Source organism: Arachis hypogaea, chromosome 15 (genome assembly GCF_003086295.3).
Source record: "Arachis hypogaea cultivar Tifrunner chromosome 15, arahy.Tifrunner.gnm2.J5K5, whole genome shotgun sequence".
Taxonomy (NCBI): domain Eukaryota; kingdom Viridiplantae; phylum Streptophyta; class Magnoliopsida; order Fabales; family Fabaceae; genus Arachis; species Arachis hypogaea.
In genome coordinates this window covers 94,828,524-94,900,612 of record NC_092050.1, presented here as the reverse complement: position 1 = coordinate 94,900,612, position 72,089 = coordinate 94,828,524, and the positions used below count along the sequence as shown (strand labels likewise).

At 37.2% G+C, this 72,089-nt stretch overlaps 2 long non-coding RNA genes across 6 annotated transcripts; one reads left to right on the top strand and one right to left on the bottom strand.

The window, feature by feature from the left end:
* The first annotated feature begins 11,552 nt into the window (after nucleotides 1-11,552).
* Nucleotides 11,553-13,311, top strand: LOC140179520 (uncharacterized). Its single transcript, XR_011873007.1, has 3 exons — nucleotides 11,553-11,680; nucleotides 12,577-12,642; nucleotides 13,181-13,311. It is a non-coding gene; the product is annotated as an uncharacterized lncRNA (long non-coding RNA).
* Nucleotides 13,312-29,754: 16,443 nt separating this feature from the next.
* On the bottom strand, nucleotides 29,755-67,556 carry LOC140178950 (uncharacterized). 5 transcript variants are annotated; one of them, XR_011872093.1, is made up of 4 exons: nucleotides 66,918-67,556; nucleotides 66,674-66,776; nucleotides 64,008-64,108; nucleotides 29,755-31,069 (listed from the first exon to the last, which is right to left on the bottom strand). It is a non-coding gene; the product is annotated as an uncharacterized lncRNA (long non-coding RNA). The 5 variants fall into 5 exon arrangements; XR_011872090.1 differs by lacking the exon at nucleotides 29,755-31,069 and adding an exon at nucleotides 36,477-36,882; XR_011872092.1 differs by lacking the exon at nucleotides 29,755-31,069 and adding an exon at nucleotides 36,477-36,856.
* Between the last annotated feature and the right edge of the window lie 4,533 nt (nucleotides 67,557-72,089).

Genomic DNA, 72,089 nt, shown 5'->3' with positions numbered 1-72,089 from the left:
GATTCCACTAATTCAAATCACACAATAAGGTACAAGTAAAATTGTAAGAAGAAAGCTCATGAAAGCCGGGAGCACAGAATCGAGCATCGAACCCTCACTGAAAGTGTATACACTCTAGTCACTCAAGTGTTTAAGGGTCGATTCTCTCGGTTCTCTACTAATCTTGCTTTCTAAGACTTGCTTTTCTTCTACAAATTAACATAATTTAATGCACAAATACACATATCAAGAGGTCTTTTCAAGGGTTGTAATGGGGTTAGGGTCAAGGTAGGAATGTATTTAGTTAAGTGGACTAAAATCGGAATCCTTGATTAACCTAAACTTCTCACCTAACCTAAGACATTCCAAGTCATTACAATGCAAAACCTACTACCCGTTGATTATTTTTTTGTCACGAATTCATGCACCTTAATGTCATTTGAATAAAAATCATATGCATTAATTTAATTATTTCACTTGGGGCATTTTGTCCCCTTTTTATTGCTCTTTTTTTTCTCTTTTTTTTCTTTTCTTTTTTCTCTTTTTTTTCTTCTTTTTTTGATATGCATAAAGAAGGCATATGATTAAAATGTTAGATACATGAATAAGTGCCCAACTATATTCACATTTTCACATAAGAATATACAATACCCAATTTTCTAAACATGTATTCTCCAATTAAATTTTTCCACACTTAATTCATGTACACCTCACTAGTCTAAGCTAATCAAGGATTCAAATTAGGGACATTTATTATTTTACACTTAGAGTTAATGATGTGCTAATATAAAAAATAAATGGGTAAATTAGACTCAACATGGAGTTGCAAATGGTAATGATAGGGTAAGGCCATATGGATATGTGAGCTATAGTGAAACAAGGCCTCAATCACATAAGAGTATGCATACATCAAACCATGGAAATATAGAATCAAGCAAGATATAGATCACAATTTTAAAGAGAACAACACACACCGAAATAAAACATTTGTTGATAAAATGAAATCAATCAAATAGGTTTAAAATCTCACTGGTTTTGTGTGTTCGAGCTCTAAAACCATGTTCCAAATTAAATATCTTCAAACAAGTTTAACAAAAATTTTATTCAAATAAGTGAAATGCTATAAAATAGCGTCTTGAAAAAGAATTTATCACTTCAAGCAACTAGTACCTAAATACAAGCAACTACTACTCATGCAAGTTATCCTATCTAACAAAAGAAAAATAAAATATTGGTGTTGAGAGAGAAATGTTACCTTCAGAAATCAGTTACCAACCTCTCCACACTTAAGGCTTGGCACGGTCCTCCGTGCCATCAGTGATGAGCAAAGTGGGATTGGGAGCATCACTTCCACTGTCCGGCTCGTCATGGCTCTCCATGCTGTCATGTGAAGTGGAGTCCGAGGTATCGGTCTCTTCCGGAGGTGGGTGAGTGCTAACAACCAGCTCCTTCAAGTAGTTGTATCGGCGCTTCTTGGGGCGCTCTATTTGCTCAATTCGCCAGCCTTGCCAGTCTAACCTCTCAAGGATCTGAAGTAGCAACTGATTGTTGGATGCTGGTGGTGCCTGCGGTGTGGTTGATGGTGGAGCGGAAGATGAAGGAGCGTCAAAGGACGGACCTTCATTTTGGATCGCGAAGGGTACTAGAGATCTGATATACTTCCCATTCGGGACAAACTCATCATCACTAGGAATCATGGCCTTCATATCCCCAGCCCGATAGGAGACTCCAGCTGCAGATACCAAGTCTGTAACCAATGCGGGAAAAGGTAGGTTGCCCGCGATCTGCACTCGTCCCATAGCCTGTCGGATGAGACGTGGCAAGTTGAGAGGTTTCTCTGTGAGAATGCACCAGACGAGAATGGCCATGTCATCAGTGAAGGCGGACTCATGAGTGCTCAGAAAGATGTAGTGGGACATGATCTGTGCCCACACGCGAGCTTCCAATGTGAGTGCCTGGGCGGAGATGCCCTTAGGTCGAGTCCGGTGTTGTCCATAGATCCAGTTGCTGTCAGGTTGGGCGATGACTCCAAGGATGCTATCCCAGTCAAACTGGTATGTCTGGCACTTAAGCTGGGCCTCTTGATAGGCATCCAACCCCTCCGGGCTAGGTAAGAGATCCAGTACTCTCTGAATGGCACTTTTTGAGACAGGGACTTGCTTTTGGCGAACATAGACAGACTGCAGGGTCGGCGAGTGATAGTTGGCGTAGAATTCAACTACCCAAGATAGATTGGCCTCCTGTGGCTACCTCCTTAAGAATCCCCATTGTCTCCTTTCAATGCGGGGCACCACAAAGTCAACGAAATGCATTGGAAAGATGAGGAGGTGCTCATTATGGTAATTTCTCTCTGCTAAGACGGGGAACATCTGCTCACAGTAACGGTTAGTGAACCGTGCGGAGTCCCATGCGAGAAATGCCTTCTCTGCTTCATCAACTCAGATGGTCCTCTTCACCCGCTTAGTAAGTGGCTTGACACTTGTGGATGGTTGCACCTTAGTCGGTGCTCTTTTAGTTCCCTTCTTTGCCGGTGTCTTGTCAGAAGCCTTCTCTTTTCCTCTCTTGGTGGCCATCCAAAAGAAGGAAGAAAGAGAAGGAATGTCAAATATAGATAGCTAAAAATCGGAATGAAGAAAGTCCAAGTGATAATGAATGCCAAAGAAAAAGATAATATCTTAAATACATGGTAGCTACAACAAGCAAGTAAGACATCAGGTAAAATCATAAAGGCATATCATAACAACTAGATGCAAGAGAGTTAAAAGCGTGCAAGTAACAAGCATGAGAACAATAGCTCAAGCATCAATAGCAACACTAATAGTCACATGCAACAAAATAATGAGCACTTTTATGATGACAATTAATGAATAATATACTCAATACACATGGATTGCAAGGGTTGTGAAAAAGAGGCATTAAAGCGTAAGAATAAAATAGAAAATAAATCAAAATGCCATGAGAGCTTTTTCACAAACACTTGGTGTGCAAATTAAAAATAGAAAGCAAGGTAATCAATCCAAGTGTTTAGGATACCCAAATAAAATGTCAATTGTCAAAGCACACCTCATAACACATACAAGCTAAGATATAGTAACATAATCACCTAAATAAAATTCCAATACTAACATAAAAAATGCAAGATAAAAGAATAAAAAAGAAATTATAAATAACAAAGCTAATATAAAATTAAAAATAAATAAAATAGTCAAATACAATAAATAAAAGAAGAGTGAAAAAGTAGAAGAGAGGAAGAAAAGAAACCTTAAAAAGAAGATGAAAATAAGGAGATAAATGGGAGTAAGAATGGGAGAAGAGGAGTAAGAAGGAAAGAAGAAAAGGAAAGAAAATTGTAGCTGCCGGAGTTGGTGGTCTCTGGGGGTAGTCCGCCGGTAGTGGTGAGACAAGGGAGAAGAAAGAAGTAAGAAGGAAGAAAGAAATAAAGGGGGAAGAATGAAGAAGGATTAGAATTAGGGGAAAAAGAAAGCACCAGGGCGGCATGCGGAATTAAGTGACACAGCGCTGATGACGCATACGCGTAAGCGTCGGTCACGCATACGCGTGACTACTGGTCGCGCCGGACGCACGGTTCCAGCATCATGCCTGCACAACTCTCTATTCAAATCACCATTTTACGCCAATTTTCATACCACGTGTATGCGTCGGTGACGTACACACGTGGTTTAATAAAATTGCAGGTGATGCGTACGCGTGGGGTGGCTTGTGCGCCAGGCACCCCTCTTGTGCGTTTCCAACGTAACTCTCTGTTCATTTTTAATAAAGAGCGAACCTCCATATGACGCATGTGCGTCATTGACGCTTACGCGTCAGAGGCACTTTATATATATATAATGCAAAATAAAGGTAACCATGCAGAACTGGAAATTAACACTGCTATCAATAAAATAGAACTAAAAAAAAGGGAAGATCATACCATGGTGGGTTGCCTCTCACCTAGCACTTTTCTTTAACGTCCTTAAGTTGGACGGTCCATAAGCTCAGTCTCCTTCCTTTGCTGGATCCGTCAAGAGGAAGATCTCCAGCTCCTTGTTGTTCTTCATCTTCTCACCATGATACAGCTTCAGACGGTGGCCATTGACTTTGAAGAAGGTGGGGCTTGAAGGGTGACTCAAGTGGAAGACCCCATATGGCTCAACCTTTTTCACCCTATAAGGTCCTTTCCACCTTGATCTCAACTTGGCTGGCATTAGTCTCAACCTTGAGTTATAAAGAAGGACTAAATCCCCAGCTCTAAACTCTCTTCTCTTGATGTTCTTATCATGCACCGCCTTTACCCTCTCTTTGTAGAGCCTTGAGTTCTCATACGCTTCCAGTCGAAGGCACTCGAACTCCTGTAGTTGCAATTTCCTTTCAATCCCGGCTCCCCCCAATCCTAGGTTGCATTCTTTCACCGCCCAATAAGCTTTGTGTTCCATCTCCACCGGAAGGTGACAAGTCTTTCCATAGACCAGGCGGAATGGACTCATGCCGAAGGGTGTCTTGTAAGCTGTCCGATAAACCCAAAGCGTATCTCCAAGCCTAGAGCTCCAGTCTCTTCTATGAGGCTTGACAATCTTCTCCAGTATGTGCTTTATCTCTCTGTTAGACACCTCGTCTTGCCCATTGGCTTGGGGATGGTAAGCCGTCACCACCTTGTGAATAATGCCATGTTTCTTTAGTAAACCTGTCATTCTTCTGTTACAAAAATGAAAGCCTTGATCACTCACAATTTCTCGTTGTGATCCAAAGCGACAAATAATATTATTCCAAACAAAAGAAACAACAACGTTAGCATCATTAGTACGGGTAGAAATTGCTTCCACCCATTTAGAAACATAGTCAACAGCTAACAAAATGTATAAGAAACCATTGGAGTATGGAAATGGACCCATGAAGTCAATACCCCAAACATAAAAAATTTTACAAAACAATGGAAGTTGTTGGGGCATCTCATCCCTTTTGGATATATTTCCAAACCTTTGGCATTGGGGATAAGAGTCACAGAAAACATTAGCATCTTTAAAAAGTGTGGGCCACCAAAATCCGCAGTCTAAAATTTTTCTAGCAGTTCTTTGAGGACCAAAGTGTCCACCACTCTCAGAAGAGTAGCAGGCCTCTAAAATTGACTGGCATTCGGATTGTGGCACACACCTTCTAATTATTTGGTCAGCACCACATCTCCACAAATATGGGTCATCCCATATGTAATACTTGGACTCGCTTTTAAGCTTGTCCTTCTGATGCTTAGAAAAATTAGGAGGAAAGGTATGACTAACCAAATAATTAGCTATGGGTGCATACCAAGGAACCACCTCAGATATTGCTTGCAAGCCATCAAGTGGAAAAGCATCATTGATAGGAGTGGAGTCACTTTTAATATGTTCTAGGCGACTTAAGTGGTCTGCCACCAAATTTTGGGAACCACTCCTATCTTTGATCTGTAAATCAAACTCTTGCAATAACAATATCCAACGGATTAACCTTGGTTTTGACTCTTTCTTAGCTAACAAATATTTCAAAGCCGCATGGTCTGAATATACTACCACCTTAGTTCCAAGTAAATAAGCTCGGAATTTATCCAAAGCAAAAACAATAGCTAACAGTTCCTTTTCAGTGGTAGTATAATTAGACTGGGCACCATCTAAAGTCTTAGAAGTATAAGCAATAATATATGGATCCTTACCTTCACGCTGAGCCAGCGTCGCTCCTACCGCATAGTTTGATGCGTCGCACATGATCTCGAACGGCCTACTCCAGTAAGGCCCTCTCACAATAGGAGCTTGGGTCAAGGCAATCTTCAGCTTGTCAAATGCCTCTATGCAGTCCTCACTCAAGTCAAACTCTACGTCCTTCTGCAGCAGACGGGACAAAGGTAGTGCAATCTTACTAAAGTCCTTGATAAAACGCTGGTAGAAACCTGCATGACCAAGAAAAGAACGGACTTCCCTCATAGAGGAGGGGTAAGATAAACCAGAAATAACATCTACCTTTGCAGGATCAACAGATATACCTGTATTAGAAACAACATGTCCTAGAACAATACCTTGCTTTACCATAAAATGACATTTTTCAAAATTAAGCATCAGGTTTGAACTAACACACCTTTCTAATACTCTAGCTAGACTATCCAAACAAAGGTCAAAGAAATCACCATAAACACTAAAGGCATCCATAAAGACTTTCATACAATTCTCAAGAAGATCTGAGAAGATACTCATCATGCATCTTTGAAATGTAGCCGGTGCATTACATAAGCCAAAAGGCATTCTCTTATATGCATATGTTCTGAAGAGTCATGTAAAAGTTATTTTCTCTTGATCTTCTGGAGCAATATGGATTTGAAAATAACCAGTATAACCATCTAAAAAATAGTAGTGTGATTTACCTGACAGGCGATCAAGCATTTGATCGATGAAAGGTAGTGGGTAGTGATCCTTGCAAGTGGCCTGGTTCAAGCGCCTGTAGTCAATGCACACCCTCCAGGAATTCTGCACTCTCGTAGCCATGAGTTTCCCATGCTCATTCTTTACTGTTGTGACGCCAGACTTCTTCGGAACCACCTGTACTGGGCTAACCCATTCACTATCCGAGATTGGATAGATGATATCAGCTTCAAGCAGTCGGGTCACTTCCTTCTTCACAACTTCTAAAATGGTGGGGTTCAACCGCCTTTAAGGTTGATGGATAGGCCTTGCTCCCTCCTCTAGAAATATGCGGTGCTCACAGACTTGAGGGCTTATACCTACTATGTCCGCCAAACTCCACCCAATAGCTTTCTTGTGTCTTCGCAGCACACTAAGCAGACGCTCCTCTTGTTGGGAAGTAAGTTCCCTTGCAATAATCACTTGGAGCTTTTGATCATCTTCAAGATAAGCATACTTGAGGTGAGGTGGAAGGGCTTCAACTCCATTTTCAGCTCATACACTACAAAAAAAAGAGTTTAAAATGGCATTGATATTATGGCGGTTTTAAAGAACCGCCGTAATACCCTGTTATTATGGCATTTTTGGTTGCTGCCATAATTAACTTTGTGTTTGGTGGTGGTTCTGGTGATTATAGCGGTTTTAAACCGCCATTTTCACACGTATAAAAAAGAAAAGAACTGCAACCCTATCTAGCTCATTAAACGAAACATTACGGCGCTATCGATCTCCCTTCTCTCTCTCTTTCGTCTCCTCCGACAACGCCATTCTTCCCTCTCGGCTTCTCCTCTCTCCGCCGGTTATGATTTCTCTAGGTACTTCTCCCTCTTCCAAGGCTTCCCGATCTTCGCATAGAATTCTTTGCTGTTCTTGAAAGTAGTAAGAACGTCAATTATCTCCTTCTTCTTCTCCGGATCCATGGCAACCGTCTCAAACGTTGCAGGGTGCTCGAAAATCACGTGACTCCACCTGCCAATCTTGTACGAATATTCTCCACCACCATTGGTGTAAAGCTTCCTCTACCTCTTTCCCATGGAAATAGCCTTTCCTTCGTCAAGAACATACTTGAAGGAGAAACCGAAACTGAAATTACATGATTTCTTCATTTTTGCTCGGGTTATGGTTTCAAAATTGTTTTTGTTGCTGATTTTTGGGGGTTTTTATTTCTCTGCAACTCTGCGATCGGGTCTTGTGTTGAAGCATTCGATTGACGTTGGTGCGGGGGTGATTGACGTCGATCGGGTCTTGTGTTCAACCAGTCGACGATCTCAGATCTTGGATCTTGGATCTTCCTTCCTCACATCTGCCGTCGACACTACTTGCAAAGCCGGCAAGGTTGTTTTCGTAACGTTACCCCCTCCTCTCTCTCTCTCTCTCTCTCTCTCTCTCTCTCTCTCTCTCTCTCTCTCTCTCTCTCTCTCTCTCTCTCTCTCTCTCTCTCTCTCTCCCCGATCTCAAATCTAGTGTCAATGTCTAGTGTTCTGAACTGGTTATGTTGATTAAAGACCACTTGTTATCTGAACTGGTTTTGTTATGTTGATTCAAGTATCTAGTGTTCTGACTTGTTTAAATTTGCATTTGTATCCGTTTCTGATTTAGACAAGTTTGGGTTTGTTAATTGAGATGTATTAAATTTTATATATCTTCCAATTTAGGTTATCATAGCAACTTGTATTTCAGGCTACACAAAGACTTAGCGAGGATAAAGTCAAGCAGTGTGTTGATCCAAAACTTGGAGCAGAATATCCACCCAAAGCAATTGCTAAGGTGTTACTCTTATTGCTGAATGATTTTTATTTATTTATTTTATTGGTTTTGGAAGTAGGGGTGTCATTTTCTTGTGTGGATTGAGCGTGAATTTGAATCTGAAAGCTTCGTATGATGGTATATGCTTCTTGTCATTCTTCTTTTAGTTGGTTTGGAAGATTTGTGGTGGCTTGTCTAGGTTTTAGGTTTACGAATTGTTATGCTTCTCTTGCTGTTCCATGGAATTTTTATTTGTTTATTGTGTGATTGTACAGTTTTTCTTATATGACTATTAATGGGAGAAGGGTTAGTGAAGCTTGTGGGTACAATGATTATTTGTTCTGGAGGTAGGAAATTGTTCTGGGTACAGTTTAATTTGGACTTGTGCGCTTATGGTGTGCAGTAAAATGTTTTTGATATACAGCTGGTTGTTTGACGAACAAAACTCTCGCGCGATCTAGAATTTTCACAAATAAATTCCCGTTGTAAGTATAGCTTCTAGACCGACAAGAATTCCTTTCATACAAAAGTTTTGTTTGCCACTTAAGCAAACCCAATAAATTGATAACCGAAGTATTGAAACCTCGGGTCGTCTCTCAAGGAATTGCAGGGAAGTATGATTTATTATTGGTTATGAAATTGTATGTTTTTGGGTTTTTGAAATAGGGAACAAGTAAATTAAATGACGAGAAAAATAAATTAATGATTATAAAAATCTCTTGCAAGGTATAAGAACTGGAATTTCTATCCTAGTTATCCTTATTAGGTGTGATGAGAATTGTTATTGCTCCCACTTAGTTAATCCTTACTAAATAAGGAAAGTCAAGTGGACTAATTAACTTGATTCCTCGGTCCTAGTCAACTCCTATGGAAAGACTAGCTGTAGAGGGATTCAACTCAATCAGCAATCCTAATTTCCAATCAACTACTGAGTTTGATAACTCAAGTGTTACCAATTACTTAACCAAAGCCAAAGAGAGAAAATAAATCAATAATTAAATTGAAAGTATCATAAATAAAACAATCATAAGTCTGAAATACCTCAAATTGCATTAATTAAGAAAATCATAACATGAATGGTTCATAAGCCAAATTGAAAAGATAAACAACAATTAAAGGTATAAATAAAAGTAGAAAATAAATTAAAGGAACATTGAACCTGTAATTGAAGGGAAGTAGCCTAAACATAATAGAAATCCTAAATCTTAATCCTGAGAGAGAGGAGAGAACCTCTCTCTCTAAAAACTACATCTAAAACCTAAAATTGTGAATTATGAATGTTCTCATTACGTCCCTCTTTGATTCTTCTATTCTTTGGCTTATATTCCGTGTTTCTGACTTAGATTTGCGCCGAAAAAGGGTCCAGAAATCACTGGGGGCGTTTTCTGCAGATTCCTGTACGTGGCGTCTGTCACACGTTCGCGTGGGTCACGCGTTCGCGTGAATTGGAGTTCTTTCTTGTCACGCGTACGCGTCGGTCACGCATTCGCGTCATTTGCATTCTGCTCAAGGCACGCGTCCGCATCAGTCACGCATTTGCGTCGATGCCATTTCGCGCTAGGCACGCGTTCACGTCATCCATGCGTTCGCGTCGCTGCCTTTTCTTCAAAACTCCATTTTTTTTATTTCCTTCCATTTTTGTATGTTTCCTTTTTGTCCTTTAAGCCATTCCTGCCCTATGAGACCTGAAAATACTTAACACACAAATCACAGCATCGAATGGTAATGAAGGATAATTAAATTTAATATTTTTAAAGCATAGGAAATATGTTTTTCACATATATCATAAAATAAGAAAGAGAAAGTAAAACCATGCAATTCATATGAATAAGTGGGTGAAAAATTGATAAAAACACTCAATTTGAGCACAAGATGAATCATAAAATAAGGGTTTATCATTGTTCTTATTATATTATAGAAGAAATTTACTAACTACTCTCTGCATAGAAACTGTATATAAAAAGCTTTTTCACAAACCTCACTCACATCCTGAATTATCTGCGGATTTCAGTGTCAAATTCAACATGAGCTGCATTCATGATGGATGAATTTATCTTTGCTGTAGTTTTTGAGCTTATTAACTAGTCAAAAATTGACATTGATTATAGTTGTTACTGTTGCACTCAATTGCAAACTGATTTTAATAACTCACTGCAACTTGAATGCTTTCAAATGACATATTGTAAAAAGGAAAAAAGAAAAATGAAATAACTAACTTATGTTTTTTATCTCTAGAGTCAATTTTAAAGTGCATTCTATTTAATTTGAGCATCTCTCTACCTAATTAGCTTTCATGCTTGTAATCACGTGAATTCATTCGTTATTCAAAGAAGTGGATCTCATTCAGGTTAGTAAAAATTAATGAAGTATTTGAAATTCGAATCCTATATTTTGTTCGTACTTCTTTTCTTCCAGTTAGATTAGATTAGATGCTCTGCTATTTTTTTCTTTCTTTATCTTTTCACCCTTTGCGCACGCCATTTTACTTTTCTCTGTAATGATTATCTAATTTTTATTTTATGAACACAGGGTCAACAACCTAGCCTTGCCAATTCAGTTAGATGGCTTCAAATTTAGACATCCACTGTCACTGTATGCTCTCCCTCACTTCCTGTTTATATTTGGTGTTGTATGAAATGTATACAATAAGCCTTTATCGCGTGTATTTTTTTCCTCTGTGAATAGAATTACTGCTATATTTCCTAGCATTGTTATATTGGTACAGTTGGTCTTTGGGGGGGATTTTGATACTAATCGTGATTTTTTCTAGAACTTTGTTATCATTATTAATGTTGTTGATAACTTAACCATTTATTTTCCTATCTTTCAGGATCTACATTCTGAGTTAAAGGAGCTAATTCTAGAATATCAGGTTTGTTCTGTTATTTTAAGCTTTGGCAGTGATACCTATTTATGTTGGATAAGCTGATTTAAAATATTAAAGATCATCATCAGTGGAAGACAGAGCATTTAATCTCTAATCAAATAAAAACTTTCTCTCATCAACTTGCTTTGACTTTTGATCCATTTGACTTTTCATCATATAATAAACAAATTTAAGGAAAAAATAATAATTGATATGGAGAACATGGAGTAGTTTTCCTTTCATCAAGTACGTATCAATTCTGATGTACTTGCATTGCTACTTGCATATATAAATTAAGGGAGAAACCAAGATAATTAATACTAAAATATTTAGATTACTTTAATTTATCTAAAGAGAGGTTGATATAATATATAGAAAAAAATTATTTATTAGAGTTATAAGTCCTAATATAATATATAAAAGATTAATTAATTCACTATTTTTTATAACGCAATATTATATAATTAGATTAAACACCCCCTCTCCAAATGGTCTGAGTTTATATATACACAATGGGCTGTGGATGTATCTGAAATTGAGCAATTTTTTTCCTTTTTAATGCAGTTCTTTGACATTTGAGGGGATTCGTAGACTGCCTGAGAAGGACATGGGGTTGGAGAAATTTGCATTGGATGTCCATAAGAGATTTATCAAGCAATGTTTGGTAAAGGTACCGTATTATATTAAGCAATATTTTTTCTTTTCTTTTATTTTTATTTTTATTTATTGAGGATCTCTATTCCTCCATGCACTTTGTATTATCCAACACTTGTTAATAAATTTCTTCTTTTATGGAAAAAGTTAATCTGACTATTGAAAATTCATAAGAGATAAATGATCTGATTCTCAATTAATCTAGCAAACATGAGGTTCAATGTCTAATAAATCTGGTCACATCTCTAACCAAACTAGATGTAATTTGCTATGTCTTCATACTTTATTGTGGGACATCTTGAAAACATGAGGATTTTTACTGACCGATGAGAGTGCCTCTTGGGATAAGACATATGAACTATGAAGGGCAGGTGGCCACCTAAGAAACTAGTTTGTATTAGAGTATCAAGTGCTGTTTCTAATATGTTACATAAATGAACAGTAATTTATTGAAGGTTGTCATGAGACCAAAAGAAGTTTTTTGTCTTTATAATGTTTAATTTGTATAATGTGGTGAATCGTGAATGTATTTGATGCTAAGTTTGCAAAATCCCTAAAGGCATAGAATGACAATTACTTGAGTTCATGATATCTTTTTTGTTACATGCTGTGTTGTGTGTTTGATTGTCTACATACCACATTACTCTAGTGGTGAAATGGCTATGGTGTTCTCCCATAGAATCTCAATTTCTTTGGCATAAGTTATCAAAAGTAAATATGGTATGGACAGTAATGGTTGGGACGCCAATGCTGCTACTCATTCTAGCCCTTGAAAATTCATTTTGAAAGGATACTCTGCTTTCAAACCGTTGCTCTCCTTTATGGACTTGAAAATGATCATTGCTCTTACCTCTTGTTTATAAGCTCACAATGTGACTCATTCGTTGGATCATCCTTTGTCATGTTTAAAAGGTACTTGGTGGAATGAGAGGAATGACGGCTTTGGTATGGCTAGGTTCAGTTGTCGACCCAGATGAGGTACATATCTAAAATACCCATTCTTCACTCTTATACTTACGATTTTTGGAGGGAGGTGGAGTTTACCGCTAATGAAGATTGATAAGTTTATAGTATCTTAGGTTTAGGATCCATTAGTTTTCTTTATTAAGTTAAATTAGTATTTGAAATTCGAATCCTATAAGGTGTTAAATTAGTATTTGTAAAATTCTTTCTTTTTTAAAGGATTGAGCCTGGAGTTTGCGCTGTCTTTTTTGTTCTCATTCTAATTCAATACTCTTAGCTTAACTCATAAGCTTTGTTTTCACAAAAAGAAATATATATCTAAATTACAAGAATGGTTCCAATGGAGTTAAAATGCTTCCAAACTATTAGTTGAAAAATAAACCTTTGTCTGCTCTGTTTGATTCTAGATTTCTAGTTCACACATACGCATTCCAGATCTATTATTTGTTTCTTCTTTTCTTTTTTTTCTAAATACATTTTTTAAATGATAAAATTAAAAGGCAATTAATAATAATTTTTTATGTGAGATTAATATACTATTTCTGTTTTTCAGATTGATGAGTAATGTCTTCTTTAGCTTCTTAACTTACCCAGTGTCTTCTTTAAATCATATATACAACTATTTGAGAAGGAAAAATTCACAAAGCCACTGTTATAGCCACAAAATTATCATTTGAAAGAGGTAATTATCATTTTTTTATAGTTTCTTTTAGAATACTATTTAAGTATTTGTTTAATATCTAATTTGCACATATAAGAATAATTTTCTTACCTTTAGAATATATATAGACTTTTAATGAATAGATTTTTTTAAATCCCTATTTGTAGTCCCTCTTAGTCGTGTCAATCGATAAGTCATCGATTGGAAAACCATGAACCATGCATGAGTATAAAGATGGTTTGGTAAAATTCCAATACAATTGGTTGGAATGTTCCCTACTCAACAAGTTTCACAGGTACATTCATATTCTGCTTATGCTAGAGTGATAGTAAACCTTGTCTTGTGTGTACAGTATTTTGCATTAATATTTAACGATATTTAATGGTATCAACTTTATTCGTTGTTCTGAACTTCTCTTCACATGAAATTGTTGAAACAAATTTTCATGTAAAATAATCCATTATCAATATGGAAGCTTTCCACATTGAGCCCGGTCTAAATATTAATAAGAAACGTACACCTTATACAATTCCAATAATGTATTCTTCTTTTATCAAAACCCTGGGCATATGTGAATGAAAACTATGGGTGAGATACAGAATTGATAGTATATATTCTTGACTTCGCTTACTTGCTCAGTTGCTCTTGATAGCATTGCTGAAGGGGTAGTAAGTATAACTTGTGGAGTTGTGACCTCTTGGTGATTTACTGATTTATATACCACTTGTATGAAAAAATTTACTCATTATTGTATCAATGCTATGTAATTAGATATGATAAATGTATATCAATATATGCTTTTTTCTTGCATTTCTTGTGCTCATAATAGTTATATTTTTGTTGTAAGGATTAGATCAGGAGAGTGAGATTCCATCACCAAAATAGTTAGGAAGTAAGTTTTCTGAAGCAAGAAACAAGGAAGCATGACCTTGCTTGATATGTTAAGACGTATATTAAGAATTATATGTTAAGATGTATTATTGAAAAATGTTACTTTGATACTTTGTTTTTGGATTATGACATTTCAATTATGACTTGGATTATGACTTTTGGATCATGTATGAATTAAAAATCATCTTATAATGTTTGATTTATGACTATGCCTTTTGGTTATTACGAGATTTTTAAGTGAGTTTCGAAAATATCACTTTAAATTGTTAGTTTCAATCTTATTTTAAAAAGCATAAAATTGTCATCCTAATTAGGTACAAATAGCGATTAGAAACCCCCATTTTAAATGAAAACGATGCCATTATACGCTGGTAAAAATGGCGGTTAAAAACTACCATTTTAAACACAAAAGATGCCATTATAACCTGGTAAAAACGGCGGTTAAAAACTGCCATTTTAAAACACAAGATGCCATTATAACCTCGTAAAAATAGTGGCTAGAAACTGCCATTTTAAACACAAAAGATGCCATTATAATCTAGTAAAAATGGCGGTTATAATGGTAAAAACGGCAGTTTCCAACCGCCATTCTAAACAGAAATGATGCCACAACATCCTGGTAAAAATGGCGGTTGTTCAAAAACCATCATTTTATGCGGAAATAATGAAAGTTACAAACCGCCATTTTAACCCTCAAAAAACCGCAGTATTATCCACAGGTTATTACGTCGGTTTTCTGAAAACCGCCGTAATAACTAGAATGGCGCCCAGAATAACAGCGTTTCTTGGAGGCGCCAGTTTTGGTCATAATGGCAGTTCTAACCGCCGTAACTCCCCAAAATAACCACCGTTTTAACCCCTTTTTGTAGTGATAGCTTGGCACTTGATCATCTGGAATCATTAGAGGTGGCAATGTGTCTTCAGTATACTCAGAGGGCTTCCCCACACTTGCACCTTGAACCATGTTCTTCTCATCTACTGCCTCTCGGTGAACTTCAGCCACGGTCTCCTCAATAATGTCACACTGAAGATAGAGTGGTCTTCCGATGGGTGCTTCATAGCTTCATCAAGGTTGAAGCTCACTGCTCTTCCATCAATCTCAAATAAATATGTACCCGAGCATCCAACTTAAACCGCAAAGTCTTCAAAAATGGCCTTCCAAGCAAGATGGATGAAGGTCTTTCTGAGTCATTTGGGGGCATCTCTAGAATATAGAAGTCAATAGGAAATGTCAACCCCTTAATGCTCACCAAGACGTCTTCCGCAATGCCAACCACTGAGATTATGCTCTTATCTGCTAAAACAAAACGTGCTGCCGACCTTTTCAAGGGAGGAAGCCTCAAAGAATCATATACAGATAATGGCATAATACTAACACATGCACCTAAATCACACTTGCAGTCAACAAATTGTACACCCCCTATAGTACAAGTAACCATACAAGGACCGGGATCACCACATTTTTCCAGTATAGCACCCATCAAAGTAGAAATAGAGCTACCAAAAGGAATAGTTTCTAAATCATGTATCTTATCCTTATTCATGCACAAATCTTTTAGAAACTTAGCATACTTAGGAACCTGGCGAATAGCATCAAAAAGGGAAATAGTTAATCTTTTTGAAGATCTCCACCATCTTGGCGTCTAGCTCCACTTGCTTTTTAGTCCTCATAGCAAGGTGTGAAAAAGAAATGGGAATGGCTTCTTGATAAACCACTATTTTATGGTTTATATTATGTTTAATTGTGTAGTTTTATCATGATCCTTACCCACTTATTCATTAAATTAGCATGAAATTATAATTCCTTCCTGAATTTATAACATGTTTGAAAATTGCTTCCTAGAGACTTTAATTATATATTTTTAATTCTCCTTTATTCCATTAGATGCCGTGATCTGTGTGTTGAATGTTTCAGACTTTATAGGGCATGAATGAGTTGGAGATTGGAAAGGAAGCTAGCAAAAATGGAAGGAACACAAGAATTTGAGGAGATAACCAGCGAGAAGTGACGCAGTCGCATGGCTCACACGACCGCGCGAAGGAGAGCAGATCGCAGTGACGCGGCCGCATGGCTCACGCGGCCGCGCGGATTGGAAAAGCTCAAGCGACGGGGTAGCATGGACGACGCGAACGCGTGGCCAAGAAAAGCGCGAATGACGCGTCCGCATGGATGACGCGATCGCGTGACATGTGCGATCTGCATAATCTGCAGGATTCGCTGGGGGTGATTTTGGACCTTATTTCGACCCAGTTTTCGGCCCGGAACAGCAGACTAGAGCCAGAGAATATGCAGAAACAAAGAACAACATTCATTCTACACAGTTTGGGGAGTTTTAGATCTAGTTTTACTCCCTTAGGTTTCTTTCTCTAGGTTTAAGAATTTTAATTTTCAATTGGTCTTAGCATTGGAACATTGAGAAGAATTATTTTCCTCATCAAGACTTCGTCATTCTAGTTCGTTCTCTTAACTTGGTTTTATTCTTCCATGTTCTTCGCTTTGTTCAATTTTGTTATTTGAATACTTTCATGATTATTTAATACAAGGATTATTTCTTCCATTTTAATTTATTTTTCCATTCTAATAATCATATCTTCTTTTAATTCCCTTTCATGTGTTATGGATTTATTATTTACAATGAGTGAGTAGTTCCCTCACTTGATGGGGAGTTGTATTGAAAGGAACTCTTGAGTTGGAAGGATTGAAAGAAAATTTGTAATTGGTTTAACTGTTGGATTGTTATCTAATCACTAACACCAATCCCTTTGAACTAAGTGGATTGTAACTCGTGAATAGATCTAGCATTCCAACTTGTTTGATTTTCCTTTACCTAGTAAAGGATAACTAAACAGAACAACCATTAATTATAAATTAATCTTGAGATCATTCCATCAATAATAGAGATTCCAACTAATCAACTCCCAGTCAAGGCTTTTATTCATATTATTTGAATTTTCTCAATTTAATTTTCCACCTACTTAACTCAACTTCTTGGAACATCTAATTAATAAAATAGCACACTTTTCTGGAACTCGTTGGGAGACAACCTAGGACTTAAACTCCCAGTAATTTTTAATTTAAACTCTCTGTGACATATTTCTAAATTGATAGGCAGATTTTCGGTGAGTTAAGAGCTATACTTGTAACGTAACTATTTTAATAATTTTTAATTCACCAACTTCTGTATCTCATCAATTTTTGGCGCCGTTGCCGGGGAGTTGCAATAGAGTGCTAAAGTTATTAATTAGAATTTATTTATTTGTATTTTATTTAATTTTGCTACTATGAGCTGCATGTTTCTTTCGTCAAATGACGCATTCACTTCCTGATCCGCGCTTGCTAATATTCGATCCTGAAATTGAAAGGACTATTTCACGAATAAGGCGAGAACAACGTCGGTTAGTCCGCTCTGAGGGCGGATCTGAAAGTGAACTTGAGGAAGAAACCAGTCCCCGTTCTACTGATTTGGTTGTTTTACGTGCAGAAGACATGGCAGCTAGGAGAGTTACCATCCAGGAGGAAGGAGCCCCTGATTTTACAATGCAACCGTTTCAAGCGCATCATCCAGCGGTAGCTACAGATTTTGAAATAAAGACCGCACTGCTAAATTTGATACCCAAGTTTCATCGCCTACCTGCTCAAGAGCCTATCAAGCACTTGAGAGACTTCCAGGCAGCCTGTTCTACTGTCAAGCGTGATGGTACTGATGAAACTTCAATTTTGCTGAAAGCCTTCCCGTTTTCTCTTGAGGGAAAAGCAAGAGAGTAGTACTACACTCAACCTCTAGCAAATGTATCCAACTGGGATACACTCAGAAAGGAGTTTTTAGAGAAATTCTTTCCATCTGAAGTTATTGATAAACTGAGGAAGGATATTTCCATAATTGTTCAGGATGAAAATGAGACTCTCTTTGAATACTGGGAGCGCTTCAATAATCTTCTGGAATGCCCCCACCACATGATTGACAAGATAGTGTTACTTAGCTATATCACACAGGGCATGAGGCCCCAAGATAAGACCACATTGGAAAGTGCTAGCAATGGGTCTATGAAGAAGTACAAGACCACTGATGAGGCTTGGCAATTGATCAGTGATTTAGCTGAATCTACTAGGAACCACAGGCAAAAGCAAGGCCGTTCAAAAGCTGTTACAGAAGTATCCTCTAACAGAGAGACTGCTGCTCTAGCTCAGAGTATATGCGAGATGACCAACTTGCTGAAGCAGATGCAATTGAATCAACAACAAGCTTAGCAAGCTCCTCCACCACAGCAAAACCAACAACTAGTCCCACAAAGAATTTGCGAAATCTGTGCTGATTATAGCCATTACACTGATGAATGCCCGCAGCTCCAACAAGAAGACAACATGGTGGCATCCACTCATAACTTCTATGACCGCCCGAACCAAGGGTACGATCAAAGTGGAAATAATAACCATGGATGGCAGGACAATTCTAACCAGAATTGGAGGGACAACAATAACAGAAGAGGCCGAGATAATCAAGGAAATCAGAGGTGGAATAATAACAACAACAGGCAGCAGAATCAACCTTACAAAGCACCTCACCTGAGGCAAAACCAAGGACCACAGAACAATCAACAGCAGACCTCTCAATTCACTCGCTCTTCTTCATCTCCTAATGAAGAGTTACTATAATCTTTTGAGCGAAGATAGCAGACCATGGAAAGTAACATCATGAATAGTATTAATGCCAGTCTGAATGGTCTTACCTCTACTTTGCAAGCTTTTATGTCACAGATTGGATCAACACAAAATTCCAGTAACCAACCTTCAAGCTCCACTGGAATCCCCTCTCAACCATTACCCAATCCAAAAGGAGGCATTAATGCCATCACCCTGAGGTCAGGAACCACACTGCAGGAGGGGAATCAGGAGGAACCAAGCCCACCAGAACACACCTTAGCTGAAGAGGTAGTAGAAATAGAAGATGTTGAAGAGGAAGAGGACATACAGGACATAGCTGAAGAAAAAATAACTCAACCACAGGAGGAAGCACCAAAAGGCGCAAACACCACAGAAAACACTACTCCTATTCCATTTCCACAACTTGCAAGGAAGCCCAGGAAGCAGCTGGAACCCGACCCCAAAATGGTAGAAATATTCAAAAAGGTTGAGATAATTGTTCCTCTTTTTGATGTTATTCAGCAAGTACCTAAATATGCAAAGTTTCTAAAAGATTTGTGTATTCATAAAGACAAAATTAATGAATTAGAAACTATTCCTTTAGGTAGTTCTATATCTGCTTTAATGGGAGGATTACCTGAAAAATGTAGTGATCCAGGTCCTTGTAAAGTTAGTTGTACTATTGGTGGTGTAGTAATTTATGATTGCATGTGTGATTTAGGAGCATGTGTCAGTATAATGCCTTTGTCTATATATGATATTTTGAGGCTCCCTCCCTTAAAAAGGTCGGCAGCTCATTTTGTGTTAGCAGATAAAAGCATTATTACAGTGGCTGGAGTTGCTGAAGATGTTTTGGTGAACATTAAAAGGCTTACATTTTCCACTGATTTTTATATCTTGGAGATGCCCCATAATGATTCAGATAAGCCATCATCAATCCTACTTGGAAGACCATTCCTGAAGACATCAAAATTCAAATTGGATGCTTTTTCAGGAACATACTCCTTTGAAATAGATGGCCGCATAGTAATCTTCAATCTGAATGGAGTCATTGACAACCCCCCAGAAGATCGTTCTATCTTTCAGTGTGATTTCATAGATGAAAGTGTAGCTGAAGTTCACAAGGAAGACTTAGAAGAGAGGCACACTAGACAAGGTCCAAGTGTGGGGACCCTCTTAACTGACAATGAGGGCACTTCGTCATTTTCACAAGCTCCAAATAATCCAGAGCCTGCCCATGATCAAAAGTTAGAATTGAAACCCCTCCCTCCACATCTCAAATATTCTTATCTTGAAGATGAGCAGAGGTTTCCAGTTATCATTGCAAGGGAACTTACTTCTCAACAAGAAGAGCAGTTACTTGATGTGCTGAGGAAGCATAAGAAGGAAATTGGGTAGAGCTTGGCAGACATAGTAGACATCAACCCTCAAGTATGTGAGCATAGAATATTTTTAGAAGAGGGAGCAAGACCTGTCCGTCAACCCCAAAGAAGATTGAATCCCACCATCTTGGAAGTTGTCAAAAAGGAAGTGACCAGATTATTGGAAGCCGGTATCATATATCCCATTTCAGACAGTGAATGGGTAAGCCCAGTACAAGTGGTGCCCAAGAAGTCTGGAGTCACTATAGTGAAGAATGAGCATGGAGAGCTCATAGCAACTAGAGTTCAGAATGCTTGGAGAGTCTGCATTGATTACAGGCGTATCAACCAAGCTATCCGTAAGGATCACTACCCACTTCTATTCATTGATCAAATGTTGGATCGCCTGTCAGGTAAATCACATTATTGCTTTTTAGATGGTTACACAGGTTATTTCCAGATTCATATAGCTCCTGAGGATCAGGAAAAGACTACTTTTACATGTCCTTTTGGGACTTATGCTTACAAGAGAATGCCCTATGGCTTGTGCAATGCACCAGCTACTTTCCAAAGGTGCATGATGAGTCTTTTCTCTGATCTTATTGAGGACTGTATGGAAGTTTTTATGGACAATTTTAGTGTTTATGGTGATTCTTTTAACCTTTGCTTAGATGGATTATCTAGAGTATTAGATAGATGTGTTAATACAAACCTTGTATTAAATTTCGAAAAATGTCACTTTATGGTAAAACAAGGAATTGTATTAGGACATGTGGTATCTAATAATGGCATTTCTGTAGACCCAGCAAAGGTGAATGTTATTTCTAGTTTACCTTACCCCTCTTCTGTGAGGGAAGTCCGTTCGTTCCTTGGCCATGCAGGTTTTTACAGGAGATTTATTAAGGACTTTAGTAAGGTCGCACTTCCCTTATCCAGATTACTGCAGAAGGATATTGAGTTCGAGTTCAGTGAGGATTGCAAACAAGCATTCGATAAGCTGAAGACTGCTCTGACTCAAGCCCCAATTATGAGAGGACCAGACTAGAGCCAGCCGTTTGAAATCATGTGCGATGCTTCCAACCATGCAGTAGGAGCAGCGCTGGCTCAGCGTGAAGGTAAGGATCCTTTCGTTATTGCTTATGCGTCCAAGACTTTAGACACTGCCCAGTCCAATTATACTACTACTGAGAAAGAGCTTCTTGCTATCGTTTTTGCTCTGGATAAATTCCAAGCTTATTTACTTGGTACTAGAGTAGTAGTATATTCGGACCATGCAGCTTTAAAGTTTCTATTAGCTAAAAAGGAGTCCAAACCAAGACTTATACGTTGGATACTGCTGTTACAAGAATTTGATTTAGAAATAAAGGATAGGAGTGGTAATCAAAATTTAGTGGCAGACCACTTGAGTCGCCTTGAGCATATTAAGGATGATTCTACTCCTATAGATGATAATTTTCCTTTTGATAACCTGCAAGCAGTATCTGAGGTAGTCCCTTGGTATGCACCTGTTGCTAATTATTTAGTTAGCCACATATTTCCTCCAAATTTTTCTAAGCATCAAAGAGACAAGCTGAAAAGCGAGTCTAAATATTATATATGCGATGACCCATATTTATGGAGATGTGGCGCTGATCAAGTGATTAGACGTTGTGTGCCTCAATCAGAATTCCAGTCCATTTTAGAGGCCTGTCACTCATCTGAGAGTGGAGGACATTTTGGCCCTCAAAGAACAGCTAGAAAGATCTTAGACTGTGGATTCTGGTGGCCTACTCTTTTTAGAGACGCTGCTGAGTTTTGCAAATCTTGTCTCCCATGCCAGAAATTTGGTAATATATCCAGGAGGGATGAGATGCCTCAACAAATTATGCTTTTCTGTGAAATTTTTGATATTTGGGGCATTGACTTCATGGGTCCATTTCCAAATTCTAATGTATATTTTTATATATTGTTAGCTGTGGATTATGTTTCCAAATGGGTGGAAGCAATTCCAACCCGCACTGATGATGCTAACACTGTTGTTTCCTTTGTGAGAAACCATATTATATGTCGCTTCGGATCACTACGAGCAATCGTGAGCGACCAAGGCCCCCATTTTTGTAATAGGAGACTAACAGGATTAATAAAGAAGCATGGGATAATTCATAAAGTTGCAACAGCTTACCATCCCCAAACTAATGGGCAAGCCGAGGTGTCAAACAGAGAAATTAAGCGTATCTTGCAAAAGATAGTAAAGCCTCATAGAAAAGACTGGAGCACCAGGCTACAAGATGCACTCTGGGCATATAGGACAGCATACAAGACACCCATTGGGATGAGTCCTTTCCGCTTGGTTTATGGAAAAGCTTGTCATCTTCCAGTTGAAGTAGAACATAGAGCTTTTTGGGCAGTTAAGGAGTGCAACATGGGAATTGAGAAAGCCGGAGCTGAAAGGAAGTTGCAACTACAAGAACTGGAGAGCCTTCACCTAGAAGGTTATGAAAACTCCAGAATATACAAGGAAAAGATGAAGGCTGTACATGATCAAAACATCAAGAAGAAAGAGTTCCAACCTGGGGATTTAGTCCTCCTTTACAAATCTCGACTAAGGCTCATGCCAGGCAAGTTGAGATCAAGATGGGAAGGTCCATACAGAGTAGAGAAGGCCGAACCGTACGGAGTTTATCACCTAAGCCATCCTTCAAGCTCTGAACTTATTAAGGTTAATGGACAACGCCTGAAGCTATACCATGGCGAGAAGATGCAGAGAAACAAGGAGCTTGAGATCTTCCTCTTGGAAGATCCCCACATAGTAGAAGATTGAGCTAGTGGAGCGTCCAACTTACGGACGTTAAAGCAAAGTGCTAGGTGGGAGACAACCCACCATGGTATGATCGTTCTTTTCTTTATTTTTTTAGTTTTTCCTATTCAATAACTCTTCTCTTTCTTAGCACTTTCGTGCATCTGCATTTACATGTTTTTATTTCTTCCAAAAAAAAATTTTTGCTACGCGACGCGATCGCATCAGCGACGCCTCCGCGTCACAGGGGGAGTAAAGAAAAATAAAAATGAACAGAAAGTCACGCTGGAGCATGGCTGGAGGTGTGCCAATGGCACTAATCAACCCACGTGACCGCGTCGATGACGCGTTCGCGTCGCATGGGAATTATGGCCTCCCACGCGACCGCGTACCCCACGCGGCCGCGTGCCCTGAGTTTTCGTCGTAAAAGGGTGCACAATGAAATATTGTGCGAGAGTGATGCTGGATTGGTGCTGGAAGCACAATCCTTATCACGCGATCGCGTCGCCGACCCGGCCGCATCATCCATTTTCTGGCGCACACTCACGCGATCGCGTGACCCACGCGATCGCGTCGTCCCAATTTTGGCAAATAAATTAATTTGAACAGAGAGTTGTGCTGGTGCGAGGCTGGACTCGCGCCAGAAGCATAACATGGGTCACGCGACCGCGTGACCGACGCGATCGCGTCACCATACTTGAAGCGCATCCACGCGAACGCGTGCCCCACGTGGCCACGTCGCATGCGCCGCACAGTTCAACCTAAAATTGCCACATATCTTATCTTTCTCTCCTCCAAATCCTAATTTTCCTTTTCACTCCTTATTTCTTCCTTCTCCCTTCTTCCTTCTATCTCACCTATCACACTCTCTCTCTCTCACCTCCATTACCAAGGTTCTATTTTCTTCTTCCTTTTTCTCTTTTCTATTATTTTATATATTATTTTTCTTTTCATTATTCATATTTGCCTTCTTCTTCTTTTCCTTTTTACATGGTGTTAGATATTTAATTGAGTCATTAGTCCTCATTATATACTTGTGGTTTGTTGCAATTTGTTTGACAATTATTATTTTTAAGGGATTGCTTGCATGTTCACCTTCATACTTTCTATACCTTATTCAACATGTATGCTATGTGTTTGTGAAAAAGCTCAAATGGCATTATGCACTTCTCTATGTTGTTATACTATTCAATGCTTGCTTTTCACAACTTTCCTTTACCATTGTATTAATTGAATTTAATTGTCAATACAAACGTGATGGTTTGTTAAAAAGTATTGCTTAGTCTATGCTACTCATGCCCTTTGCCGGCATGCCAATAAACACCTTGCAGTCACTTGTCTTTCTATGCACTAGCTATTTTCCATTGTTGGCTTTTCACATGTACTCGAGAGCATGTGTTAATGTCATCTACATCCTAATATGCATCCATCACCACTCTTCCGTTCTCTTCCTTGCTATATATCTATTTGAATTTAATTTACTTTCTCCTCTCTTTTCAGGATGGCCACCAAGAAAGGAAAGGAGAAAGCGACTCCTAAACCCCCAGCAAGAAGAGGCACTAAAAGAGCATTAGTGGTAGAGCCCTCTTCAACCGCAGTCAAGCCCTCAACAAAAAGAGTTAAGAGGATAATAAAGGTTGATGAAAAGGAGAAAGCCTTTCTAGCAAAGGACACTGCGCGATTTCCCAATCGCTACTGTGAGCAGATGTTCCCTATCCTGGCAGAAAGGAACTATAACAATGAATACCTTCTTATCCTTCCGTCCAATATTGCTACCTTTGTTGAGCCACAAATCGAACGAAGACAATGGGATTTCCTACGGAGACAGCCAAGGCAGGTCAATCTTTCTTGAGTAGTTGAGTTCTACTCTAACTTCTACATGCCAACCCTGCAGTCTGTTTTATGTCCGGCAGAAGCAAGTCCCCATCACAGAAGAGGCCATTCAGCAAGCTCTGAGTCTTCCCCCTATTCCAGAAGGAATGGACGCCTTCCAAGAAGTCGCACTTAAGCGCCAGAGGTACCAATTTGACTGGGACTCTGTTCTCGGAGTTATCGCATTACCTGGTAGCCGTTGGATCTACGGATATCACCGTACCCGCCCTAAGGGAATCTTGGCTTCAGCACTTACCTTGGAGGCTCGCGTCTGGGCACAGATCATGTCCCATTACGTCTTTCCGAGCACTCATGAGTCCTCCTTCACTGCGGACATGGCTGTTCTACTATGGTGCATCCTTACAGACCAACCTCTGCATCTCTCAAGACATATCCGGAATGCTATGGGACACGTACAAATCGCGGACAACTTACCTTTCCCTGCCTTGGTCTCAGATCTTGTCTCAGCAGCCGGAGTCTCCTACAGAGCTGGGGACACCAAAGTCGTGCTTCCACGGGATGATCAGTATGTCCCTAACGGGAAATACCTCAGACTCCCCGCAGCCACTACAAGCCTTCCTACTACTCCAGTTGAAGATAATCCTTCTTCAACACCACAAGCACCTACAACTGATGAATTGCTCCAGCAGATAATCGAAAGGTTGGATCGGCAAGAACAGAAAGTAAACATGAGAGAGCACCATAACGAGCGCCGATTCAAACACCTCAAAGAGCTACTCAAGGGACACTTCAGGGACTCGGATACCCCGGACTCCACTTCTTTTACCAGCACAGGGAGTCATAATGGTCCCGACTGTGGAGATACTACCACCAGCCCACCCCTGTTCCTGACAGACGGCACCGAGGACGGTGCAAAGCCTTAAGTGTGGGGAGGTCGGTCAGTACCTGACTTCTGGAGGTAATTTCTTTTCCCTAGCACCAATAATTAGGATATTTTAGTTAGATTTTCTTTCTTTTATAGAATAGAATAAATTACATATGTTAGGATAGTTGCATGCATGTTCTACTTAATTGAAAAGACAATAAGTTTCTTTTAAGACTCTATCTTTGGAACAAAATTTTCACTAATTTTTCAAAATTTTATGATAAATTTGCTTGAGTTGTATTTGGAACATGACATTTGAGCTAAAGAACACACAACCTGTGAAAGATTTGAGCCTTTATGTATGGTTACATTATTTAACCATAATTATTTATTTCTTGCGTGTTTACTTCTCTATGATTGTAATCTATATTTTGTTTTATCTTATATGTCCAATATTTATTATATTTGCATGCTTGCACATGATTGAGGCCATTATTTGTTTAAACTCACTTATCCAAATTAAGCCTACCCTTTTTAATTACCTTTGTTAACCACTTTGAGCCTTTAAATCCCATTTGTTCTATATTTTACCACATTACTAACCTTAAGCTGAAAAACAATTGTATATCCCAAATTGAATCTTTGGTTAGCTTAAGATAGAATTGTGTGTGCTAGTTAAGTATGGAAAATTGTGGGAACAAAAGTTGTTAAGGGAATGTGTCATGAGAATTTAATGGAAATTTGGATACCTACTCATGTGAAACTATAAGAATTAAAAATCTAGGTGCATTGATAAGCTATATTTATTCTAATGTCAAAAAAAATTTTAAAAAAATAAAATAAAAATAAAAAATATTTATATAAATAAGTAAGGGGACAAAAAAATTACCCCCAATGTTAAATTCAGAATTCAAAGATCAATGCACATATGATAGAATCAAATAAAAAGTTGATACATGAGTATGGATAGAAAAAGGGAATTCTGGGTAGCTAGGTATGAACTTTAATATTACATTAAAAATATATAGGTTGGGTTGAAGCTTGGGTTAATTAAAGATTCAATTTATTAGCTCACTTGACCAAATGTATACCCCTACCTGTACCTTAGCCCCATTACAACCTTGAAAAGACCTCATGATGTTTGCATTGGTATATTAACTGTTGTTGATTGGTTAGGAGAAGAACAAAAGTTAGAAAGCATGATTAGAGAAGGATAGAGTGATTACCCTATACACTAGAGATTAGAGCGTACATACATTATCAGTGAGGGTTCAATGCTTGAATTTTCATGTTCCCTGCTTTCATGAGCTATCTTCTTGCACTTTTATCTGTTTTATTGTATAATGATAGAATTAGTGGAATTTGATTTGTAATTGTTTTGAAGAGCTTATTTACTTTTGATCAAGTGGGCAAGAATCATATAGTTGCATATATATATATATATATATATATATAGGCTTGCATTGCATTTCATGAGTTTCTACATGTTCATACTTATTTCCTTATCTCCTTCAATTAAGCATGAGGACATGCTAATGTTTAAGTGTGGGGAGGTTGATAAACCACTATTTTATGGTATATATTATGTTTAATTGTGTGATTTTATCATGATCCTTACCCACTTATTCATTAAATTAGCATAAAATTATAATTCCTTCCTGAATTTATAACATGTTTGAAAACTGCTTCCTAGAGACTTTAATTATATATTTTTAATTCTCCTTTATTCCATTAGATGCCGTGATCTGTATGTTGAATGTTTCAGACTTTATAGGGCATGAATGAGTTGGAGATTGGAAAGGAAGCTAGCAAAAATGGAAGGAACACAAGAATTTGAGGAGATAACCAGCGAGAAGTGACGCGGTCGCATGGCTCACGCGACCGCGCGAAGGAGAGCAAATCGCAGTGACGCGGCCGTGCAGATTGAAAAAGCTCAAGTGATGCGGTAGCGTGGACGACGCGAACGCGTGGCCAGGAAAAGCGCGAATGACGCGTCCGCATGGATGACGCGATCGCGTGACATGTACGATCTGCATAATCCGCAGGATTTGCTGGGGGCAATTTTGGACCTTATTTCGACCCAGTTTTTGGCCCGGAACAGCAGACTAGAGCCAGAGAATATGCAGAAACAAAGAACATCATTCATTCTACACAGTTTGGGGAGTTTTAGATCTAGTTTTACTCCCTTAGGTTTCTTTCTCTAGGTTTAAGAATTTTAATTTTCAATTGGTCTTAGCATTGGAACATTGAGAAGAATTATTTTCCTCATCAAGACTTCGTCATTCTAGTTCGTTCTCTTAACTTGGTTTTATTCTTCCATGTTCTTCGCTTTGTTCAATTTTGTTATTTGAATACTTTCATGATTATTTAATACAAGGATTATTTCTTCCATTTTAATTTATTTTTCCATTCTAATAATCATGTCTTCTTTTAATTCCCTTTCATGTGTTATGGATTTATTATTTACAATGAGTGGGTAATTCCCTCAATTGATGGGGAGTTGTATTGAAAGGAACTCTTGAGTTGGAAGGATTGAAAGAAAATTTGTAATTGGGTTAACTGTTGGATTGTTATCTAATCACTAACACCAATCCCTTTGAACTAAGTGGATTGCAACTCGTGAATAAATCTAGCATTCCAACTTGTTTGACTTTCCTTTACCTAGTAAAGGATAACTAAACAGAACAACCATTAATTATAAATTAATCTTGAGATCATTCCATCAATAATAGAGATTCCAACTAATCAACTCCCAGTCAAGGCTTTTATTCATATTATTTGAATTTTCTCAATTTAATTTTCCACCTACTTAACTCAACTTCTTGGAACATTTGATTAATAAAATAGTACACTTTTCTACAACTCGTTGGGAGACGACCTGGGACTTAAACTCCCAGTAATTTTTAATTTAAACTCTCTGTGACATATTTCTAAATTGATAGGCAGATTTTCGGTGAGTTAAGAGCTATACTTGCAACGTAACTATTTTAATAATTTTTAATTTACTAACTTCTGTGTCTCATCACTTCTCTCACAACATCATCTTCCTTAGATACTCCATTCTTTGGTTGAGCAACTTCTTCTTCAACCGCATCTTGTACCCCATCCTCTTCTTCAACATCTTCTACCTCAACAACATCTTCAACTTGAATGTCTTCTCTTGAGCTTGTCTCCTCGGGACTCCTCTCTTGCAATGTATTTCCGGACCTAAAAGTAATGGCATTAATTCCACCATTGGAGTTGTGTAAAGGTTGAGAGAGAAGTACACTAGAACTTGAAGGTTGATTGTTGGAGGTAGAGGGTGGGTCCATACGGGTTATAAGGGCTTGAAGAGTGGAGGTAAGACCAGTGAGGCTAGAGGTAAGTAAATTTTGAAGCTCTTTTTGTCCTTGAAGGATAGAACGGAGTGTTTCATCTTGGTTGGAGGAAGAAGGAGGGTAGGTAATTTGAGGGGCTTGTGGTTGGTTGTGTTGAGGTGCTTGAGCTTGCCTCTGGTGAGGTGTTCGGTAACTTTGGCCCTGATTTTGCTGTTGGTATGGAGGGTTTTGTTGATACCGGTTCTGCTGATAGTTGTTGTTCCACCTTTGATTTCCACTATTGTCTCTGCCTCCTTGGTTGTAGTTGTCTTTCCATCCTTAGTTGGAATTGTCTCTCCATCCTTGGTTGGAATTGTCTCTCCATCCTTGGTTGGAATTGTCTTGCCAACCTTAATTGTAGTTACCACCTTCGTTATAATTACCGCCTTGTTGATAGTACCCTTGATTCGGACGGTTGTAATAAGCATTGGTAGCCGCCAAGGTGTTGTCCTCTTGGATTTGTGGACATTCAAGTGGGTAGCACTAACTCTGATTTACAAGTTCTAGTCACTTCCTACGGAAGGATTAGAGTTAGTGAAATATGAGTTGGCCAGCAATTCCCAATTACAATTGATACTTGCGTATTCCAACTCAAGGGTTTCCAATTAATCAACTCCAAAGCCATGTTGGAATATCTACTCCATTGACATGAATGCCATTTTCACATACATGTAAAAAGAGTAAATAAAAGACATGGTAATTATAATAAATTAATAAAATCAAAATTGGCACTGACAATTAATTAAAAGGAATTAAACAAGCGATGGAATTAAATATAAAAATAATTCATTGCATTAATAAATTCAGAAATAGCAAAATCCAAACATGAATTCAAGTAACTAAATGGAAAACAAAGGAGTAGAAGTAATAGAAAGGCAAACTATGACGATAATAACTCCACTTGAAGGTAGCAGCAGCTCTCTCAAGATCCAAACTGAAGATGAACTAAGAATGCTAAGAACCCTAGGAGAAGTAGTGTTTTTCTCTCCAGAATTCAAAAACTAAACTAAACTAAAATGAAGTTGAAAGTATGTCCAGTCTCAGCTACACCGCTGCCTCTAGTCTGCGTTTTTGGGTTTGAAACTGGGTCTAAATCAACCCAGAAATCGCCTCCAGCGAGTTCTGATGAGTGCAGCACGTGATGCTCTGCCACGCGTACGCGTCGGCCACGCGTACGCGTCGCTAGACTTCTGCGCTTGTCACCCGTATGCATCAGTCACGCGTACGCGTCGCTGTAAGATGCGCCAATTCACGTGCAAGCGTCAGTCATGCGTGCACGTCGCTCCTCGCTTCTCAGCTCCTTAGTTTCTTGTGTTCCTTCCACTTTAAGATGCTTCCTCTTCATCCTTTAAGCCATTCATGCCCTGTAAACCTGAAAACACTTAACAAACACATCACGGCATCGAATGGTATAAGAAAGGAATTGAAAAGTAATAATTTCAAGGCCTAGGAAACATGTTTTCAACCATATCACAAAATTAGAAAGAAAATGAAAAATATGCAATTTACATTAATAAATGTGAGATTAGTTGACACAAACCCACTCAATTCAGTCCAAAATATATCATAAAATAGTAGTGTATCATACATCCACCCCTTAATAAGGAAAAATTATGCGTCTCCAACCTCCACCTTTTAATAAATATAGAGAGAAAAGGATTATAAAAAAAAAAATCTCTAAGTTCGACTATGTGACCAAATTCAGCCTCCCAAATATACATAGGAGCACATCCGGTGGTAGGAAAAACAAGCTAACACGATGAGGCATAAATATTTGAGATGTCGGCACGAATATTTAATCACCATTTTGTATTATGTATTATATGTCTCAAATCTAATTACATAAATTAATTTTATTTTTATTTAAACCACACTGCCTTTTAAATAAAATTATTTAAATCTAACTAAATAATAAAATAATTCATATCTTATAAAATACAAGGAAAAAAAAAACACTAACCTCAAAGCTCAATGCCTTAACTATGTATAATATCTCAATCAGTTGATGTCCTCTGAACATACAACTTAGCAGCTTGACATATTTCTTCAAGATAAATCTACCAAAATATGCAAGAATTTAGAAATCTCTCAAATGAAAGAGATCCCATATGTGGCTTTTATATAAACGTTAAGAGTGCAGAATGTTTTTATGGATATTTTGGTTGCACAAAATCTGACATGAACTTTTTTAAATACAATGGATGCATCTATGATCTTTTCAATCGCGTTTGAATCATATCTAAGATGTTGAAAATTCAAGATCTAACTTTTTTAAAGACGATTATGCAATATTTGAGATATAATTATTTATTTAAATTAGTAAATATTTTACCAATTACACACAACGGTAAATAAAATATTTACTTAATTTATATAAAAAAAATCTTAATTTAACAGAAATAAACTAAATTTTAGCTTTCACAATTTTATCCGTAATATTAGAAGAAAGATTTTTAAAGAACTTCTTTTAGAGTGAAACTAAGGTATTAACAATAAATTAAACCCTAAGTAAGGATTATATAATTTTACTCTCTCAATTTTCAATGTTTTTCGGTTAAAATTATTACCTTAAAGAAAGATAAAATGAAATTAAAAAAATAGATGTACAAATAATATTTGTATATAAATAAACATTTTTCTCGTTGATATTATATAGCACATGGATGATCCTCCTGCCAATACAATAAGTCAAAACCCTTGTAGTCGTAGGTGGCCATCCTCTCTTCATTTTCATATTCATTTTCAATTTTTCATTTTCATTTAAATGCCAACAGACTGTGGAAATCACACAGATGAACACCGCCATGTGCTTGCATTAATTACTCCTGATCTATTCTGCACTCTACACGGGACACAGATTTTGGAACAACATTTACACTCCGTTTGGATAAATAATTTAAATAAATTTTTTTTTTTTAAATTTAAAATATAAAAATTTTTATTAATAACAATTTATTTTGTATTTAGATTTTTAATTATAGAAATACTTATTTAAAGTTGTAACGTTTGGATAAATAATTCAAAAAATACAATTTTTTTCACAAAAAATAAATATTTAAACAACAATAATAACAAATACTTTTTAATATTAAATGTTGATTTTCTATAACCTAATCACTAAGATTACAATTATTTAAGCAATTAATTCTTTATTTACTCTCTTATTAGTTCTATTTTTTAGCTAAAAACTGGTTCTTTTACTTCATCTTTATCTATAACTGTGTTCTTATATGTGGTAAATAGTAATAAAATTTTAATTCACAATAATTTTGATGGCAATGCAAAAAAATTATTGTGTAATTAGTGTTTGTTGTTTTATTGTGTATGATATAGTAAATAAAAATAAAAAATAAATGTGAAATGTGTATCAATGTATATTTTGTTGTTGTTTTTTATTTTTTTTACTTCTATTAGAATTCCCTCCTCTTTTATTGGGGTCAAGAGCTTGTTATAACTAACTATAAAAATAATAGCAGCTATATAAAAATAAAATCACATGAGAAAAAAATAAAATTAAAATTGAGATTTTATACTACACACAATGTTAAATACAAATTTAATAATAAAAATAGAGTAGTAAAATGATAAAAAAAATTGAAAAGAATATATGCAATAGGTACTTCAGATGGAACATTGTTTTAAAATAGTGGTGAAAGGTCAATATTTTTAGCAGATAAATCATTGCGTGAAAATGACAGTGAGTTCAGTATTTTCAGTATTTTTTTACAGAGACAAGAATGAAAGTAGATTTTTTTTGTTTTGAGGTCTTTTTTACGAAAATGATAGAATAATTTATCGAGAAAGAGAAGTCATATATTTTTATTTCTTTAAAAAGTTATAAATTAACTTTTTGAGAAGATAAAATTCTTTTTAAGATAGTGCCAAATATGCCGTGACTTTTCATAATTCAAAAGTTAGAAAAAGTAATTTCTACTACTTTTCATATGGGTTCTTAAAGCAGTAAACTATGTCATAATTTTTTTAATTTTTTAAGAATAAACTAATATTTTTAACTACAAATATATAAATTAATTTAATATTTAATATCCTATTAATTTATGTTATCTTTCATAAAAAATAATAATTTATTCAATTTTTTTTTTACTAATTGTGCCAATAATTTATGTATTTGATTTCCTTTAAAGAAATATATCATTATTAGTATTCAGAATATTAATCGTGCTCTAAACATCACTTTTGGAATTAAATGAATAAAATCCTAGTTTATCAGACTATTAAGAGTTAGCTACATACTTAGCTTACATCAATTGTATCTACAACTTAATAAACTTTTACTGCTTCATGGAATATATTCTATTGGTCATCTATATTATTTATCTATTTTTATTCTTATTTCTTCTGTCTCTTTTTTTTTCAATTTAATGAACCATTATCAAGTGTCTATATAAGAATTTGCTCAAAATCTTCCTCTGATAGAACGATTTTTTTTAAAAAAAGATAAAATTTATCAAAATATACCATTTGTAACTTTTTTACGAAAATGTAACATATCTCGTTAATATTATAAATTTGAAAAAAAAAAATGACATTGCTATATCACATTTATATACGTGATGTTTAACAATTTTAAATTGTTTACGGTATAAACGAAATGCGTTATATTCTTATTTCATTTACACTATAAATGAAATAAGAGTTGAGGAGGTCTATATATGTATCTCATCTACACAGAGCCATTTGAGTCTTTATCACATCTATTTCTTCAACTTTTCTCCCACTTCTACCTTTTTCAATTCATATTATCAAATTACTAAGAGATTATGGTACGTGTCGATGCGCCTGATGCAGACATCAACCGTCTTAACATGACATAGCACATTATTGGAGCAGCCGACTTTAAAGTTAGTATTATTTTTTGTTTTATGTTTATGTTAAAGTATATATGTGTAGCCATACTTAAAGTACTTTTATAGAAATAATATGCAGTATATGTTAAGCAAATGATATATTGTTAGTAATAATTTAAATAATAAGGTATGATTTTAGATATTAATAAAATAGATTTATTATTTAAATGTTTGTTTAGGCTTATTTTTTTAAATTTAATTATTAATTATTTAATTAAATGTTTTTAATAATTAACTTAATTAAATAATAGGTTGTTTATATTTTTAGTTATTAAATATTTAAATAAATGCTTTTATTTAAATTTATTATTATTTAAATTAAGTTATTAAGATTTTACAACCCATTCTTTTTATTTTTGTTCTTACCGAAGAACACTTGCGGCAGCACCTTCGAATTTCGATATGCACCCCCAGCTCGATTGGTCCAAGTGAAAAAACACCTACTGCCTAGCTCCCACCAAAAGAAAAAAAGTTTAATTAAATTAAAGGAGTAATTTAGATAAAGACGTTGAAAACGTGTTTTTATAAAAATATTTTTTAATAATTAAAATTTAATATATATAATTGATTAAATTGAGTTATTTTTGTTAAAATTAGGCTAGATAAATTGATCTGATCGAAAAATGGTGAATCAAATATCGAACTGTATTGGTCTAAATTAATATTATTTTTATAGAAAATGACTACAATATCCTATTATAGAAAATAACTAAAATACTTTTATTATATTTATTAATTTTAAAAATATTTAATTTTAGTCCTTTATTTTTTTATCATAGAATTAGGATTTAGAATTTTTAAAATTAATATTATATAATAATAGTATTTTAACAATTTTCTATAATAAGGGTATTGTAATTATTTTTTATAAAAATAATATTAATTTAGACTAATTCAAGATTTGATTCACTATTTTTTTGATTAAATTAATTTGTCTAGTCTAATTTAAAAAAAATAACATGATTTAATTAATTATATATATTAAATTTTAATTACTAAAAAACATTTTTAAAAAAAGACGTTTTAGACGTCTTTATCTAAGTCTCTCCCTTAAATTAAAGACAAGCATAGAGCCGTAGTTACCCCTAATTAATTAATTAGCGGAGGTCAAATTCTTTGAGATTTTCAAAGCGATTAGTAAACTCAGTAGCATTTCTACGATAAACTTTCATGTTCACATCCAATATAACTCCATAAAAATGAATCATCCTGATTATCAAAACGCGAGCTCTCTGATTAAATCTATTGTGAGAAATGAGAGACGTTGACTCTGAATGCACGTTGCCTAGGATTCGACACCTCTAAAATTATTTAATTATTTTAAAAAAACTAATTAATTATACAAATAATTATTTTTAAATTAAAATAATAAAATTTATAAATAATAAATATTATAAATTTAAAAATAATTTAACTATTATTTTATTATTTATTAATATTATCACCTTAAATTTTGACAATTCTTAAATGTTGATAAAGTAAAAAAAAGTTTTATTTAAACACTTATAATAATTATGTTAATTATTAATATTTTAAAATACACGAAAACCGCTTTTTTATTAAACATCTATATTTATTAAACGTTAAATTTTAATGTTTATTTTAATAATTTTAAAAAATTAAAAAATAGTTAATTTACAAAAGTAAATATAAAATAAAAATAAAAAATTAAATAAATATAGAAATAATATTTAATTAATATTTTAAAATATATATTAATTTAAAATATAATGTATAATTATGTAATATATTTAAAATTATCTATACCAATATATAAAGGGATACGCAGATTTAGTATCCAATTCTTTCTTCCTCTTTTATTCTGTTTCTTTTTTATTAAAAAATGGGTTTACCCAGAATTTAAAAACTGAACTACTCCTAATAAAAGAAAACTGACACTACATACTTACATACTTACGATACATGATATTTTGAAATTAAATTTGTTAATTATATTTTTATCTTTAATTTTTGTTGATATTTTTTAAAAATTATTAAAATATAAATAATTAATATAAATAACATTATACTATAATGATAATAATGATATAAATAAAATTATCAACAAAATATTAATTATTTAATATTTTTTATTAATATTTTTTATACATAATAGTCCATAATACAATAGTATATAATATAAGTGATCAATATATCATTATAGTACAATAACTGATAGTATATAAAATATAATTATTTTATTAATAATTATTTCAATGAGACAACAGTATTTAAATTATAAAAAAAGTAAATTATTATTATTAACTAAAGTCATTGAAATAATTAAATCAATAACATATGGTTTACATATTTTTTATATCCAATATTTATTTTTTTAAAAAATTACATATAAAAGTGTACTCATTAATCAAATCTATATCAATATATAAAGGACTATACCAATGTATAATGGGAATAAGAAAATTTGGTATCCAATTTTTTTTACTATTTTACCCCTATTTAATATTACTACATCCTCCATATTTTTTATTTTTTTATCAAAGAAAGAATTTGCCCCACGACAAAGTATCAAACTAATTCACTATCAACCCACGACATATTTTAAAACTGAAAAAAAAACTGTTACTACTACGTATTGAATTTAAAAACTAAGTCACTTTAAAAAAAAACTGTTCCAACTTCAGTCATACTTAACCTTCAAGAGAATTAAATTACTCTTTCCCTTTTAATTTTGGTCTCGCAAACGTTTTTCTTCTCTGCATATTATTGCTATTTTTCTCACAAATAAAAATGGAAACTTCACGAAATCAACAATCATCATTCATGTAATCGACCCACTTGGACAGATTATGCTAGGCGAAGAAGACAGAACATGGCCGAAAAGACAACAACACCTAGCTAGAAGACGTGCAAGTTATCGGGAAATGATTCGACAAGGAAAACAAATTGCCATATCAACTGATACAACTCCAATTCCAACTCCAATGCCAAACACAGGTGGAGATATCCGATTAACTACAAACATAAGGTAGTCAGATTGACTACAATTAAACAAATGGCCATAATTAGCACCTATCATCAATTAGTTACAGGTAACACGATAACTAAATTTAAATTTTTTTTATTATGAATTGAATTAGTTCTTAATAATTATATTTTACTTTTTCAAAAATACAAGAATGGAAGCGCATGACAATAAAACTGCCACAAGTAACAGAAATCAAAATAACATAATTGATTGCTATTCTATCATTGATATTCTGTAACAAAATTAATCAAATTAATATTACTATACATAATTTATTTTATATATATCACAAAATTATACATACACTGCAGTGTCTTTCTTAATCAAACAACATATCAATTATATATGAAATTATAAAGTTAACATTAAAAATTTGGTATCCAACTTTTTTTGATATCATTCATTCATAAAAATAATTTAAAAAAAATTAATGATCAAAATAATAATAATAATATTTTTTTAATATTTCATTTTCATCCTACAATATAATATATAACGTAATATATAATATTTATATATTATATTTATACTAAAAAAAATAAAAAAAATGTCATGTAAGACTAACGACAAAAAATACTCTTATATTAAAGTTTATCATAATAATTTTATAATAAAAAATAAAATTTATATATTAAAGTAATAAATCAACATTAAATTTTTTAACAACACTTTAATTTAATTTTTTAAAATTTTTTATGTTATTATATTTTATAACTTTGGTAATGATATATATTTTTAAACAATTAAAAATAAAATTAGAATATATCTTATTTATATATAAATATAACGGTTAAAAAAATTACAAGAGCTATTATTTTTAATCTCTTATGATTAAAAAAGCACTGCATAAATACATATTAATTCTTTTTATTATAAAGATTAATTCCTTTTATTATCAACGTAAACACAAAAAAACAAGAATACATTACAGTATAATAAATAAATTATTTTTTAAACATATTTTTGTATTCTTAATTGTCTTAATAGATGAAATACTCATCATATCATCAATTTATGGTAACAAATTAAAAAAATAAATTAAAATATTTCAAACATTAATGGACGAGATTCAAACCTTTAAAAAAAACCTATAAAAAAATATAATAGAAGCATAGAAAAAACTATTTGTATTATAATAAAGAAATATAGATATATTCTAAAATAATTAAAGTTACCGATATTTTGTTTCACGCAATCAAAGTTAACTAATATTATGATAACTAATTCTTCTCTTATAAGTTTAATTTATGCTTATTTTCTATATTGCTATTTAAAAATATAAGTACGAAAATACATGGTAACGGAGTTGGTCCAAGTAATAGATCCCTAGTTAGTATCTTTATATGCTTTAAACATATAAAGACATCGATATAAATTATTTTGTCTACACATTAAATCTTCTTAACGTATAATATTAACAAAATTAACCAACTTAATTAACACTCTTTATTTTATTACTAAGGACTAATTTTTTATTAATTCTAAAATAATTAAAGTTATCGACATTTTGTTTCATGCAATCAAAGTTAACTAATATTATGATAACTAATTCTTCTCTTATTAGTTTAACTTATGCTTATTTTCTATATTACTCTTTAAAAATATAGGTATGGAAATACATGGTAACGAAGCTAGTCCAAATAATAGATCCCCTGGTTAGTATCTTTATATGCTTTAAACATGTAAACACATTGATATAAGTTATTTTGTCTGCTGACAAACTGATTTTCTGCTAGTAAAGAATTTTATAAGAATAATCACGTTGTAAGTATAGTTTCTAAACCAACAGAGAGTCCTTTCATACAAAAGTTTCGTTGTCACAAGTAACAAAACCCAATAAAATTTATAACCGAAGTATTGAAACCTCGGGTCGTCTCTCAAGGAATTGCAGGGAAGTATGATTTATTATTGGTTATAGAAAGGTATATTTTTGGGTTTTTGAATTAAAGAACAAGTAAATTAAATGACAAGAAAGATAAATTAATAATTAAGAAAACTCTTGGCAAGGTATGAGAACTGGAAATCCCATCCTAGTTATCCTTATCAGGTGTGATGAGAATTGTTATTGCTCCCACTTAAATAACCCTTACTAAATAAAGGAAAGTCAAGTGGACTAATTAACTTGTTTCCTCAAGTCCTAGTCAATTCCTATGGAAAGACTAGCTTTAGAGGGATCCAAACCAATCAGCAATTTCTAATTTACAATCAACTGCTGAGTTTGATAACTCAGGTGTCACCAATTACTCAATCAAAGCCAAAAGGGGAAAATCTAAATTATTTATATCCTAAATAGAAGAAAGCAATCATAAATCTGAATTACCTCAAATTGCATTTAAACATAAATTCAAATCTAACATGAAGAGTTCATAAGCCAATTTGGCAACATAAGTAATTAACAAGTAAAAGCATTAGAGTAAATAAAAGTAGAAGAGAAACATAATTTAAAGGAACATTGAACCTGGAATGGAGAAGAATAAACATACTCCAAGAGAAATCCTAATTCTAAACCCTAAGAGAGAGGAGATAGCCTCTCTCTCTCTAAAACTACATCTCCAAACCTAAAATCGTGAATTATGAATGTTTTTTTCAATGTGTCTCCTTGATTCCCTTATTCTCTAGCCTCGTACGCGTGACCCGGAGAAAATTCAATCGATGCATACGCGTGGATGACGTGTACGCGTGGATGACGCATACGCATGACAGAGCCACGTGCTGGACGTATCAGAAATCGCCCTCAGCGATTTCTGGGCTCCTTTTCGGCCCAATTCCAAACCCGAGAACACATAATAGAGGCTGCAAAATGGGGGAATCACAGATAAAACTTTCATTCACAACAATTTAGGTTTTAGATGTAGTTTCTAGAGAGAGAGGCTCTCTCCTCTCTCTAGGTTTAAGGATTTAGGATTTCTTTTAGTTTTAGGTTCATTTCTTCTCAATTCCAGGTTCAATGTTCCTTTAATTTAGTTTCTCTTCTACTTTTATTTGTTCTAGTACTTTGGTTTATTTATTTTTCTTGTTGATTCTCTTCTTATCCAATTTGGCTTATGAACTTCCCAATGTTAGACTTGATTTCTTTATAATTAATGCAATTTGAGATATTTTATATTTATAATTTTAATTTAGCTTTTTACATTCTTAGCTTGAATTGATTAATTGGAGACGCTTGAGTTATCAAACTCCTTTGTTGATTGATAATTGAGAGTTGCTAATTGACTTGAATTTCACTAACTCTAGTCTTTCCTTGGGAGTTGACTAGGACTTGAGGATTCATATTGATTCATCCACTTGACCTTCCTTCATAGTTAGAGGATAACCAAGTGGGAGCAATGAACAATTTTCTTCACAATTGATAAGGATAAGTAGGATAGGACGTCCAGTTTTCATACCTTGCTAAGAGTTTTCTTAATTATTAATTTAATTTCCTTGTTATTTACATTCCTTGTTACATATTTCAAAAACCCAAAAAGATACAATCTCATAACCAATAATAACTACACATCCCTGCAATTCCTTGAGAGACGACCTGAGGTTTAAATACTTCAGTTTATTTTTATTGGGTTTGCTTTAGTGACAACCAAACTTTTGTACGAAAGGATTCTTTGTTGGTTTAGAACCTATACTAGCAACAGGAATTTATTGTGAATTCTTTACTAGCAAAAGTCCGTTCGTCAAAATGACGCCATTGCCGGGAAATTGCAAACGTGTGCCTTATTATTGGTTATTGTAAATATTTGTTTTTTGCTTATTTGTTAGTTTTTGTTAGTTTTAGGACTTAGTTGCTTATTTTTATTAGTTTTTGTTTTTACTTGCTATTATGAATTCTCACCCCTTTGGCTATGAGTTCAGTTCAAATTATGTTGCAGGGAATGGACACTATAATGAGAACACGCATCAAGGTTGGAACAATCAAAGATGGGAGGAGCCACAAGGATTTGATCAACCCTTTCGGCAACAACCCCCTCCAATGCGCTATAACCAACAACCATTTTATGATTCATACCAAGACAATAGTTATGGTGGACCTCTTCGTGACAACCAACCTCCACCAAATTACTATGGTCAAGAGCCATTCCAGGATGCGTACCAAGAAGATGGATATGGTGGACCCCCTTGTAGTTACCAACAAGTCCCACCGTATGTTGATGAACCACCTCCTCAACATAATTTTGAACCACCATACTCACAAGCCCCTTTCCACCATTCACCTCCATATGACCCCAATCCTTATCCACCACACCAACCACCATACGAGCCTTATGAACCATACATAGAACCACCCCAATTCCAAAACAATTGCCCCCCCTCCATCTTCCTATGACGAGATGCTTCAATCTCTTGCACAAGGACAAAAGGCCATGGAAAGCATACTTAGCTCCACCCTGAACGGTCTGACCTCTGCTGTACAAGCTCTTGCCTCACAGATTGGATTAAGAATACCTCCAACAACCAATCCTCAAGCTCTAGTGCACCCCCTTTTCAGCCCCATAATGACCTCTCCATCCCATCACCACCCTCCATGGAAGAGCACCCACATCCATCAATCCAAGAGTAACACGATCCCAATTATGCTAGTGACACGGAGCAAGAGAGAAGGGATCGTCTTAGGGACGAAATGGATCTCATACTTTATAAGAAGCTAGAGGAGGCCCTAAGGGTGAAGGGAGTAGAGACCCTTGAGGAAAGTTATCATGAAGGGGAAGACATCAAGGAGGAGTCTGATTTTGTACTAGAGCAAGTGGAGAAAGCCGAAATTATAGAAGAAAAGAAAGTGGTTGAAGACTTGGGAGATGCGGAACCTCCATGGGAAAGTCCAGTCATAGAGCCTCCTTCCAAGGTGTTTGATGTTGATGTTGAGGAGGGTGTACAACCTCCAAGGCATACCATGATTGAAGACTTTACAGGGGTTGATCAAGAGACGAAGATTAAAGAAGAAGAAGCACAACCTCCCATGCCCTTGGTAAGTAATGAAGAAGAGATTGAATTGGAAGAAAGCTACCAAGAGGAAGAGGTTGAAATTGAAGAAGCTTGCAAAGAGGTGGAAGTTGTCAAGGAAGAGCTCAAGGGAATGGAGCTAGAAATCACCTTGCCAAGGTTGTTAGAGACCTCTCCCTTAAAGCCATCACCATCCATTCTTTCATTCAAGTGGGTAAATCTTTCATCTCTAAGCTTAATTAGCTCACTTGAATATGCTTTGCTTGAGACGGATGGACAACTCAGAGCTCTTTGTGGCTACAAGAGTAAGAGGGAGATGGTTAGTGGTAGGAGTTGTCCTGCAAGGTTCAATATGGTTGCACGCTCCAAGTTGAAGTGCAAGGATTGGTGTAGAGCTCGATTGAATGGGAATATGAAGTCGTTTGGGTACTTCATTGAGAATTCCAATTGCTCACCACCCAAGTGGAAAATGATGATCAACCAGAAGACGGGTGCAAAAGCAAGGTTTGGGACCCCGGAATTCATTCCAACAATCAACACTCTTGGGGCCTTGTCACTTGCTTTAACTTGCTTGAAGGCTTTCTGCGCCTAGTTTGGGATCCCGGAGGCTATTGGAATTGCAAGCATTGATGGGAATTCCTGGATGAGTTCAAGCACAAGCCTCCATGATAAGGAGCTCATCAAATGTCCAACTTAAGGACTTAAACCAAAAGTGCTAGGTGGAAGACAACCCACCATGGTATGATCGTTCTTTATCAGTCTTAGCTTTATTTTATTTTGTTTTATTCTTAGTTTTATTTTATTCTATTTTTTTCTTAGTGTTCATTCATAATGTCAGCATCAGCATCTGCATTCTGCATTCTGCATTTTGCATAAAAAAAGGGGGCAACCCATGCGTGCGCGTAGGCCACGCGTGGGCGTCGATTTCACATTTTGCTATCCCATCCAACGAATAGAAAATTGTGATGGAATCGTGCGGCTGGTGTGCTCTGTGCATAATTCAAGCCACGCATACGCATCTATGACGCGTGCACGTCACTTGCAACCTAGGAAATCCACGCGCATGCGTCAAGCACGCGCACGCATGGATAGGACAATCGGTGTAAATGGGTGTTTGACCCGAGAGTTGTGCTGCCCTTGCGATGAAATTGTGCTAGCAGTACAAAATCATCCACGCGTACGCGTCCCTGACGCGTGCGTGTCATTTCACTTTCAGACCACCCACGTGCACGCGTGGGCGACGCTTACGTGTCGCATGGCTGGTTCAGTTTTCACGCGCACGCGTGATGCACGCGTACGCGTCGCGCCCTGTTTCTAAATTCTTACTTCTTTCTTCTCTCCTTTCTACTTCTTTCTTCATTCTTTCTTACTTTTTTCTTCTTCATCTCTTTAACTTTTCATCCTTCTTCACTTTCATTCTATTTTACTTAATTTATTTGCATACTTTCATTCATTGCATTTTAATTTTGTGCATATTTTTATTTTTATTTTCTTTTCTAAAGTTATTCTTTCTCCATTGGTGTTACATGTTCTTATTCAACTGTTGCATCTTTTCTTGAATTATTTTGGTGCTTAGTGACTTGTTTTACACTGTGGGATGATATTAATTATCTGCCAATGCCAATCTTTTATGACACCTGTGTTTCTTTTGCATTGACATGAATTTATATTGTCTTTCCTTACCTAATATCTCTTCCCCATTGTTGCAATTCTTGCACTATTGATATGCCATCTGCTTCTACTGTTTTCTACCTTGCATGTTGTAGCTACCATGTAATTGAGACCCTCGTTATTTGGCATTAACCCACCCATACTTTATTTATTTTCTATCTTTGTTTTTGGGTTACTTTTCTTCCTTTTTCTCTTCTTTCAGGATGGCCATCGAGAAGGGACATGAAGAACTTTTATATGGGGCAACAACCAAGTGGGAGCAATGAACAATTCTCATCACAATTGATACGGATAACTAGGATAGGACGTCCAGTTTTCATACCTTGCTAAGAGTTTTCTTAATTATTAATTTAATTTCCTTGTTATTTACATTCCTTGTTCCATATTTTAAAAACTCAAAAAGATACAATCTCATAACCAATAATAACTACACCTCCCTGCAATTCCTTAAGAGACGATGATGCACGGAAACTTGTCCTTTAACAAATCTCCCTCGGCAAGTATACCGAATTGTCGTCAAGTAAAAACTCACAATAGAGTGAGGTCGAATCCACAGGGATTGATTGGTCAAGCAACTTTAATTGGAAGAATGTTCTAGTTGAGCTAAGCAGAAATTGGGTTGAGAATTGCAGGAAATTAAATGGTGGGAAAGTAAATTGCAGAAAATAAATGACGGAAGGTAAATTGCAGAATCTTAAATGGGGATGGGAAGTTTAGCATGAAAGTAAATGGCATAAAGTAAAGAGAATGGGTAAGATCAGAAATGGGGAATTCATTGGGCTTAGGAGATGTTGCATTCTCTGGATCAAGTTCATTTTCATCTCTTCCTCAATCAATGCATTTATTGATCTCCTTGGCAATCTTAAGTGATTGAATTCCAATTCCTTGGTAATTCAATCTCTCTAATAAGATCAATAGCCAATTCCTTGGTCTAATTGCTCATGAGAAGAGATGAAGTGTGATCACTGATTATACCACATGTATTTCCAAATCAAAGTATTGGGAGAATTATATGTCACCATATCCGCCCAAACCCCAATTTGGTCCAACATGAGAAAGCATTTCTAGCATGATCTCTTCATCCCTTTTCCAAGGTTCAGAAGAGATCCAAGTATGAATAGCTTCTTTTCCAAGATAACTACTCAATTGGATAAAGATTGAAAGCTTTCTAGTAAAATCAAGAGAAAAGAAAGAAGAAGAATAATGAAAACTATTATTGATCCATCAAATTACAACAGAGCTCCCTAACCCAATGAAAGGGGTTTAGTTGTTCATAGCTCTGGGAAATGAAAGCAAAGATGGAGAGTACATTCTGAAAGTTATACTAGAAGTGTAGAGAAAGTAAAATATAGAGAGTAATTCTAATAATGCCCCCCAAAAGCCCTCTTCTAGTTCAAAGTTCTCTCTATATATACTACTCTTCTGATCTTCTAGTTGGTTCTTCAAGTCTTGGATATGGGCCTTTGGATCTTGAGTTTGAAGCAGTTATCCTCTTCAGTGGGCTTAGCTTTACTTGCAGAGAGAAAGTGTGAAGCAGGCAGGGACTTTAGCTTAGGACGTTAGTGGCGTTAACGTTAAGTGAAAGTGTGGGTTCGAGAACGTTAGTGACAATCACCTTTTTCACTAACGTTCCTAACCCAGGGATGATCTACGTTAACTTCAACGTTAGTGGCACCAACGTGACAACTAACGTTGCCTCTTGGTCCTTCGCACACGTTATTGGGACTTACCTTTTCCAATAACGTTGAGAGTCTTCCCTTCCCCCTACGTTAGAGTTCACGTTAGTGTGGCTAACGTGACCTTTAACGTAGGCTTGCCAAATCTTCGAGAATGTTAGTGACACTTACCTTTGTCACTAACATTCCAAAATGCCCCTACTTCCTACGTTAGAGTTCATGTTAACTATGTTAACGTGGCTTCTAACGTGGTAGTGATAGCCATCTCCAACGTTAGTGACAAAGGTGAGTGTCACTAACGTTGGCTCATCATTCTTTTCTCCACGTTAGCTTCCACGTTAACTAAGTTAACGTGGGAGTTAACGTTGCTCATAGTGGCTCATTCCAACGTTAGTGACAAAGGTGGATGTCACTAACGTTGGCGATTCTTTGCTCCCTCCACGTTAGAGTCCACGTTAACTAAGTTAACATGGCAACTAACGTGGCTCAAAGTGGCTTAGTCCAACGTTAGTGACAAAGGTGAGTGTCACTAACGTTGGCCATTCTTTTGCTTCCCCATGTTAGAGTCCACGTTAATTGAGTTAACGTGGCACTAAACGTGGCCAATATGAGCTTGGTCCAACGTTAGTGACAAAGGTGAGTGTTACTAACGTTGGCTTCATTTTCTTCTTCCACGTTAGAGTTCACGTTAACTTAGTTAACGTGACTCTTAACGTGGGCTATGATGGCTTCGAGGACGTTATTGGCGATTACTTTTCTCATTAACGTTGCAAGCTAGCTCCCTTTCCACGTTAGTGGTCACGTTAGTTAGACTAACGTGGCTGTTAACGTGGTTCTTCCTTTGTTCCTTTGTCCTGAAATCAAGCAGTAGAGTGCATCAAAGTTCTAATCCAAGTCATGAGACATGCATCATCCAATTTGTCATTTAATTCATGCATCTCATGAAATCATGTAAAGTGCACAATGTTTGCTTGAATCAAGATGTAAGTGAAATTCTACCCAAAACTTGCTTATTTCCTAAGAAAATGCATGAAACTACCCTAAAACAGTAAAGAAAAGGTCAGTGAAACTGGCCAAAATGCCCTGGCATCACACGACCTGAGATTTAAATACTTCGGTTTATTTTTATTGGGTTTGCTTTAGTGACAACCAAACTTTTGTACGAAAGGATTCTTTGTTGGTTTAGAACCTATACTAGCAATGGGAATTTATTGTGAATTCTTTACTAGTAAAAGTCCGTTCGTCAAGACACCCATGTAGCAAAGAAGAACCTGACATATTTCCGATAAAAAATTCAACTCTTCCCACACAGCAAGCTTCTCTTCCCTTGTATGCACACCATACACCAAGCAACCAGCACAAATAAAATTTTTGTTTGTCAATTCGCCTTCTATACACAACCATCTCTCCCCTTTGTAACAATTACTCAACCTAAACATCATAATATCCCACATTATTAATAAACCTCCAGAAGCACCTTCTGATCCCACAAATTCCAAACTCACCACATCATTACCCCAGAATTGTACTACATCAAACTTAGAAATCATATCCTTCTTTGTCTCTATCAATCCTAACATATTCACATTATTTTTACGCTTAAATTTTTTACCATTTTCCACTTTCCACACCCCCTAAACTCCTCATATTCCACGAACTAAAATCATTTAAAAGCTCTATTACATACCTTATTTCGATTTTTAGGACGGCACCTTCTTGCTTTCTCTTTCTGTTTTGCTTGCCTTCTTTTTTGTGCCAATACTTCATTCTGAGCTTGGAGAATAACCATAATGTCCTCATCCTCGTCATATAAAACAGCTCCTAATTCGATAGCCAGATCCCAAGCAGCCTTATTTTCAGCCATATCTTTATCCCAACTTCCTCCGTGTTCATCTTGATTAGTTTCACCGTCTGCATCCTACTCTGAGTCCTACAAATCTTCTAAGTTCCTTACAGCCCCTTCATCATCCAACCCAGTTTTCTGCACCACTGTATTTTCATCCTCTAAATCTGAATCTTGCACTGCATCACCCCTTATCAGACATATGCCAACATGATGCTTACCACTCTCGTCCAAACTAGCGTGGATCTCATTGACTACACTTGGTGGAATGTTTTTCTCTGCTGTGCTATTCAAACAATTCTTCGCACCTCTGCCAATCTCTGTTCCGGCTTTATTCTACTTGTCGGGTGCATAAGGGGCTTCACACTCTTCCCTACCCTCCACGCCATCAAGTTTAGCGCGGAGATTATCACCTCCGCCACTAGCAGCTGACTTCCGTACTGTTCCCAGATCTGCCTCGTCGGCGCTGTTCACCGTGTCATCAACCCCTTCGTGAACTCCATGACCAGCCACGCCCCTCTCTTCACCGTCGCCCGCAGCAGCAAGCAAGGAGGCCCTTTTAAAATGCACAATGATGTACTCTCCATCGCACCACACAGCCACTTCACCGCCACACCCCACTAACATATTGGGCCTTATATGCCTCAACCCAGCTGTTCATGCATCGGTTCGAGCTATAAAGGACCGGGTTGGCCGACCTCTTAGAAGGTTGGCCCATGACCGACCTCTTAGAAGGTGCCAACCGATGACCGACCTTGACTTCCTCAAAGAGATCGGCCAAATCACCATAGGAGTCCAAAGCAGGCCCAAATGAAGGAACACAGCCCAATCTAAAGGCAGCCAAAGCCCAGAAAGATAAAGGAGGTTCCCCTTAAAGATAAGATGACTTCACTCAAAGATAAGATAAGATAACTATCTTATCTCCAGAAAGGTCACTCCACACTATTATAAATACATTGGAGCACCCAGGTATAACTGATACTCTGATTCTACACAAAATACCTGCTTAAAGCCCATGCTAACTTAAGGCATCAGAGTCTCTTGCAGGTACCACCACCCTCCGGTGACGAAGGATCAGCAGCATCTCCAGCTCCACCAGTTCCACCAGGTCGGACACGACAGCTCTGGCCACCAGTTCCACCAGGTTAGACACGACAGCTCCGGCCACTATGTCCAACAAGTCGGACACGACAGCTCTGGCTACCATAGTAGATCTCATTCGAGATCGACCTTTTGTTTCAGGTAACCCTCAGAACATTGACGCCGTTGCCGGGAAACCTGGAAGTCATCCCATCACCATGACGGACGACCATGACAAGGACCATAACTCTGGTTTGGTGGACAGAACGCCAAACAAAAACACGGACTCCACCTCCAAAGACACACCTCAAAACGGGGGAGATAAGCAACCTTCAAGCACAAAAATTTTGGAAGCTATCCATGAGCAACAGAATCACCTTAAACAGCTGGAACAAGAAACTGAACTTCAATGGAAAGCCGAAAGAGACCTTTGGAGAGAAACAAGACGACATCGAAAGCTAAAGGACAAGCTCTTAAAGCTCGAAGCCGATCTCAAAACCAAGACCGCTCGATCCAGTCATGAAGATAGCCCCCACAAAGATCAAGACCCATTCACCAAAGAGATCATGAAAGCTAAAGTCCCAAAGGACTTTAACGCTCCCGACATGACCCCGTACAACGGTACATCGGATGCAAGCCATCACCTCAGCAATTTCAGAAGCAAAATGTATCTCACTGACGCCTCGAACACTATTCGATGCAAAGCCTTCCCGACTACCCTAACGAAGATAGCAATAATGTGGTTCGACAGTTTGCCTCCAAGATCCATCACAAGTTTTGACGACCTTGCTAAAAAGTTCCTCGCCAAGTTCTCCATCCAGAAGGATAAAGCCAAACATGCTCCAAGCTTGCTGGAAATTAAACAAGGAGATCGGAAAAGCCTTCGCAGCTACATGGAAAGATTCAACAAAGCATGCCTTGACATACAAAGTCTTCTAACAGAAGCGGCCATCATGGGACTCATCAATGGCATAAGAGAAGGACTTTTCAGCCACTCAATATCCAAAAAGTACCCAACATCTTTAAACGAGGTTCAAGAAAGGGTGGAAAAATATATCAATATGGAGGAGAACTCCCGATCGGGAGACAGCTCAAAAACTGAATTCTCCTAACCCACCACAAGACAAGGATAAAGAGACCAAGAAAAAAGAAGATCAACCTGGTGAGAAGCCTAGAAAATACCACAATTACACCCCTCTTCGGGTGTCTCTTGTGGATGTTTACCGAGAAATATGCAACACTGAGAAGATCCCACCACCTCGCCCAATCAAAAGAAGGGGAAATCAGACAGAATACTATGAGTACCACCGAATCTACGGACATCCTACTAACGAGTGTTTCGACCTAAAGAATGTCATAGAGAAATTGGGAAGAGAAGTGCGATTAGATCGGTACTTTGCCAATAAAGCGGTTGAACCAATAAAAATAAGAAGGGACGAAGAGGTCGGACAAGTTGAACGTCCACCTCACACCGAAGAGGTCGGACAAAGATGAACATCCACCTCACACCGAAGAGGTCGGATGAGTTGAATGTCCACCTCACACCGAAGAGGTCGGACGAGTTGAGCGGCCACCTCACACCGAAGAGGTCGGACGAGTTGAACGTCCACCTCACACCGAAGAGGTCGGACGCGTTGAACGTCCACCTCACAACGAAGAGGTCAGACGAGTTGAACGTCCACCTCACACCCTTGAGAGACATGTTCATATGATAAATGGAGGATTCGCAGGAGGAGGGATCTCTAAATCATCTCGCAAAAAACACCTCAAAGAGGTATATTAAGGAAGGGAGAGAGGTTTGAATAGGACAACGGAGTGTGAACAAGCCTTCCGAGATTTCAAAAATTCTTGGGGCAACCACCCATTCTTACCCGACCACTAGAAAGTGAAGAACTCATATTATACCTTGCAGTGGGAAGTCGGGCAATAACCTCAGCACTAGTCAGAGAAGACGAAAGTGGGCAACAACTCGTCTACTTCATCATCAAGGCTCTACAAAGGTCCAAACTAAACTATCAAAAGATAGAAAATTTCGCCTACGCAATCATACTCACTTCTCAACGACTCTGCCTATACTTTCAAGTTCACACTATAACAGTTCGGACCAACCAGCCCATAAAAGGCATGCTACAGAAAACAGACTTAGCTGGAAGAATCCTACAATGGGCAGTCGAGTTATCAAATTCAATCTTCAATATGAAGTTCGAACAGCCATTAAATCACAGAATCTGGCCGACTTCATTGCAGAGTACAATGACACCTCGGGAACTCCCACAAAGGGGAATCTCTACGTGGACGGATCCTCAAACAAAACCGGGAGTAGGGCAGGTGTGATAATAGAAAGCGATCAGGGAACCCAAATCGAACTCTCGCTAAAGTTTGAATTTCCTGCTTCAAATAATCAAGCCGAATACGAAGCATTACTGGCTGGTTTGAGGCTGGCTAAGGAGGTAGGAGTTCAAAAGCTCACCACCTTCAGTGATTCCAAATAGTTACCTGACAAATAGAAGGGAGCTACTGAGCTAAGGATCCTATTCCGAGGGTTACCTGAAACTGGAGGTCGATCTCAGACGAGATCTTCCGTACTGGTCAGTGCTGACGTGTCTGGCTGGTGAGTGGCGGCCGGAGCTATCATGTCTAACTGGTTGGACTGGTTGCACTGCTGATCCTTCTTCACCAGAGGGTAGGGGGTACCTACAAGGGACTCTGATGCTTAAGTTAGCAACGGTATTAAGCAAATTTTTAGTAAAATCAGAATATGAGTTATACCTGGGTGCTCCAGTGTATTTATAATAGGGTGGGCTGACCTTCTTAGATAAGATAAGTTAGTTATCTTATCTTATCTTTATCTTATCTTTGGGTGAGGTCAGTTTATCTTCAAGGGAACCGCTTTTATCTCTATAGAGTTGGACTGCCTTTGGACTTGGGTCGTGTTCTTCTATTTGGGCCCTTTACTGGGCTTTCTTGGCAGTTTGGCCGAGCTCTTTGAGAAGAGGTCGGATAGTCGGACCTGAAGAGGTCGGTCGTCTTGTCGCTAAACATCCCGGGTCGGATAGCTCGACCCAGGGTATGAACAGTGCCCCTGCTCGAGCTCGGTCTTTCTTTTTGAGGTCGAGTCTTAGTTTTAGGACTTCGATCTTTCTCTGGTGAAGCCGAACTCGAGCATTTGTCGACTTCTTTCTTTGTAGAGTCTTCCTTTTTGAATGTGGAACGTTTTCTTCTAAAAGCGCGCGCTTTGTATTAGCGCTCTGTTCTTGGGAACGTGTGAGGGTTTAATACCTTTATTAATTATTTTTTAGTACTCCATTTCCCTTGGCTCATTTATTTTGAATTTTACACACAAAAATGGTTTCTCTTCTTCGTTTTTGTAACTTCCCCCTTTACTCTCTCGCTTTCTGTTTTCGCCTGAATTTTGCATTTTTTGTGTTGCGGCGTCATTTGGCGATTTCTGTGCGATTCCGTATCTCCATCTTCAATCTCCTTCGAAGCTTCCTCCTTTGTTCAGGTTGGTTTTTCTTTCCTTGTACTTCTTTAGTCGTTTTGCTTTCGGCTTTTGATAGAGTTTCAATTTTTCTCTTGACGTCTTGACTTGGAAAATCTGAATCTTTACCGTATCACTGTGCGCCTGCTTGTTTACTATTTTGGGGATTTCTATTGCTTTTGAAATGGTCCCTTTGCATTCTAGGGTTCATACTGCTTGTTTTCTCGAAAGATTGTTCCTTTTTGTCATGCTGATAGTTTTTGCTGATGAATTCTGTGAAAGATAACGACTATTTCTTCGTGTTATTTTGCTTTTTCTGGAGGAATTTATTTCTCTAAAAAAAGGTGGCATCTTTGATGACTTCTTCTTGATATGTTTTTCTATTTTGCTTGCTAATAAGCTGAGACTGCGAATTTGGAAGGTAGCTACTTCGGTTTCGTTTGATTTGTAGCTTTCTGGGGATGCTGCTTTTTTGAGAAAGGGTTTCTCTTTGTCTTTGACGTGAGTTTTGTTGGGACGTTAGTTTTGTAGGTTTTCCTGAATCCTTGTTCCCTTACTGCCTCCAAAGGATGCCCCTGGACCTTCTGTATGGGTCCTGGGGTTTTCCTTTTGTTGTTTGTGCTGTCTGAATCATACTAGCCGAGTTGTTTTGTCTTTTGTCCGAGATATTTTTTAGTAATTCGATCTTCTTTTCTTGTTTGTAGGACTAGTTGGCCATGTCTTCTCGCAAAAATATTGTCGAGGTGTCTTCTAAGGTTCCCGAGGGGATGTCTGATTGGTTGGACTCCCTGGTGTTGCTGTGTGTTTCTTTAGCCAATTCTGAATTTTGCGTAGAGTTTAGAAAACATCACCGTCTCTGCAAGAGTAGAGATCAGGAGAGAAATTATGAATTGGTGGCACCTGACTACGAGGAGAGGGTTTCCTTCCCTGTCCCGACCCAAGGGGAGTGCCCTTTCTTTTATGCTTACGACTATTTTTTCAGCCAGTTGGACATCACTTTTCCCTTTACTTCTTTTGAGACCGATTTGCTATGGTCGTGTAATGTAGCTCCGTCCCAGCTTCATCCGAACTCCTGGGGTTTTATTAAGATTTTTTAGCTTCTTTGCCAAGAATTGGATGTTACCCCTTCTCAAACTCTTTTCCTTTATTTGTTTGTTTTAACTAAGCCTGGGATTTCTTCGAAAAAGAAAGCCCCGTGGGTTTCTTTTAGATCTGCACAAGGAAATAAGGTTTTTACCATGTATGACGAGTCTTTTAGGGACTTCAAGAATTATTTCCTCAAGATTCGAGCTGTTGAGGGAGCTCGCCCCTTTTTTCTGGAAGCGAATGATGGGCCATCTTTCCCTCTGTGTTGGCAGCAGAATGTAGTAGCATCCCGATATACGTGAAAAATGCTTGACGAGATTGAGTAGGCTTTTGTAACTGTTTTGGAGGACCTTTGGGGGGAACCTCCTCATCTAGATACTAAAAAATCCTTGGGGGACCCCTCCCTTGTTCGAACTGCACTGGTATTACTTGATATATATTACTTCTTATTTTTACTTTGCTTTCCTCTTTTTTCCTGGTCTGTAAAACTGCTGGTTTCTATTTTACAGAGATGGCCAAGAATAATGACTCGATGAAAGCTTTCAAGAAGGCAAGAAAGGCTGCTGCTGCTCAGAACATCTCGACCAAAACGGATGGGGAAGGATCTTCACAGGTGACGTCGAAACCGTCCGTGCCGAGCTCTCTTGGCCTGAGGAGAATGATCCCTACTCCTCGAGTCTGTCTAGTGGATCCTCCGCAGTCTTCTGCTACTGCTGCATCTTCTCCTCCGGTCGTTCCACCTTCCAAAAGACCTCGAACTATTGAACCTTTCAATCTGGATGCCCCTGACTTCGATGCTATTGGGTTTGTCGACCAGCAGATCGGTCCTTATGGTGCCCTCGCTATGGATGATGTGTCACTTCTTCACCATTTAAACTTTATAACTCGGAGTAGTGTCAAGATGGCACATATGGGGGCGGCCTTATATCGGACTGCCCAAGATCTTCCTCTTCATGCTACGAAGGCCTTTATGGAGGAGGCCAAATTAGAGTTCGATCGGATGAAAGTTTTGAAGGAGGAGCTCGAGGTGAAGGTGACCAAGCTAGAGAAAGAGTTGGAGGGTGAGAAGGCTAGTTCTATTGCCTTGGCGGCTTCTGTAAAGTTGGCTGAAGACACAACTTTGAGGCACAAGGATAGCTATGTTACGGCCTACAGGGAGGTGATGCGTCTTAGGGAGGAGTTGGAGTCTGCTCGGGTTGATTATGCCGAGCTCCAGGGTCATCTTGTAGGCAGCGTAAATGCTGCTTATGAGAACCTGAAGGAGCAGGTTCAAGTTCTTGCACCTGAGGCCAACCTTACTCTCTTCAGTCTGGATAATGTTGTAAACGATGGCAAGATTATCCCTGACGATCCTGATGACGATGATGTCGAACCCCTTCCTGTGCTGGTCGCCAAAGCCACTGTTGTGCCAACATCTTCAGCTCCTCCCGCTGGGGTTAGTCATCCCGAACCAGAGCCTGATTGTCAGATATTAAATCGGGATGATGGGACGGTGGATGCAATGCCCCTTCAGACTCGCCCTCCTTCACCCTGTGCTGCCGAGAAGCCTTCGGATCTTCCCTGATTATGTAAATGTTTTGTGTAGATAGCCCGGCCTGTGGGCTTTTAAAACTTTCTTTTTGTAATGTTGCTGACTGTTGACACTTTTTCAGTTGCTTATTTAGCAACTTTATTTTGAAAAACAAAAGATAGCTTCCAAGTTCTTGGGGCTGATTTGGGTAGCCTTTTTTGAGCTTGTTTTTATTACAACTTCATGCTTTTAATATCGTGTCGGTCCTTATCTATCTTGGTACCCTTTTTTTTTAGGTTTTCGGTAGTGTTGGAGCCTTGTTGCTCGACCTCTTTGGATTGCCTTTGTATTTCCTGCTTGTGGCTTTGATTCCTTTGAGGCTTCGGAAGTTATTTCTAGTAAACCTGCTTTGTTTAGACCTTCTATGAGGTCTCTTGCTAGGTATTACTTTTTATAACTTTAGCATTTTATGGAGGCCGACTTCGTTGTGTCAGGTCTTTCTAAGTTATTTTTGTAATCCTCTTTTTTGGACCTTGTTCAGGTCTCTTTTAGGGATTTACTTCTATAACTTTTATGTTTTGGGCCGACTTCGTCATGTCGGGCCCTTCTAAGTTATTTTTGTAATTCTCTTTCGTGGACCTTGTTCAGGTCTCTTTCAGGGATTACTTCGATAACTATTTTGCTTTGGGCCAACTTCGTCATGTCGGGCTCTTCTAAGTTATTTTTGTAATCTTCTTTCTTGGACCTTGTTCAGGTCTCTTTCAGGGATTACTTATATAACTTTTATGTTTTGGGCCGACTTCGTCATGTCAGGCCCTTCTAAGTTATTTTTGTAATCCTCTTTCTTGAACCTTGTTCAGGTCTCTTTCAGGGATTACTTCTATAACTTTTATGTTTTGGGCCGACTTCGTCATGTCGGGCCTTTCTAAGTTATTTTTGTAATCCTCTTTCTTGGACCTTGTTCAGGTCTCTTTCAGGGATTGCTTATATAACTTTTATGCTTTGGGCCGACTTCGTCATGTCGGGCCCTTCTAAGTTATTTTTGTAATCCTCTTTCTTGGACCTTGTTCAGGTCTCTTTCAGGGATTACTTCTATAACTTTTATATTTTGGGCCGACTTCGTCATGTCGGGCCCTTCTAAGTTATAGTAATCCTCTTTTATAGGGCTGGCCAGACCTCTTTCTAGGGATTTACTTATAACTTGGGTTATTGTGACTGGTCCGACTTCTTAATGTCGGCCAGTCTTTAAGTTATTTTTTAGCAATCCATTTTATTAAGACCTCGTCAGGTCCTTTCTATGGATCACTTTCGATAACTTCTTGCATTATTCTTTTTTCATCTTTGCCGATTTGTAGAAATTGGGTTTAATCCTCGCTTGGTCGACCTTTTGATGGATTTGGTTTTCATCTCTGTTGGTCTTTATCGCGATCGTGCAGTGAATTCGATTTTCACTTTCTGCTGATCTGTTGCTTTGTAATCGGACGATGAATGTTTCAGATTAATGCGGCTTGAGAATTTGTAGAATATCTAAACATATTTTATTCAAAAGAAAATGCAAATATACATGTGGAAGCTTTATCCCTCTAAGTTGGGCAATTTATAGGTCTTGGCTTGGCGCCTCATTAAAAAACCTTTTCAGGAAAAAGAGTGCGCCTTATCCTAAGATCCTTTATCATCCCTAACTATAGTACCTTCTTAGGTTGCAGGCGTGCCATGACCTAGGAAGTTCTCGTCCATCGAGTTCGGACAGTCTGTAGTAGCCCTTTCCCAGTACTTCTACGACTCGGTAGGGTCCTTTCCAGTTTGCTGCCAGTTTTCCTTCTCCAGGTCGAGTTGTTCCGATATCATTTCGGATTAGGATGAGGTCATTCTCAGCGAAACCTTGTGGCACTACCTTTTGATTATATCTCAAAGCCATTCGACGCTTTAGTGCTTCTTCTCTGATCCGAGATCTTTCTTGGACTTCCGGGAGTAGGTCAAGTTCTTCCCTTTGAAGTTGGGAGTTGGCTTCTTCATTATAGTGGACCACTCTAGGCGACCCTTCTTCAATCTCTACCAGGATCATTGCCTTCATTCCATATGTTAATCGGAAGGGTAATTCTTTTGTGGTGGAATGTGGCATTGCTCGCTATGCCCATAGGACTTGTGGGAGCTCCTCAGCCCAAGCTCCCATTGCGTCCTGTAATCTCCGTTTTATCCCAGCCAATATGACTTTGTTGGCAGCTTCAGCTTGTCCATTGGCTTGGGGATGTTCTACGGAAGTGAATTGTTGTTTTATGTTCAAGTCGGCGACTAACTTTCTGAAGCCTGCATTTGTGAATTTGGTGCCATTGTCTGTGGTGATGGAGTATGGAACCCCAAACCTTGTGACAATGTTCCTATATCAGAATTTTCGACTTCTTTTTGCAGTGGCATTAGCTAGGGGTTCTGCCTCGATTCACTTTGTAAAGTAGTCTACCCTTACTATAAGGAATTTAACTTGTCCCGATCCCTGAGGAAAGGGTCCGAGAAGGTCGAGTCCCCATTTTGCAAATGGCCATGGTGAGGTCACGCTGCTGAGTTCCTCTGGTGGGCAATGTGAAAGTTGGCATGTTTCTGGCATGGTAGACATGTCTTTACGAACTCTGTAGCTTCCTTTTGTAGAGTTGGCCAATAAAATCCTGCTTGGAGTACTTTTTTGGTGAGAGTTTGCGCTCCGAGATAATTGCCACAAATGCCACTGTGTACTTCTTCTAGAACTTCCTTTGTGTTGGAAGTCGGCACACATTTTAATAATGGGATTGAAATCCCTCTCTTGTATAGAGTATTGTTTATAATGGTGTAATGTTGTGCCTCTCGTTTTGACCTCTTTGCCTCCTTTTCGTCTGTAGGTAGTGTTTCTGTTTTGAGGTAGTTAATTATGGGAGTTATCCATCCTTGATCCTGACCTGTTATAGCTAGGACTTTTTCTTCTTCCGAGATTGACGGACTCTGTAGTATTTCTTGGATGAGGCTTCTATTGTTGCCCCCTGGTTTAGTGCTGGCTAGCTTTGAGAGTGCGTCAGCTCGGGCATTCTGTTCTCGGGGTATATGATGGACCTCATATTCTCCGAGTTGTCCAAGCTGTTCCCTGGTTTTGTCCAAGTACTTTTTCATGGTGGGGTCTTTAGCTTGGAAGCTCCCTGCTATTTGTGAAGTGACTACTTGTGAGTCACTGAAGATGGTAAGCTTTTGAGCTCCAACCTCCCTAGCCAGCTTCAAACCAGCTAATAGTGCCTCATATTCTGCTTGATTGTTTGAGGCAGGGAACCCGAATTTGAGGGAGAGTTCAATTTGAGTCCCTTGGTTGCTTTCAATTATCACACCCGCGCCACTTTCATTTTTATTTGAGGAACCGTCCACATAGAGATTCTATTCTGTGGGGTTTCCGGGGTGTCTGTAAATTTTGCAATGAAGTCGGCCAGGTATTGTGATTTAATGGCCGTCCGAGCTTCGTATTAAAGATCAAATTCGGACAACTTGACGGCCTATTGCAAGATTCTACCTGCTAAGTCCGTTTTCTGCAAAATCTCCTTTATGGGCTGGTTGGTCCGAATCCTGATGGTGTGAGCTTGGAAGTATGGATGAAGTCGTCGAGATGTTAGTATGAGGGCGTAGGCAAATTTTTCTATTTTTTGGTAGTTCAGCTCAGATCCTTGTAATGCTTTACTGATGAAGTATATGGGTTGTTGCCCACTGTCGTCTTCTCGAACTAGTGCTGAGGCTACTGCTCGACTTCCTACCGCGAGGTACAATATGAGTGGTTCTCCTTTCCGTGGCTGAGTTAGGATAGGTGGTTGTCCCAGGAATCTTTTAAACTCTTGGAAGGCTTGCTCGCACTCCGTTGTCCATTCAAACTTTTTTCCTTTCCTTAGAGTGGCATAGAAGGGGAGAGATCTTATTGCCGATCTGGCTAGAAATATGGACAAGGGTGCCAATCTCCCATTGAGTTGTTGCACTTCTTTGACGTAAGTCGGGCTTTTCATGTCGAGTATGGCCCAGTATTTATCCGGATTTGCTTCGATTCCTCTTTGTGTGAGCATAAAACCCAGGAATTTACCAGCTTCTACTGCGAAGGTGCATTTTGCAGGATTGAGTCGCATGTCATGCCTTCTTATAATGTCGAACACTTGGGTCAGGTCAGACAATAGCGTCTCTTCACTTTGTATCTTTATTAACATGTCGTCTACATAGACTTCCATGATTTTTCCGATATGATCCGAAAAGACTTTATTCATTAACCTTTGATAAGTGCTCCTGTGTTTTTAAGACCAAAAGGCATTACGATGTAGCAGTAGTTTGCTTTTGGGGTTAAAAATGAGGTTTTTTCTTGGTCGGGTGGATGCATTGGGATTTGATTGTATCCCGAATACGCGTCCATGAACGAGTGGTATTTATATCCAGAGGAGGCATCCACCAGGGCGTCGATACTTGGGAGTGGATAAGGATCTTTTGGGCAGGCTTTGCTGAGATCAGTGTAGTCGGTGCACATTCGCCACTTCCCGTTTGATTTTTTCACCAAGACGACGTTAGCTAGCCATAATGGGTACTTGACTTCTCTTATGAATCCTGCCTTCAACAGAGCTTGTACCTGCTCTTCCACAGCTTGGGATCATTCTGGTCCGAGCTTTCTCCGTCTCTGTTGTACTGCTTGAGATCCTGGGTAGACCACTAACTTGTGGCACATTAATTTGGGGTCTATGCCTGGCATGTCTGCAGCTTTCCATGCAAAGAGGTCGACGTTATCTCGTAAGAACTGTACGAGTAATTCTTTTATGTCTCCTCTGGGAATCGTACCAATATTGGTTGTTTTGTCCAGGGTGTCTCCGATCTGGATTTTCTCTATTTCACCTTCGGGTTGTGGGCGGAGTTCTTCTCGCCTCTGAACTCCCCCAGTTCGATTGTGTGGAATTTCTTTCCTCTGCCTCTGAGGTTTAGACTTTCTTTGTAACAACGGTGCGCCATCTTCTGATCTGCTTTTATTGTAGCTATCCCTTCTGCAGTTGGAAATTTCATGCATAAATGTGGAGTTGAGACTATTGTGCCGAGTTGATTCAATGTTGTCTGACCTATTAAGGCATTGTAGGCTGAACTCACATCGACCACGATGTAGTCTATCTTGAGTGTTCTAGATTGGTTTCCTTTTCCGAAGGTAGTGTGTAGTGAAATGTATCCAAGTGGTTGAACTGGGGTGTCTTCTAGTCCGAACAGACTATTTAGATATGCTCTAAGTTCTTTTTCTTCCAGGCCGAGCTTGTCGAAGGCAGTTTTAAACAAGATGTTGGTGGAGCTCCCTTGGTCTATCAGTGTGCGGTGGAGATTTGCGTTTGCCAGTATAATACTGATGACCATGGGATCATCGTGTCCTAAGATGATACCAGATGCGTCTTCTTTGGTGAAAGTGATTGCAGGGATGTCGAGTGCTTCCTCTTTACCCTTAACATGACATACTTCTTTGAGATATCTTTTGCGAGATGACTTGGAGACTCCTCCTCCCGCAAATCTGCCGTGTATCATGTGGACGTGTCTTTCTGGTGTGCGAGGCGATTCGTCCGACATCTTCGTCTCTTCTTCTTTTTCTTTGTTCATCGTCCCGGGTGGCCAGGTACCGATCTAATTTTCCCTCTCTTACTAATTTTTCTATGACATTTTTTAAGTCAAAACATTCGTTGGTGCAATGCCCGTGGATTCGATGATATTCACAATATTCAGTCTGATTTCCTCCTCCTTTTTTGCCTTTGAGTGGTCGAGCTGGGGGTATTTTTTCAGTGTGGCAAACTTCTCTGTAGACATCTACAAGGGACACCCGAAGAGGGGTGTAATTGTGGTATTTTTTGATTTTTTCCCCTTGTCGATCTTCCTTCTTTTTGGACTCTTTATCCTTATCCCGGGAGGGATAGGTGAATCCAGATTTTAAGGTTTCTCCTAGTCAAGAGTTTTCCTCCATGTTGATGTACTTCTCTGCTCGTTCTTGCACTTCGTTCAGAGATGTAGGGTATTTTTTTGATATAAATTGACTAAAAGGTCCCTCTCGCAAGCCATTGATGAGGCCCATAATGGCAGCCTCTGTTGGTAGGCTTTGTATGTCCAGGCATGTTTTGTTGAATCTTTCCATGTAACTCCAAAGGCTTTCCCGATCTCCTTGCTTAATTCCTAATAGACTTGGGGCGTGTTTAGCCTTATCTTTCTGGATGAAAAATCTGGCCATAATCTTCTTGGCTAAGTCATCGAAGCTTGAGATAGACCTAGGAGGTAGATTGTCGAACCACCTGATTGCTTTCTTTGTTAAAGTAGTTGGAAAGGCTTTGCAGCGGACTGCATCTGAGGCGTTGGTGAGATACATTCTACTTCTGAAATTGCTAAGATGATGACCGGGATCTGTAGTGCCATCGTACAAAGTCATGTCCGGAAGTTTGAAGTCCTTAGGGATTTTGGTCTTCATGATCTCCCTAGTGAATGGGTATTGATCCTTACGAGAGTTGTTCTTAGGCGTGGATCGAGTAGCTTTGGCTTTGAGATCGGCTTCGAGTTTTAGAAGTTTATCTTCTAATTCTCGGCGTCGCCTTATCTTCCTTCGTAGATCCTTCCCAGCTTCTCGCTGATGTTGGGCTTCTTTTTCAAGTTACTTTAAACGATTTTGAAGCGCCTCTATTGCTCCCGGATTTGGTGAATTTTTGTTCTCGTTAGATTCCGGGGTATCTTTCGGTGTAGTGTCCGCATTTTTGTGCGGCGCTCTATCCTCTAGATCTGAATCGTGGTCGTTGTCATGGTCATCCGCCATGGTGGTGGGGTAACTTCTGGGTCCCCGGTAATGGTGCCAATGTTCAGAGGGTTACCTGAAGCTGGAGGTCGATCTCGGACGAGATCTTCCGTACTGGTCGGTGCTGACGTGTCTGGCTGGTGAGTGGCGGCCGGAGCTGTCGTGTTCGATTGGCTGTACTGCTGATCCTTATTCACTAGAGGGTGGGGGGTACCAGCAAGGGACTCCGATGCTTAAGTTAGCAAGGGTATTAAGCAGATTTTTAGTAGAATCAGAGTATGAGTTATACCTGGGTGCTCCAGTGTATTTATAATAGCGTGGGCTGACCTTCTTAGATAAGATAAGTTAGTTATCTTATCTTATCTTTATCTTATCTTTGGGTGAGGTCAGCTTATCTTCAAGGGAACCACCTTTATCTCTATAGGCTTGGACTGCCTTTGGACTTGGATCGTGTTCCTCTATTTGGGCCCTTTACTGGGCTTTCTTGTCAGTTTGGCCGAGCTCTTTGAGAAGAGGTCGGATAGTCGGACCTGAAGAGGTCGGTTGTCTTGTCGCTAAACATCCCGGGTCAGATAGCTCGACCCAGGGTATGAACAGATCCCACCATGAAAAAATACCTGGACAAAACCAGAGAACAGCTCAGACAATTCCGGGGATATGAGGTCCGACATATACCTCAGGAATAGAATGCCCGAGCTGATGCACTTTCAAAACTAGCCAGCACCAACAGCTCAGACAATTCGGGGGATATAAGGTCCAACATATACCTCAGGAACAGAATGCCCGAGCTGATGCACTAGCCAGCACCAAACCAGGGGATAATAATAGAGGCCTCATTCAAGAAACACTACAAAATCCATCAATCTCGGAGGAAGAAAAGGTCCTAACCATATCAGGTCAGGGTCGTTCCCCTGGAGTCAATGAAGGAAAGCAAACCCTCTCCTCAGGGTCCGGAGACACCAACTCATGATTCTTCTCCTCATCTCTATCCCTACAAATTCTATGGAACCTCCTAAGTCGCATACACTACTCAGGAACACTGATGCACGAAAAACTTGTCTCGTAACAAATTTCCTTCGGCAAGTGTACCGAATTTCATCGTCAAGTAAAAACTCACAATAGAGTGAGGTCGAATCCCACAGAGATTGATTGATCAAGCAACTTTAATTAGAGGAATGTTCTAGTTGAGCGAATCAGAATTTGAGTTGAGAATTGCAGAAAATAAAATGGCGGGAAAGTAAATAACAGAAAAAGTAAATGCTAGAAATAAAGAGCTGAAAGTAAATGACGGAAAGTAAATTACAGAATTGTAAATGGGAATGGGGTAATTGCTCATGAAAGTAAATGACAAAAACTAAAGAGAATGGGTAAGATCAGAAATGGGGAGTTCATTGGGCTCAGGAGATGTTGCATTCTCCGGATCAATTTCATTTTCATCTCTTCCTCAATCAATGCATTCATTGATCTCCTTGGCAATCTTAAGTGATCGAATTACAATTCCTTGTAATTCAATCTCTCAAATCTTGATCAATAGCCAATTCCTTAGTCAATTGCTCATGAGAAGACATGAAGTATGGTCACTGATTATACCACATGCATTTTCCAAATCAAGTATTGAGAGGATTATAGTCACATATCCATCCAAACCCAATTTGGTCCAGCATGAGAAAGCATTTCTAGCATGATCTCTTCCTTCCTCTTTCAAGGTTCAGAAGAGATCCAAGTTTGAATAGCTTCTTTTCCAAGATAACTATCCAATTGGATGAAGATCAAAAGCTTTCAAGTAAAATCAAGAAAATAGATAGAAGAAGAATAATGAAAACTAGTATTGATCCATCAAATTACAACAGAGCTCCCTAACCCAATGAAAGGGGTTTAGTTGTTCATAGCTCTGGAAAATAAAAGCAAAGATGGAGAATACATCATGAAAACAAAACTAGAAGTACAGAGAATGGGAAGTGGCGAATGTGCACCGATTACAACTGTCCAAGTTCTTATAAATCCGGCTTCCAACTGTCCAAGTTCTTCCATGCTTGGCCATCAGCAGGGTGCCTTATGCAACCATCTTTCAAACGCTGCTCATCATGCCACCTCAACGCCTCTGCTGTGTTTGGGCACATAAAAAGCCTTTTAAGCCTTGGTATTAAAGGAAAGTATCTTAAGGTTTTTGCAGAAACCTTATAAACTTTATTTGGAAGCACAAAGTCCTCTTCGTTGCCATCCGTAGTAGGAGTCTGATTATATCGAGACTCTCCACAGATACGGCAAACTGAGTCATTTATGTACTCATTTCGATACAACATGCAGTCATTAGAACATACATCAATCTTTTCATAGTCAAGACCCAACTCTTTAACCATATTCTTAGCTTTATTAAAAGACGTGGGAATGTTCAAATCAGGTATAGCTTCTTTCAATAACTCCAAGAGGGAGGTCAAAGATGTGTTACTCCACCCATGTAGACACTTCAAGTGGTAAAGACGAATGATGAACGATAATCTCGAAAATCCAGATGTACAATTCGGATATAATTCCAGACCTGCTTCGTCTACTAGCTTATAAAATCTCTTCGCATCTTCATTCAACCAACTATTCCCCCCTCAAGATTTGCCATATTTTCGAATGCGTCACGCAGCAACCCGTCAATATCATCAAGGCCGCCTCGATCATCCATGTCAGTATCTACTACTGTTGGGATTACTGATTTCCCATGATTAGTCCATCGTTTATAACCTTCGACAAACCCATAGAAAATAAGATGCTCATATACGGCATCTCGTTCACGCCAATAAGTGTTTCCACACTTTGCACATGGACATTGGATTTCTTTTCCAACCGGTTTCCCTTTAGGAAGGCAAACTCTAAAAAACTATTTACACCAACTATGTACTCGTTCTCAAATCTTGGTGAATCCATCAAATCTTTTGACAAAATATGATTAAACCTAATAATGCAAATATCTGAACTTACTAAACATGGTATAATAGGTCAATTATAGTGACAATCTAGCTACCATATACACACTACCTAAATAACTAGGAGATCAAATTATAATATATATCAAGTATGATATAAACTTACTGCTTAGTTCCTTCATTTTGAGATGCCATTTGAAGTTGTTATACACTGTGCCACAACAACTACTCAACTCCTTTTGTCTTTACCAGTCCAAAAATAATATCCTGTATGCAAAACAAAACAAAAAAATTCAAGAGAAGGTAAATCTATATGAAGAATTAAATTATTAAACCTCCATTCCCTGCCTCTAAATTTTATTTTAAAAAAAGAAAACTATATTTTTTAATTTTATTTTTTTAACACTGAAAAGAGCATTAATCTTTAAAATTGGTCTTTCAATTTAAGTTTTATATAAAATTAATTGTACCTTAATTTTTATTTAAATTTATTAATAAATAATTTTTTTATACACTTGATTTTGACATTAAAAGGGGGTTATGGTTAATTAGAGTATGTAATAAGATCTGTGTTATTATAATTGATAATCAAATAAAAGGTTAATAAAGTTATTATAAAAATAGATAAAAGAAAATGACATACGCGTTATTGTTTAATACATTAAAAGGATGAAACATAAAGCAAATGAACATAATTCGGATTGAAGGGATTAAAAGCTATGTTGCACAGGTAGGGGCACACACATATATAAGAGAAAATTGAAAATCACAAACTTCACAGAATAAAAAGTCAAAATTCACAAAAATAAAATAGAAAACACAAACTGTTTTCAATTTTGGCATAACAAGCAGTCAATTAATCACATAGCATTATATTTATAGCAACATGTCTACACCTAATTGCAAATTTTCTTTTTATTTTCTTTTCCAAGGCAACACACAAGCTGAGCAATGGTGCTCCTTGTTTCTATGATACCAATCCAATTTCTTCCACAACCTTAAACCCTATACTTTTCCGTCAAACCCTTACCCGAATAAATTTGCAATTCCTCAAATTGTATCAGGTAAAATTGCATGTCAAACAAAATGTTCACTCAAAAAATACATTATGAAAAATGAAAAATTCATCAGTAAAATGAATAAAACAATTCGGAGCAATCTAAGCCTTGATCATTGATAAACAACTTTCTATAATTGATAGCATCAGATAAAGAATATAGAAATGAAAAAGAATAAAAAACAAATAAGGATACAATTTTAACTATAAGCATCGATGAATACAATAAACAAGAAGCAGAGAAATTTCTATGAAGGTAAAAAAAGGAAAGAAAGAAAGAAGAAAACCTTGCTGTAATGGTAGTTTGAAGATAGAAGAAGAGGATGAAGCGAAAAATGAAGGAAGAGAATAGAGAAACGAAAAGGATAGCAAAGCGAGAGAGAAGAAGCTCTTTCAGTAATGGGTCGGGTTCGGACTGGTAAAAAAAAGGAGATAGAATAAACAGTAGAGAGAAGAAGCTCTTTCAGTAATTTAGGACAGGGCAGATCACTAAACCAGCAGCATAAAACTAAATTAGAACAGGGCAAGTCATTACCAGCACAGGAAAACCAATTTCAGATAGAATAAACATCAGAATTCAAACCTAAATCTACTACAAAATCAATTGACTACCTAATATATCAAGATATTTGTTTCCATTAGGTGCTCTGCTTTATTAAAGAATTACTATGCCACTCTAAGGATCAAGTACATCTCAGTAAAAATCTTATTCAGTCTAACAATGGAAACTGCAAAACATGTAATAATAAAAGTAATAGATCTCCGAACACAAATTCAAGTATAATAACAGAACAGTTTACATTCATGAATTGCAATATATCTTGGCCTTATGTGAATACTAGAGTAGAATGTTTCAGACTAAATTAAAACAAAATTCATTCAAGTGAAGGCATGATATTATTAGTGGAACATCTCAAAGGATAAAGCTTACCACTTGCTGTCACAAAACTTTTTTCAATTAAGGGATGAGAAATATAGAAGAAATAGCCATATAAAAAATAATTAGTTTTTTTTTTCTGTATTTGGGCCTTGGCATAAGATTTGTGGTGAACAACTAATATCACATTACAAAGCTTCAAAATCTTGTATAACATTAAATACATAATCAAATGGCACTGCAAAAGAACATTGGCAACTCTTGCAAGGAGAAATTAAATGCACATCTAAACAAAGACAAGCAACAATTCAATATCACATTACACAAGCATGCATAATTTGATGAGATCCGTGAGAGGCCTTGCTTTCTTGTTGAACAAGGTTAATTAACTATCATCACTGATGATGTCACCATAAATTCGCTGACAAGGACATCAGGGGAAACAAGGAGGAATGAAAAGCCAAGTTTTAGTCATCATCATTTACCACCATAATATACTGTGTAATTTTGCCATCTAGATATAATATTTAGGGATACATTGATTTATAATTTACATTCTAACATATTAAAAAGGTCAAATATGATAAGAGCAAGTATTTAGTTAAAATAGTCTTTATCTTATTTTTTATATTGTATTTGTGTGACATAACAGTGGATTATTTTGACAGGGTAATACAACTTTGCTGCCACTCTCTACACAAAGAACTACCCATAGCAGAAACTACATCAAGATGCAGCTGGTGATTTGATAAACTCAAATATATAGTGACTTCCCCAACAGGTAGGCGGCATAAACATTCTAGATTTTTTAAGTTCATATATAAGTAGTTATTGATTGCAAAAATAAACCACACAATCCTGCATAAACTTAAACTAAGGTATGTTGAATATATTTTACCAGGCCGTGGCTAAGAGCTGTGATATATAACTTCTCCCACTTCAATACCAGTCTCCTCCCTTGTTCTCTTCTCACATGCAGCTTCATCCAAACTTTCTCCATCCTAAATACAACAAGTGGATACAAGCAAATTAAACTTCTACATGTGTGTACAACTGATTAAAACTATAAAAACTAGGAAATGATCTGTGCAAACTTAGGCCAATGAAACCTAGTTCTATTTCTGCCAATCCAATATGCTTACCACTTAATAGCATCAAAGGTATTAAAACCCTATTGCTGAACTTGAAAATATTTACACGAGCACCCAAACCCTATTGCTTCTGCTGAACTTGAAAAGAGTACACAGGGTGAGCTCACGGTGACAGGGAGCTCGTGGTGAGGCAGAGACACGACGTGAAGTAGTGACGGCAGCACACGATGCAAAATAGGGAAGCAACAACAAGCCTCGCGAGGAGGCAAAGAAGCAACGACGACCTTCGGCTCACGCAGTGAAGAGAGACAGAGTTCAGGTCCGCGATGGAGGGGTTTTTGCCTTCGGCGATGGTTGGAGCTGGGAGAAAGGAAAACGGCGTAGTGGAGAGAGACTGAGTTGAGCTACGAAGGAGGTAGAAGAAGAAGAAGAACGAAATGGCGCACCACCACACACGGGTTTCGATGGCTAGCTAGGGATTTCTTCTTTTTCTTTTTCTTTTTTCTAAGTTACCAGCTGGGACTAATGGGGATTTTGGGAGGGAAGGGGGGATTTTGGGAGGGAGGGAAAATGGCCACGTTTTGGTTTTGGGGAGGGATAATAAAAATAAATGAAAAAAATGAGATTTTAACTAAAGAGAAGAAATTAAACGATGCAGTTTTGGGATACCTATAAAAATAAAATTAAAAAAACCGTGGTTATAGGGTACTTTAGGCCACCCTTAATAACCGTGACCATAGATACTCTATGGTCACTCTTTTTCGGAAAACCGTGACCATAGATTCTTTTAGGTCACCCCCTAAAACCGTGACCATAGATACTTTTATGTCACTCACCAAAACCGTGACCATAGACCCTTTTAGGTCACCCTTTTGAAAAATCGTGACCATAGACCCTTTTTAGTCACTGTAAAAAACCGTGACCATAGACCCCTTTAGGTCACCCCCAAAACCGTGACCATAGACCTCTTTAGGTCACTCCAAAAAACCGTGACCATAGACCTCTTTAGGTCACCACAAAAAACCGTGACCATAGACCCTTTTAGGTCACCCTTTTTTGAAAAACCGTGACTATAGACCCTTTTAGGCCATCCTTTTTTAAAAAATCGTGACCATAGGTACTCTATGGTCACCTTTTTTCTAAAAACCGTGACCATAGCTTTTTTTTGTCACTGCAAAAAACTGTGACCATAGATTTTTTACCGTAACCAAAAAAAACGTGGCCATAGACCCAAAATGTTGTAGTGATTACAAGTAAAAACAGGTGTAGAATTTTAGAAAACAAATAAGATTAGAGTTTAGAAATTTTCAACAGACAAATAAAATAAAATTGAACTTAAAAAAAATTAAATCTAAAGATAAAATTAGGGTAAAATCAAAATTTCATTTTACTTTATTTGTTGTCAATTTTATTAATCAGATGAAGCAAAAAGTAGCCCAACACGTAGAAAATGAAGCAATGTAAGAAATTTTATTACAATCTAAAGTATATTTAGTATTTATTGTGCATTCATAAAAATTTTTATAGTCTAACATATTAAATGTTTTTAAAAATATGTAAAAGTTTTTACACAATGTAAAACTAGGAGAAGAACAACGATAATATATGTATCGTATGCCAATCAAATGCATATCAATAAAGCAAAATATTGGTTTTTGATCACTTAATTAAATATATATCTTGAATTCAAATTTCGAAACTAGAATTGTTGTTAAAACTATTGAAGACCTTCTGTAAATTGAGATGAATTAGCTAAAATTTTGATAATGAGAATGGAACAAAAATAAAGAGTAATACTTCAAATAGGTCTTAAGAAATTTACAGTCGGACAGATTTGTCTCCAACAAAATTTAATTAAAATTTTTACTCTGATGTTTTTAGTTATACATCAGATACGTCTCCATGACAGTTTGACCCGCTCAAGACATCTTACGTGAAGGTTAACGAGTTGACATGTCAGGTTAACTGCTACGTGTCACCTCTAGGACAATTTAGTCCCCATCCAAGTTGGACAAAACGACGTCATATTGGATCATGAGGCGAACGACGTCGTTTTGTGAAGGACAAATTCGTCCCCACCATGGAAGGTAGAGTTGCGAAACGGCAACGTTTTAAATGGGGAACCTATCTACCTGTTCGAGAGGACCTATCTGCCAGATGATTATGCTTCTATAAGGACTTATTTGTCTGATAACCTAATGTTTGAGACCTATCTAACCTATAATTGGTGACATTACCCTCAAATATATTCATTGCCCTTTTTTGGTTTCATTGAAAAAACAGGTTAATGTATCTGGACCTATAGTTTGCAAAATTCTAATCCTCCCTCTCATGATAATCAAATTGAATATTCTCGTTCACATGTCACAAAAAAATATCTTAGATAATTCTAAAGTATGCTAATTTGAATGACTTAATGTGTATGTTGAACGATGACTTGGAGGAGAGAGTGAAGCAGTTGGAGAATCTGTTGTCGAAGAAGAATGAGGATAGCCAAGTTGTGAAAAAACATACTGTTTTTGCTTTGTTTAGGGGTATAATAATTGGAAGCATTGGTAGTTGTAGTTGTGTTTTGTATATATGTGGTGGCTGTTTAGGCAAGTTTTAATCTGTGTTGATTATCAAATTGTTAGATTAAAATGTTTCATTATATTTAGATGGATATGCATGAAATCAATTGTGGTGAAATAGTATAAAAGAAATACATTGCTTTTGGTTTGTTTCATCCATTTATCTCGGTATTGGAATAAATTTGAGCAATCTAGATCCTGTGTCACTAGTTGCAACTGCCATGTTCTCAGCACTAACACTCTTCTGAGCCTTGGGCCTGATTACTGTTTGCTATGGATGTCTAAAAGGTTGCTGAGCCTGGAATTAACAGAATTATTATGAGGATGTTTCATACAGATTTCAATATACGCATTAAGTCATTCAAAATTAGCATATTTTGGGATTGTCTGAGACATTTTTTTGTGACATGTGAAGGAGAATCTTCAATTTGAGTGTCATGAGAGGGAGGATTAGAATTTTGCAAGCTACCAGGTCTAGATACATCAGCTTGTGTTTTCAATTAAACCAAAAAAAGACAATGAATATATTTGAGGGTAATGTCACCAATTATAGGTCAGATAGGTCCCTAAATATTAGGTTATCAGACAAATAGGTCCCTATAAAAGCACAATTATCAGGCAGATAGGTTTGATGGAGATGAATTTGTCCTCCACAAAACAGTGTCGTTCGCCTCATGATCCAATACGACGTCGTTTTGTCCAACTTGGATGGGGACCAAATTGTCCTGGAGGTGACACGTAGCAGTTAATCTGATACGTTAACCCGTCAACCTCTACGTAGGACGTTCTGATCGGGTCAAACTGTCATGGGAACGTATCTGATTTATAACTAAAAACATCAGAATCAAAATTTTAATAAAATTTTGTTGGAGACAAATCTATCCAACCATAAATTTTTTGAGAACCTATTTTGAGTATTACTCAAAAATAAATATAACGAATAAATAAAGATTACATATCATGTGGGGGGATGCCATTTGACTTTTTGAGGCCGGCACGAGAGCGCAAGACACGCATGTATGCTGGTGCATCATCATATCACTTACACTTATCACAGTCACAAAACAAAGTATACATATGAGGGATAAATACCTAAGGACAATAGAATTCGGTTAATATAAACAGTAATTTTAAAATTTTAACTATATAATTTTTAAAATTTTAATTATCCAAAACTTTTATATATATATATATATATATATATATATATATATGAAGGATAAATACCTAAAGATAATAAGTAACTTTTCATTGTCGGTGTGAATATTTTGGAGACTTCACTCTGATTTAAATTTTTTTAGTAAATTTTTAATTTATAAAAATTTTGTTCCGAAGTGCTTTTTAAACAAAGACCTTGATTTTTGTCGGACATTGAAAATCCCAGATCAACTTTCATAGGTTTGCATTTCTACAATACATATTTAAGATTATTCAAAAGAACTTTAAATTCTAGAAGAACATGCATATGTTTAGTTGTTCAATTAGTTTATTAATTAAAGTTAAATAATTAAAAGTTTGAATTCCTATCAAAATTTAAAAGATAATATATAATGCACCTAAAAACAATTTCTAAATTTAAAATTTGAAAATAAAACAACACACTCTTAAGTGATGAATACTTAATCAACATGAACCAATTATACAAGATGAATTTGGGTCTTCTAAATTTTAAATTTTTATTTTAGAGAGTAAAGTGTGATCTCTCACCTTAAATAATTTTTCTCTCATATTTTCTGTTGGTTCCACATATGAAATAAATAGTGAGAGATTACACTTTACTCTTTAAAATAAAATTTAAAATTTAGAGAATCTAAATCTATACAAGATATAGTGATAATTTATTCCATATTTATCTAGTTTAAACAATTTTGGACTCTATAACATAAGGAAAATTGCTTCACTCTTAGTTTACCATGCATAAGATCAAATTTGAATTCGATCAAAGAGATAAATTTTTTGCAAATTTATAGTAGTAAATTGCTCACAACTAGAAAATGGATTAATACAGACAGATTTACAGACGGATTTGGTCTTTATTACAGACAGATTTTTGGTTACCGACGAAATTACCGACGGATTTTGTCCCTCTGTAAAAGCCCGTCGGAAATTATTTACCGACGGATTTTTTTCCGTCGGAAAATTACAGACGAATTTTTACCAGTTACCGACGAATTTTTCCTCTGTAAATTTTCTATCCATTTCCCAAAGGCGACGAACTTTCCGACGGATTTTCCGTCTGTAACTACAGACGTATTTTCAGACGGATTTTCCGTCTGTAATTACAGACGGATTTTCCGTCTATAATTACAGACGGAATTTTCGACAGATTTTCCGTCTGTAATTTAAACTTTGGAAAATCATCCCACGTTCTGATTACAGACAGAAAATCCGTCTGTAAATCCGTCAGTAAGGTAAAATAATTTTTTTTTTATTTTTCTAATTGCAAAATAAACTTGTTTTCATACAAAATAAATATAAAAAAACTCAACTCAACTCATATAAATTATATATTATTTTTTTCTTCTTTGAGATATATGAAAAATAGATTATCTATATAATATTTCTTTGCATATAACTCCACTTATTCAATAATATACAGTTATACATCCACATGGAGTGAAAATTACATCCATGTCTCACAAACATTAGTAAA